Source organism: Jaculus jaculus, chromosome 5 (genome assembly GCF_020740685.1).
Source record: "Jaculus jaculus isolate mJacJac1 chromosome 5, mJacJac1.mat.Y.cur, whole genome shotgun sequence".
NCBI lineage: Eukaryota > Metazoa > Chordata > Mammalia > Rodentia > Dipodidae > Jaculus > Jaculus jaculus.
In genome coordinates this window covers 107,896,690-107,966,797 of record NC_059106.1, presented here as the reverse complement: position 1 = coordinate 107,966,797, position 70,108 = coordinate 107,896,690, and the positions used below count along the sequence as shown (strand labels likewise).

General features: G+C 43.2%; 1 protein-coding gene across 2 annotated transcripts; it reads right to left on the bottom strand.

The window, feature by feature from the left end:
- Positions 1-11,183: 11,183 nt before the first annotated feature.
- Positions 11,184-63,919, bottom strand: Dnajc27 (DnaJ heat shock protein family (Hsp40) member C27). 2 transcript variants are annotated; one of them, XM_045150942.1, is made up of 7 exons: positions 63,701-63,919; positions 56,174-56,256; positions 52,600-52,669; positions 41,909-42,073; positions 39,193-39,315; positions 26,806-26,966; positions 11,184-11,560 (listed from the first exon to the last, which is right to left on the bottom strand). In XM_045150942.1, the coding sequence occupies exons 1-7, from the start codon at positions 63,785-63,787 to the stop codon at positions 11,443-11,445; spliced, it is 807 nt and encodes a 268-aa protein (XP_045006877.1). In that variant the 5' UTR covers positions 63,788-63,919; the 3' UTR covers positions 11,184-11,442. The 2 variants fall into 2 exon arrangements, with proteins under 2 accessions (XP_045006877.1, XP_004663803.1); XM_004663746.3 differs by lacking the exon at positions 11,184-11,560 and adding an exon at positions 16,970-17,644.
- Positions 63,920-70,108: the final 6,189 nt, after the last annotated feature.

Genomic DNA, 70,108 nt, shown 5'->3' with positions numbered 1-70,108 from the left:
CTTCGGCTTCACAGGCAAGTACCTTAACCACAAAGCCATCTCTCTAGCCAGCCAAAACAATTTTCTGCAACAATAAAGCTGCCAGTATCACTATATCCAATTTTAAGCCATATTACAAAGCCATAGTAACAAAAACAGCATAGTACTAGCACAAAGATAGAGACATAGATCAATGGAACAAAATAGAGGATCCAGATGTTAATACAGGCAGCTACAGCCACCTGATTTTCAACAAAAACACCAAAAAAAAAAAAAAAAAAAAATCACCAGAGAAAAGACAGCCTCTTCAACAAGTGGTGCTGGGAAAATTGGGTATCTATATATAGTAGGGTGAAAATCAAGTCCAGATGGAACTGGGATTTTAATGTCGGATATGAAACTCTGAAATTGCTAGAGGAAAAAGTAGGGGAAACCCTTCAACATATTGGCATAGGCAATGGCTTTCTGAATATAACCCTTTGCTCAGGAAATAAAATAAAATCAAACGCTGGGCTCTCTTGAAATTACAAAGCTTTTGTACAGCAAAGGACACTGTGAGTAGAGCAAAGAGGCAACATACAGAATGTGAGAAAATGCTTGCCAACTATACATTTGACAGAAGATTAATATCCAGGATATACAAAGAATTAAAAAAAAACAATGAAAAATCTAACAACTCAATTTAAAAATGGGCTATGGAACTAAATAGAGTTCTCAAAAGAAGAAATACAGATAGCAAATAAACATTTTAAAAAGTATTCTATATCCTTAGCCAGCAGGGAAATGCAAATTAAAACTACTTTGAGATTCTATTTTGTTCCTGTCAGAATAGCTATCATCAAGAAAACAAATGGCAATAAATGTTGGTGAGGATGCAGAAAAAAGGTGAACCCTTCTGCACTGTTGATGGGAATGTGGTCTGGTACAGCCATTGTGGAAATCAGTGTGGAGGTTCTTAAAATAGCGAAAAATAGATTTACCATATGATCCAGTTATAACATTCCTAGGCATATATCCTAAGGACTTTTCTCATTACCTTAGAGATACTTGCACAATCATGTTTCTTGCTGCTCTACTCACAATAGCTAGGAAATGGAACCAGCCTAGATGTCCCTCCACAGATGAATGTATAATAAAGATGTGGTACGTTTACACAATAGAGTTCTGTTCAGTGGTAAAGAAAAATGAAATTTCCAATGAAATGGATGGATCTGGAAAAGATATTCTAAGTGAGGTAACCCAGGCCCAGAAAGCCAAATGTCACATGTTCTCTCTCATATGTGGATCCTAGCTACAAATGTTTATACTTATGTGTGAACTGGAACCAAAAATCAGTAGCAGAGGCCAGTAAGCTAGAAAAAAGGCTATAAGGGAGGGAGAAAAGGGAAGGACTTAAGGGGATATTATTGTATATATGTAAGTAGAACAATTACAGGGAGTAAATGGCCTAAGCAAGGCCAAGGGAAGAGATTGAGTAAAAGAAAGGTGTGGGGGAGGGTCAACCAAAATTCAAGATATTTTGAATAAGACATATGAAAGCCTACTTTTTTGTATAATGGCACATCCATAAGCCATAAATTATTACTAGAAAATTTTCATTGCCAGGGATAGGATACTTTCCAGTGAGTTGTTGGCCAGGGAGGTCCCTGTTGCTTCCAAGACATTACAGGCTATTGCCAAGGCCCTTGGTTTCTCACCAGAAACAGATGGTAAGACCCTATTGCTGAAGATTTCACATGCCTCGGCAGCAAGGTCACTGAGAAATGAAGCTGGGACTGAGCTGAAAACCTTCTCCCTTCTGCCCTGTAAGCAATACCCTTAATGTTCATATTCATATATTAATGCTACTCTCACTTTTGGTTAGAGAAGCTTCTCTTTTCAGATGACAGTGACCACTGGGATGACCCAAAAGGCAATATAGTCCTGAGAAGAAGTAACAGAGGAGTGTCCAGCACTGAACCATGTCTATCACATATTCCAAGGCTCAGGTTTAATTGCGGAAATAATGAAGAGCCAAAGGAAGGGTACCATTCCTTACAATGCAACTGTACAGAGAGAACTTGGCCTCGATATCTATGACCTCACAGTGCCTAGCAATACCTTCACAAGGCCCTCATAGTAGGAGGAAAAGACGAGGACATCAGAATAAAAGAAAGGCTAATGGAGAGAGGGAGGGAATGTGATGGAGAGGGGAGCTGTGAAGGGGAAAGTGGGGGAGGGGAGGAAATTATCATGGTTTATTATCTGTAAGTATAGAAGTTGTCAATAAAAAATCGTATGTCAAAAGTAGATTATTTATTTATTTATTTATTTGAGAGTGAGAGAAAGAGGCAAATGAGAAAGGGGGGTTAGAGAATGAGCACGCCAGGGCCTCCAGCCACTGCAAATGAACTCCAGATGCATGCGCCCCCTCGTGCATCTGGATTTACGTGGGTACTAGGGAATCAAACTCAGGTCCTAAGGCTTTGTAGGCAAGTGCCTTAACTGCTGAGCCATCTCTCTAACCCTGGACATTTATTTTAATGTAAAAAAAAAAGCTTTGGGGAGTTCTAGGAGATGGTTTAGTGGTTAAAGGTGCTTGCTTGCATTCCTCTTTAGTACTTACAGAAGTGAGATACCAAGCTCCCACACAGCAGTCACAAAAGCAAGAGAAACCCTGTCTCAAAAGTAGGTGGAAAGAGAGGAGAAACACCCCCAAGGTTTTCCTCTGACTCCCACATGTGCACAGTGGTACACCCCACATATAGGCATTCATGCATATATTTTTAAAGTATTTTTTCTCTATTCAAACACATCCCAGTGCAGTGGGCTGGTTTTAGGCATTGTCTCTCACCCATTTTCTTCTCAAATGCTGCTAGCTCTGCAAGCAGCCAGCCCCTGCCAGGACTCCCTGGTCAATATGGAGTTTCCATTCTTCCCTTCACACTCCTCAGAACTCATACTACCTGTCAGTTTTCAATCTCTGTGCACAGAAGCTTGTAACTGGTCTACTATTTATAGGAATGGTTAGCATTGAGTCAATCTTTCTGCTGGCTTTACGCCCTCTGTCCCTCTTTCTCATGCTATGAGTCTTGTGCAGGAGCCATTGGCTCACATTTTCCCAGGATGAGCAGCCACTGGCTCTCCAGCTCAGCTGAGCTCAACTCTGCATCCCCCTCTTTGTACTCTGCATAGAATGAGGGCAGACTTTCAGGGGTCCCAATTTGCTTGCTTTTCTTTTTTTTCCTGTAAATATTTTATTTCTATTTATTTGAGAGAGAGAGAGAGGCAGATAGAGAGAATGGGCATGCCAGGGCCTCCAGACGTTGTGAACAAACTCCAGATGCATGTACCACCTTGTGCATCTGGTTCACGTGTGTCCTGGGAAATTGAACCTGGGTCCTTAGGCTTTGCAGGCAAGTGCCTTCACTGCTAAGCCACCTCTGCAGCCCTGCCTGGTTTTCTTGGTAGGTGCCTTCCCCCAGTTATGCTGGATGGAGCAGGAGCTTGCTGCTTGCACAGTTTTCCATTGATGTAGCTCTAAGAACTGTTATATTTTACAAGTCGTGTCTAAATTCAAATATAGCTTTAAACTAAAATAACTTTAGAGTGACATAAGAGCAAATTTAAATGCTAGCTATAAATTGATACTCACATTTCCTTGTTTTTTAACCCCAGAGTATAGCAGAGTGACTGGCATTTTTTAAAATAGACTTGCTAAATGTTGTTGGAGGACAGAATACATAAATACTAAGGTATATAATTAGAATATATTCTAATATGTAGTTGGTGATTTATACACTACATAAAGTGTGAACCTAAGATTTTAGCATCTTTTTTTTTTTTGGTAGTATTAGGGTACAAACCCAGGGCCTTGCATATGCACTACCCCTGAGCAACACTCCTCCTATCCCCTCAAAGTCATTTGTAAAATTCACTTGGGGGTTGGAGAGATGGCTCAGTGCTTAAAGACTTTTGTACAAAGCCTGCCAGCCCAGTACTCAAATAAAGCCAGATGCACAAAGTGGCACATGCATCTGGCGTTGTTTGCAGTGGTTAGAAGCCCTGGAACACCCATTCAATATTTCTCTCTCAAATAAATATTTAATAATAATAATAAAATTCAAATGGTTTGTGTTTTCTTCCTTGCCATCCTAAGGCAAAGATTTAACGTTATAGGCTTACTCTCCACATGGATGCAAGATGGCTGTTATTGCAGTCAGGTTCACATTGCTGGTAGAAATCACTCAACCAAAAGCAGCTTGTGGGGATAAAAGAGGTTTATTTTGGCTTACAGACTTGGGAGGAAGCTTCATAATGTCAGGGAAAATGATGGCATGAACAGAAGGTGGACATCACCCTCTGGCCAACATAAGGTGGACCATAGCAACAGGAGAGTTACCAAACACTGGCATGGGAAAACTGGCTATAAGACCCATAAGTCTGCCCCCAACAATACATTCCCTCCAGGAGGCATTAATTCCCAAATCTCTGTCAGCTGGGAACCTAGCATTCAGAACACCTAAGTTTGTGGGGGACGCCTGAATCAAACCACCACAGCTGCCAAAACGGCAGCAGCTGGTGAAGATAGGACATTATTTGGGAGAAGAGAAGAAACACTTTCTTTCAATGCCTCCCTTTCAGGAGTATAGAATTCTTTTATGGAAGCTACCCAGAGAATGTCCATTTCTATCTTTTCTGCCAGAGTAGGGGCACATGACCACTTCCAAACTAAACCTGGGTTTGCCCTTGAGCTGTACAGTGGAGTAATGCTGTCAACAATGAGACTTTTCCAGTAAGGGCAAAGGAGGAACAGCTACTGAAACCTTGGGCAGCAAGGCGCTAGTACCCTCTAAGGCTAGCTGTGGCTCCAGGATGAAGCCAATTCTCTTGTCATTTTCCTAGGAAATGTAAAGTCAGGTGCACAATGTGGTATATTGCGGGGCTCCTTCCCGCACAGGTAGTGCCGAGGGAAGGACCAGGCCTGCTGGTTCCTCCCTAGGGGTTGAGGGGATGATGAGTGTCGGACTACTCAGACCTCTCCTGGCCACCAGAGAAAAACCACACTGAGTCGGGAGTCTTTGCAATGCAGGAACAACTCGCAGAAACAATTCGCTTTATTACTCTGAGCAGTTGCCTATATCATGTTGGGGATGAAGGCGGGGATTTTAGGATGGGGGCAGAGGTAAGGGCCAATAGTAAACTTTAACTATTGAAATGGTAATTACAATTACCACGAGGAAGTAACAGGCCAGAAGCCATTAGGCATCTGCTGAGTCATAGCTGGCCAGAGACAGGTCGCCAAACTTTAGCTAGGCTCAGGAAGTTCCACTAGGCCTCACGCCTGGGCCTTTCAGGGCCCAACAGTATACGTGTCTGGATTCCATTTTCAGCGGCAAAAGGCCCTGGCATGCCAACACACACACATACACATACACACACACACACACAGTCTCTGTCTTTCTGTGTGTTTCTCTCCCTTTCTCTGTCTCTCTCTCAAATAAATTTTAAAAAAAGATATTTTTTAGGGCTGGGTAGATGGCTTAGCAGTTTAAGTGCTTGCCTGCAAAGTCAAAGGACCTCGGTTTCATTCCTCAGGACCCACGTAAGCCAGATGCACAAGGAGGCTCATGCATCTGGAGTTTGTTTGCAGTAGCTGGAAGCCCTAGTGTGCCCATTCTCTCTTTGTCTCTTTGTCTGCCTCTTTCTCTCTTGCAAATAAATAAGTAAATAAAATATTTCAAAATATATTTTTTAAAAAAGAAAGAAAATGTATAAACCAAGGACAGAGGATGCAGTTAGTCCAGGCTCTGGCAGGGAGGAGCTATGGTGATACTCAGGCCTTGAACACAAGCTCTAGGGTGAGGCTAGTCCTATGGCTGCCGATGCTCAAGGGCTGTATTTGTTCCTAGATCTCCATAACACATTATCTGTTAAGCATACTGATCTAAAAACCTGACACGTTCCAAAATTGGAAACATTTTTTGAGCACTGTGTTCACTCTGAAAAAGTTTTGTTAAGCTGGGCATGGTGGCGCAAACCTTTAATCCCAGCACTTGGGAGGCAGGGGCAGAAGAATGGCTGTGAGTTCAAGGCCAGCCTGAAACTTCATAGTGAATTCCAGGTCAGTCTGGACCACAGCAAGACCCTACATCAAACAAACAAACAAACAACAAAGGCACTTATTAGACTGGCTTAGTTTATGGGCTGGGCAATGCAACAATGCCTGTCTGGAGGGTGTAGGGCCTGAGAACCCAGTAGCTGCTCAGTCCACAAGGCTGGATGCCTCAGCAGTCCTAATCTGGTGCTGAAGGCCTTGGGGTTCTGGAGAGCTGCTGGTCTTCAGTCCATGTTGGAAGAGGCTGGGTTCCGATGTCAGAAAAGGATGGCAGCAACAGGGTAGATGCATGCACCAGCAAGGAGCACAAGCAGCCAGCCAAGAAGGCACTACTTTTCCTGGGAGCTTCCTTCTAGATCGTTAACACCAGAAGTGTCGCCCACTCGGAGGGAGGGTCCTCCACCCTCAGTAACTCTTTCATGGAAACATCCTCACAGATCTGCTTGACAGCCAAGTCCCTTACTTGATTTCTGACCCAATTAAAGTGACACTGTAGACCAACTCTCTACTAGGTGGACAGTGTCACACTGGAGATGCCCTCACCTTTTGGGCTAGCTTATTGGCTGGCGGTATATGTCTCTCCAACCTGAAGTAGACCATGGTAAGAGTTATTTGTGCCATGGGAACATAAGCTATAAATTGGGACTCTTGCCCCTCCCCATGGAAGGAACATGGTGATTCACAGGGCCAGATAGATAAATCCAGGGCCTTTCAGGGGTAACTTGGAAGGTGCCATTCTGAAGTAGGCCTGGCATGAAGTTGGATCTGACATAATAGGGCCTTAAAGTAGTGACAAAAAGGGGTCTTGAGGAATGGACCCTGGGCAGGCTGGGCACTGAAGTGCTAGAAGGAGCAGGGAGCTGAACAAGAGAGGCCTGCACAGCTAGAAGGGCTGGTGCTTGGACCTAGGGAGACCAACGGTGGCAGCAGTAGACTGCAGTCAGGGGTGTTCATGTTTTTCTTGGCCATGAGGGTAGGTTAGCCTCAACTACTGCTATGCCCAGGAAAAGCTGGAAAGCAGAGAGTGGCAGGGAAGTCTTGCTCTGACTCCATTTTAATCTTCTGTCCATCATAGATATACTTACCAGGAGATTCACTGCACCACCGAGTGAAACCATGAGCTTGGGAGACAAGACAACTCTTATTTTGCAAAAATAATAGTTTTGAGCCAGGCGTGGTGGCTCATGCCTTTAATCCTATCACTTAGGAAGGAGAGGTAGGAGGATTGCCATGAGTTCAAGGCCACCCTGAGACTACATAGTGAATTCCAGGTCAGCCTGGGCTAGGGCAAGACCTTACCTCAAAAACAAAAAAACAAAAACAAAAGTTCAAAGCTGAAACATCACCTGCCTTTGCAAAACCAGATGTTGTAAACACAATTACGTGTTTAAATAAGAATTAAATTTATTTTCGTTTTCAAAGTCTGGCTGCATGAGCAACCTTGTGCATCTGGCTTATGTGGGTCCTGGGGAGTAGAATCTGGGTCCTCTGGTTTTGCAGGCAAACACCTTAACCACTAAGCCATCCCTCTAGCCCAAAATTTAAGTGTTTTTTTTTTTTTCTCCCTGAGGTAGGGTCTCTTTCTAGCTCAGGCTGATCTGGAATTCACTATGTATTCTCAGGGTGGCCTCAAACTCATGGTGATCTGCCTACCTCTGCTCCCCAAGTGCTGAACTAAAGGCGTGTGCCACCATGCCTGGCAAGGGTTTTATTTAATGAAGAAAGGGATGGGGTTCAATAATGCCTGTTACTCCAAACTGCTAATTTTATTAAAATTAATTTTTCTTCTTTTCTCTGCTTCCCCCACCCCCAGAGTAGGTGTTGTAGAATTAAATATAAGAATACTAGGAGACCTTGTTTGGGGGCATTGTAAAATTTCATAAGGTTGCTGTTTTTTGGTTTTTGGAATTTTTGTTGTTGTTTTCTAGCCCTGCCTGACTTGGAATTCATTCTGTAGTCTCAGGCTAGCCTAGAACTCACAGTGATCCCCCTACTTCAGCCTCTGAGTACTTTGATTAAAGGTGTGTACCACCATGCCCAGCAAAGTTGTATGTGCCTTTTTTTTAGGTCATTTAAAATATTTTATTTTTATTTATTTACTTATTTGACAGAAAGAGAGAGAATGGCTGTGCCAGGGCCTCCAGCCATTGCAAATGAACTCCAGATGCATGAGCCACCTTGTACACATGGTTTACGTGGATCCTGGGGAAGCAAACTTGGTCCTTTAGCTTTTCAGGCAATCACCTTAGCTGCTAAGCCATCCCTCCAGCCCAAGGTTGTGTATTTGTTGTTGATTTGTTTTCAGTACTGGGATGGAACCCAGGAGCACACACACATTAGACTCTTACTGAGCTATATACTAGCCCTTTAAAGAAATTTTTTTGAGACAGGGTCTCACTAAGTTACCCAGGTTAGCCTTGTTGTTTAACCCATACAGGCCTTGAGCTTGTGGTCCTCTTGCCTCAGCTCTAGAGTAGCTGAGATTACAGAGCTGTGCCACCAGGCCCAGGTTGTAGTGGACTTTACAAAGGACCTTGGGAGTTATCTAAACCAATGGCCTGCCTGACGATGGAGGGATGCTGTGGTAGCTTGAATGGATGAACCCCAATATATTCAGGAGTTTATTAAAGATTTTAATTTAGATCTGCAGCCTCCTGGCTGGAGGAGGTGTCACAGTGCGTGGATCCTGGGGTCCAGCCCTAAGGTGTATCTGAATTCCAACCTAAAATATGCAAAGTGCCTGAGTTCGCCTGGAGTTCCTGAAGTCTGCTTGCTTGTGGTGCCCATATGGTTGCTTTTGGTTTCTCTCTTTCTCTGCTTGGTCCTGTGAAAAAGAGGGCCAATTTCTTCTGCCATTATGAAACTTCCCCTGGGTCTGTAAGCTTCAAATAAATTCCCTTTCTCCATAACTGTGTAAGGTCTGGAAGTTCATCCTAGCGACTTTGGAGCAGTCTACTACAGATGTTAATTTGCGCTTGCCCAGGGCTCCTCTTAATTAACAGGAGAGGAGCCCTACTAAGCCTTAGCTCCTGGCTTCATCTCTGCTGCTCTGTGCTACCTGAGAGAGTTTACGGAATCTAACTGTATTATGTGGCTATGAAATTCCAGCCACATTCACTAATTGCTGTGTTAGTGTTCCAAGAATTGTCTAAGTGGCTAAAAGCCTTTTCTTCTTGAGCCTTAAGTTTCTACTAATATAAAGAAGCAAGATTTAATTATAGCCCGAAGCCAACATACTACAAGGGTCCCACAAACAGCTTCAGTTAAGTTTATATTTTTGTTTTGGAATCAGTGTCATATTTATTTTTTTTAATTTCCTATAGCTTTTTAGAAGATTAAAATAATCATCATTCTCTGGGAAAACCCAAGCAGAACAAAGAAGCAATGGGCAAGAGGCAAGGCCATCCCCTCCTACCCTCTAAATAAGCCCTCCACCCCCATAGCTACTCCTTTTAGTTTGGAGACCATACACCACCTCTTAGGAAGTCCTAGTGTTTCTAATACAAAGTTCCAAGCATAGTTTTTTACAGCTTCTTGGGTTCTAACTTAGACAGAAGAGCACATCAAAGACATGGAAGCCACCTAGAAACAAATTCCTTAGTCTCTCTGTCACCCCATTAATTCTTAGAAGACTTAATTCCCAATTGTCAGCTTGAAGACACATCTTCAAGACACAGTTTTCAAGCCATCTGAGAAGCATTGGCAGTCCTGTAAGTTTCTTCAAGTTTTCATTAAAAAAAGAAAAATAACACTCAAAATGCATTATATTGTACATTTTAATACAGTTCATGTATGTCATTAGACTCATTGGCTTGGGCCCTTCAGAAACTTTTAAGCTGAGGGAAAACCGTATGTTCTTGGTTCTTGAATCTGAGTCACTTGCTTTTGTAGACTTAACTCACATCACTTGCTCTTAGTTGGCTGCAGGTAACCCCTCTGGAGTGGGTCACCAAGGTAATAGCTGAAATTTGATCTCATCACCTTCCCATACTTCCATTCATAAACTATCCTCCAATCCCTGACCATGGGAGGCAAATTTAAGACTTGCTCTCCTATCTTCACAAGTCTGGCCACCTCTTAAAAAAGTCTCTCTTGCACAGCTCTTAAGTTTCAGTGACCAGATCTCAATGTGTGCCATTGATGAGGGCAAGTGTACTCAGGGTCTTTTAAAAACCTTTAAAAAAATAAAATTACCTGAAGAGATGGTTCAGTGGTTAAGGCACTTGACTGCAATGCCTAACCACCTGGGTTTGATTTCCCAGTACCCATATAAAGCCCGATGCACAAAGTGGCACGTGCATCTTGAGTTTATTTGCAGTGGCTGGAGGCCCTGGCATGCCTATTCTCTCTGATTCTCTTCTCTCCGTTTACAAATAAACAAATAAATAAATATTAAACCCTCCCTGCAAATAAAAAAAAATAAATAAGGGCTGGAGAGATGCCTCAGCAGTTAAAGCCCTTGCCTGCAAAGCCTAGCAACAGAGGATGATTCCCCAGTACCCATATTAAGTCAGATGCACCAAGTGGCACATGCATCTGGAGTTCATTTGCAGTAGCTGGAGGCCCTAGCATGCCCATTCATTCTCATGCATATTCTCTTTCTCTCTCTCTCCCCCATGCAAATAAATAAATAAAAAATTAAAAAAATATTTAAAAAATACAAGCCCCAGAGCTGGGGAGATGATTCAGCCACTAAGAGTGCTTGCCATGCAAACACGAGGGCTGAGAAGACATGATTCACCCTGAGTTCAGTCACCCAACACCCATGTAAGCAGCCATGTATCTGTGACCCTAGTTCTGTGGGTGGCAGAGGAAAGAGAATCACTGGGGCTCACTGGTCAGCCAGTTCAACTGAAAACAGTAGCTCCAGATTCCATGGATGGGTGATAGATAACAATGGCTCAAGCTCTCCTTTGGCCTCTACATGTGTGCATGGGTTGTTCACATCTGCATAAACACACCCAGACACACACCACACACACTGCATACCCTCTCAAAAAAAATAGGTCTGTTTATGTCCATTTAGGTCCCGGTACAAGCAGTATTACTTATAGGTATGAAGCACAGGAGTCCCCAGCTTGACAGTAGTTTAATTTGGGATATTTTGACTTTACAATGTTGCATAATGATATACATTCAATAGAAACCATGCTTCAGGTTTTGGACTTGGAACTTTTTCCAGATGGAAACATGCTACACAATCCTCTCATGATGCCAGAAGGCAGCTCTGAGTTGCAGCCCACAAACACTCCCATGATCATGAGGACAAACAGCCAACACTGTGGTGGGCTGTGTTCCCAGGTTAAATATATATACTGTGTGTTCAACTTAAGATACTTTTGAAGTCTGATGCATTTATTAGGATATTACCCATAAGTTGAGGAGGCTGAGAGTGTAGATTGAGCCTGAATTCTGAAACTGAGCAGCCTTGGGTTGGCAGAGTCTTGCATAGTGGCCTTGGGCAAATCAACCTGAGTCCAGGTCCTGTAAAATGGGAATATCAATAGGATGCTGATAGGCTAGACCAGGCTCACATTCCTGTTCCTTGGACTTACTTTTGTGGCCAAGAAGGAAGAATGGGTCATAACTGATACATTTATAACATGTTGGCAGATGACACAATTCCTAAGAGTGGGGTAGGCAATTCTCAGGAGAGGAGCACTGGACAGATCAAGGTTTAGCACAGTGAATAATGAAGGTCTGGTTTCAGCCTTCAGAGTCACCAGACTGCTCCCTAGGAACCAACCCTGCAAGACTTTCAAGCTCTAGCATGATGCCAGGCCCTATAGGTTCTCATATACCCATCATTTAGCTGAATTATTACATTAGTCAGCCAACAGTCTGAATTAGCCCCTCATTTTTCTTGAGTTGGGCATGGAACTCAGGGCCTCATGCATTCTAAGCACATAACTCTCCTACTGTGCTACACCCTCAGTCCACGTCTGCACTATTAAAAATGAGTTACAGCTGGGTGTGGTGGCGCACGCCTTTAATCCCAGCACTGCAGAGGCGGAGGTGGAGGCAGAGGCAGGAGGATCACTGTGAGTTCAAGGCCACCCTGAGACTCCATAGTGAATTCCAGGTCAGCATGGGCTACAGTGTGACACTACCTTGAAAAAACAAAAGCAAACAAACAAACAAAAAAAAGAGGCCAGGTGTGGTGGCACATGCCTTTTCTTTGAGGTAGGGTTGCACACTAGCTCAGGCTGACCTGGAATTCACTATGTGGTCTCAGGGTGGCCTCAAACTCACAGTGATCCTCCTACCCCTGCCTCCTGAGTACTGGGATTAAAGGTGTGCGCCACCAATGCCTGGCCTGTTTTTGGGTTTTTTTTTTTTCAAGGTAGGGTCTCATTCTAGCCCAGGCTTATCTGGAATTCACTCTTTAGTTTCAGACTGGCCTCGAACTCATGATGATCCTCCTACCTCTGCCTCCTGAGTGCTGGGATTAAAGGTGTGCACCACCATGCCTGGCTGTTTTGCTTTTTGAGATATCATTTCACTATCTGGCTGAGGACTGGCTATGTAGAACAGGTTGGCCTTGAACTTATGGTGATCTTTCTGTCCTCCTCCCCTACCCCAAATGCTGGCATTACAAGAATGTGCCCCCACGCCCCAGTTATATTTCTTGTTTTCTGAAATAGGGTCTCTCTTTGTAGTCCAGGCTGACCTTGAACTCACAATCTTCCTGCCTTAAGCCTCCTGAGGGCTGGAATTATAAATCTGTATCACAGATTTATAACTGTGTCACAGCTGATAAGGAACTAGATTCTCTTTTAGTCTGGTATGTTTTATACCAAAGATTAATGTTTCAACAAATCAATGCAGCCTTCAGACCAGTGTTTGCTATTTGGCTTTACTTTATAAAAATACACAACTTAAATACATATGACACTCTGTATACAAGACATAAATAGCTGGTAGACTTAACATTTTCAGTTATTTCAACAACAAAAAATATGTAAATTACCATGTAAGAGCAAAGGGTTTGCTGATTAACTCTGCATTCACAGTCAAAGGGGAGAATGCCCAGGGAGCAATCAATGGCAGAAGTTAACCCACAGTGTCCAGCTTTCCAACAGAAGTCATCCTACTTAGAGCCTGTGTTGCACTGCTTAGTACTGCACTGCTTATTAGATAGTCTCACTTATCTGCATCACAAGTGAGAACTTTTGTCTTCTCTAGAATGGTTAGTGGAAAAAAAATCCATGTCCAAGTGGTACTGTGTCTTAAAATTGTGCTCAATACCAAGTATGAGAAGTATGAACTACTCTTCATTCTACAGCTTGCGAATGAAATTAGTAACTCTATCGTGCAGCTAAACTCATTTTCAAAAGTTAAAAAAAATATGCTAGCTGACTTAACAGTGAGCTCCACGGGATGCAGAGTAGGTGGCATTCCCCAGCCTACTGAGCTGAACAGAAAGAGCTATGTCACTATCAAAGGCAATATGCACAGGGCACCTCCTAACTAACTTGAGATGGAAATCCTTCCCTGTCCTTTGGTGACTGTCACCATTCTGGGAAGAATCAGCCACTTCTTGACTCCTCTGGTGAGCTTTCGGCCATCTAGCTGCCTCACTTATGGCTCATTTCACTGAGACAATTAGGTGCCAATTTATGGTTTGGCACCTAATTATAAATAAATATTTGCCAACTGAGAATTCAATATGTAAAAACACAACTAGAGCAAGTTTCCTGAGGCAAATGTAAGCATGAAAGAATGATGTGTGAGCTATAGAAGGACAATAATTTATCTTGAGATGCAACATAAAGCCCGCCAGGTCTGGACTTTCAAATTAACAAGCTAGTAAAGTCAAGGACACATTTATATGAAGAAATAAAGTGACAGTGCTTAAGTAAACGTAACACTGATGGTTAAGAATATCAATTCAAAAGGAGGCACAAAAAAAGAGAAACAAAAGGAGGGTGTATACTTTAAAGTTCTTAGGTGGGTTGGAAGATGTATTAGAAATGTCTCCAGGGAATTCGAACACATTTAAGAAGTGTTGCTTCTTGGTGACACAGATGTGGAAGACATGGCTTTTCTTTAATAATAGCAGTTCAAACTTTTTATTCTTTTTTGCAAAATAAGATCCTTCATAAAAACTTAACAGCCATTGGAATGATTCTGCTAGCTGTGACTCTCACTGATGTACTTAACTGGCTGACGAGTTTTTAATAAGGTAGAATGACAAAGCACACACCTGCACCAAGAGGCACAATTAATGCATAGAGGTCTGGAAAGTGTTGCCTAAAGTCAGTACCCAGACTACTTTTCATTGCAAAGCATACTTCGTTATGTATGCCTTCATGTTCTGTTGCTGGGCAATAGAAATCAGTAACATTTTAGGATCCTGAGGTTCAACCTTCCCATTTTATTCCTGTGACATAAATGCAGTAGTATATGGTGCTGCCCTGAAGGTGAATAATGAAGGTGTTGGAACCTGGATCTCAAGACCTAAGAATCAAGTCCAGGCTACATTTCAAAAGTCATACTGAAGGATATGAGTGAAACACTAGAGAGCTCTCTCTGCTGTAACTGTTCATCTGCACAATGGAGCTGCATGAGGTGAGTGGGTATTTAACAACCAGGTTGAAAACAAGTCCCAGCTGTCAGCTGGGCCATCCCTGAGTATGCTCAGGAAACTGCTCAGTCAATCTGGGATGACAATACCATGCACAATCCCTCATCCACATGGCTCCTACATTCTGCTGCAAGAACAGACTGATAATGAAATACTTTAAGCATGAGGAAGACCTAAAGCAAAATTTGTGTCAAAAAGAACTGAGTTGGGGTTCTATAATACCAGAAGCTAATTTAAGAAGCAGAGGAAAATCCCAGAATAAATTATATCATCGTCTCCTTATACCAAATCTCAATTCATGAAAACCAGCATTTCTTTTTTCTTTTTCTTTGTCTTTTTGTTTTTCAAGGTAGGGTCTCACTCTGGCCCAGGCTAATCTGGAATTTACTATGTAGTCTCAGGGTGGCCTCAAACTCACAGTGATCCTCGTACCTCTGCCTCCCAAGTGCTGGGATTAAAACAAACAAACAAACAAACAAACAAAAAAACCAGGCCACGCCTGGCAACTAGTATTTCTTATCATCCATATACAAACTTATATTGTAGGGCAATGCTCAGGTTTCTGATGACAAACTCCAGGCAGCTGAGCACAGCCACAAAAAGTGAGGCTCCTTTGGAGAAGCGCACAGTCCAGAAGACTGCATGGCTTACGTTAATAAGAAAGTAGCTTTGCCTCTTAGGTAATAAAGATGTGAAGTAATATGAAATAGGTATTTAAGTCACAAACTAGCAACATTTTATATACTTCAAAGCTCCTGTTAGTACAGGTGGGTATAGCTAAAAATATAATGAGATAGGGGACAGAATGAATCAAGTAATGAGGCTGGTAATGTAAGTGCTGAGAAATGCGCATACAATACGTAATCTTCATCCGCCACTTGTGTACCAAGGTGGAGACTATGGTGAGGATGCAGTTTTCTATGCAAAATGAGTTTTCATAATTGTAATTTTTAAATGCTATTATTCAGGAATGTTGAGCCCAAACAGAAACTAGATTCTGCCTTACACAGGCCCAAGATATCTCACTACCTCTCCCAAAGGATTCACACTTGTCTATGGTCAGCTAGGCCTATGGAAAAACTGAGAATTCAAGTAGATCTAGTTGGTGGCAGATGCGGGCTATAAACATAAAGGTGGGAAAAAGAGGAGAAAGAGTGACACTGATGAGAAAATAAGAGGCTGGCTTGTTGAAGACTATCTTCCCATCTGCTGGTGGGAATAGTGCAGAAAAAGGTCAAAGGTGTCTCTCTCTCTCTTTTTTTTTTTTCCAAGGCAGGGTCTTCCTCTAGCCCAGGCTGACCTGGAATTCACTATGTAGTCTCAGGGTGGCCTTGAACTCAAGGTGATCCTCCTACCTCTGCGTCCCGAGTGCTGGGATTAAAGGAGTGCGCCACCACTCCTGGCTCGGGACACAGTATTTCTAAGGCAAGGCAAAGGCCTGTTAATGCAGGAGGGGCTGCTAGCTCTTGCCTGTACCTAGCCTCTCCAATTACCGCCAAAATTTCTCTAAATCAGCTGTGTCTCCCCCTGGTGGTTAAAGAAGAGAAGATAGTCAATATCCTAAAAGAGTAGGTCAACTCAGAACTGGGTCACCTCATTCCACTCTTCCTCTGGGCTGCTAGAGTTTACTAATTTAAATTTGAAGTTTTGTTTGCTTTTCTGTCTTTCTTTTTCTTTTTCCTCTTTTTGAGAGTGTCTTGCATATAACCCAAGCTGGTCTCAAAACTCTTGGTTCTCCTGCCTCAGCCTCCTGCTGAGATTAAAGGCACATACCACTATACCTAGCTACCAACTATAGATTTATAATTGAAATACCAGCAAAGGAACACATTGTAAAAGAATCTACTTGCTTATAAAGTGACACTAGCCTCCAGGGGCTTGGATGTTATCTTTGTGTGTGTGTGTGTGTGTATCCAATTCATTTATTTATTTATTTACTAGAGACAGAGAGTAAGTGAGAATGGGCATGCCAGGGCCTCTAGCCACTGCAAACTAATTCCAGATGCTTGCGCCACTATGTGCATCTGGATTACGTGGGACCTGGCGTATCGAAATGGGGTCCTTAGGCTTCACATGCTAAGCCATCTCTCCAGCCTGCATGTTATCTATTTTTGTTTTCTTTCCTGTTTTTTTTTTTTTTTTTTTTTTTTTTTGAGTTAGGGTCTCACTCTGGCCCAGGCTGACCTGGAATTCACTATGGAGTCTCAGGGTGGCCTCGAGCTCACAGCGATCCTCCTACCTCTGCCTCCCGAGTGCTGGGATTAAAGGCGTGCGCCACCACGCCCGGCTCCTGTTTTTTCTTTTTCTTAGTTTCTTTTTATTTTTGAGGTAAGTTCTCACTCTAGTCCAGGCTGGCCTCAACCTCATAGCCTTCCTCCTACCTTTGCCTCTAGAGTGGTATTGAAGGTGTAGGCTACCACACCCAGCTTTTGTCTCCTTTGGTGCAGTAGGAAAGAAGGGTGGGAAGGATGGAAGGAGGAAAGGAGGGGTCCTGCTGTCCTGCCTATCCTCTCTAGAAACGTCATGGACTTTCCCAAGCGAAGTGCCTAGGGGATGCTACAGAGCTTACAAATGAGAAATGAGAACAAAACTAAAGTTATCTAGCAATAAGAAATGAGCTCTGGTGCATAAGAGATGTGTAATTCTCCTCACTGCTTACAAATGCAGGTCATCTCACTCTAAAATGCCTACAAGATGGTTAACAGGCCTCCAAATCCTTAATTTTTAAATGGAAGGACATGAATGCACAGAGCAGCGAGCACGTGTGAGGAATCCATGCTGGGTATTTCACTTCAAGGAAAATCTGTGTGCACTTGAATAGGCCCTCGCCTGTTGTTGGCTCATCCTTCTACTTGATGTTTTTCAGGAGGGCTGTTCGGGCGTTCACAACTGCTTTGAAGGCATCTTCGCTACCAGGTGCCACACATTTGTCAGGGTGAAGGAGCACGGCAAGTTTCCGGTAGGCTTTATTGACTTCCTCCCTGCAAAAAGCAGCCATACATACTCTGTCAGTAACTGGGTCAGCCCAACCCCTAAACGGATGCACATACTATTTCTTGCATAGGCTTATACTAAATAACTATTCCTTTTATCAAAGGTAGAAAAGTCTAAAAGAAGAGAAAACAAGCCAAAAAAAATGAGTAGATGATATACATGGAAAAAATACAATGTAAAATGCTGCAATGAAGCCAGACAGCTCTGGGCACCTAATGGGTACAAAGCAAACTTTAAAAAAAAAATAATTTATTTATATGAGAGAGGGGGGGGGTGCAGATAGAGAGAATGGGTGCACCAAGGCCTCCAGCCACTGCAAACAAACTCCAGATACATGTACCACCTGTGCACCTGGCTTATGTGGGTCCTGGGGAATTGAGCCTGGGGTCGTTGGCTTTGCAGGCAAGCACCTTAACTGCTAAGCCATTTCTTCAGCCTCAACTTATTTATTCTTTTTAATTATTCTTTTTAAACTTTTTTATTTATTTGAGAGAAAGAGGTAGAGAGAGAATGGGCATGTCAGGGCCTCTAGCCACTCTGCAGATGAACTCCAGATACATGTTCCACTTTGTGCATCTGGCTTTACATGGGTACTGGGGCATCAAATCTGGATCCTCAGGCTTTGCAGGCAAGCTCCTCAACTGCTGATCCATCTCTCCAGCCTAGATGCAAGTTATTTAAAATAAGCAGGAACTAGAATCCTCATTTCTGCCAGGGGAATAGCACTGTCAGCATGGATCAGGAGTGACCAGTGGCTATTTGCTCCACTGGCTGGCACTGGACAGAAGGAGAATGCCGCACAAAGGGCTAGGATGGTGTCCTTCTGTTTGGTTGCTGATGCATAACTATATACCATGGCCCCTGTTCTTTCACCCTGAGCCACACCTCATAGTTGACTCACTCTGGGATGCCACTGGGAATCTTGAGTCCAGGTCAGCCATGGAAGGAAACCTTATAGAAGTTTCCCTGATACCAGGACAGGGCACTGCCCACACTCACTCTGAACACTGAGTCCCTCAAAGTTCTTTGGAGCAGGGGGTGGTGGGAGGTGTATTTGAAGTCATTCAATTAATATATGTATGTATGTATGTATGTATGTATGTGTGTGTGTGTGTGTGTGTATATATATGTATATATATATATATATACACACTTTTTTATTGACAACTATTATAGACAACAAACCATGGTATTTCCCTCCCCAAGCAAACTTTTTAAAAAATATATTTATTATTATTTATTTATTTGACAGAGAAAGAGGGAGAGAGTGAGAGGGAGAGAATGGGCATGCCAGGGCCTCCGGCCACTGCAAATGAACTCCAGGTGCATGGGCCCCCTTGTGCATCTGGCTAATGTGGGTCCTGGGGAATCAAGCCTTGAACTGGGGTCCTTAGGCTTCATAGGCAAGCACTTAACCGCTAAGTCATGTCTCTAGCCCCCAAAGCAAATTTTTGCTGACTGAAGAAATGAGGGTCTGAGGTACCAGGGAAGGACCTAATCACAAAAACCTTCTGGAAGAAGGAACACCTGGGACAGTACAGGGTGGGGATTCAGAGCACCAGAACGAGAACTGACAAGAGGCCAGGAGTGCAGTTTGAGGAGCGTTCCACTAGGAACAGCCAGAGAGGCAGGGACCATCAAGGAAGGACCTTGAAAGTAAAACAACAAAAATTCCCTTGATTTGATCAACAGCAATGTAAGAGTAGATGTATTATGAGCTGGATATGGTGGCACACGCCTTTAATCCCAGCACTCGGGACGCAAAGGTAGGAGGATCACCATGAGTTCGAGGTCACCCTGAGACTACATAGTGAATTCCAGGTCAGCCTAGGCTAGAGTGAGACCCTAACTCAAAAAACAAACAAACAAAAAAAAAGGGACTGGAGAGATGGCTTAGTGGTTAAGTGCTTGCCTGTGAGGCCTAAGGACCCTGGTTCGAGGCTCGATTCCTCATGACCCACGTTAGCCAGATGCACAAGGGGGCGCATGCGTCTGGAGTTCGTTTTCAGTGGCAGGAGGCCCTGGCACACCCATTCTCTCTTTCTCTCTGTGTCTGTTGCTCTCAAATAACTAAATAAAAATGAACAAAAAAATAAAAAAATAAAGAGTAGATGTGTTATGTCAAATGGCATGGGGAACACCAACCCAAGCCTGAGAGCCTGAGCTCAGATGGGGGCATCTGGAGGAGCATGCCAGGGCAGAGAGCATCATAAACAAGAAGAAGTTGTGGCTGAGCTGAACATCCAGGTGGAGAAGATAAAGGAGAAGGGGCTAAAGTGAGCCCAGGGTCCTGATGGTCTGCCTGAGAGACATCTGGAGATGTTTGATCTCTTTCCCATTCCGGCTCTTCTCATCCTCATGTGCCAGCCTTTGCAAGCAAACATGCAAACACACACACGTATATATTATTTATTTGGGGGAGGACAGAGACAGAGAGAGACAGAGAGAATGGGTGCACGAGGGCCACCAGCCACTGCAAACAAACTCCAGATGCATACACCACTTTGTGCATCTGGCTTTACATGGTTACTGGGGAACTGAACCTGGGTCATTAGGCTTTGCAGGCAAGTACCTTGACCAATGAGCCATCTCTCAAACCCAGGTTATTTCTTCCTTTTTGAGAGAGAGAGAGAGAGAGAGAGAGAGAGAGAGAGAGAGAGAGAGAGAGAGAGGAGAGAGAGAATGAACCAGGACCTTCAGCTGCTATGAATGAACTGAAGATGCAAGCGCCCCTTATGTGCATGTGCGACATTGCGTGCTTGTATGTACGTCTGGCTTATGTGGGACCTGGAGATTTGAGCGTGAGTTCTTAGGGTTTGCAGGCAAATGCCTTAACCAGTAAGCCCCCAAATTGTTTCTTTAAAAATCCTCTAAGTTGGGTGTGGTGGTGCATGCCTTTAATCCCAGCACTTGGGAGGCAGAGGTAGGAGGACTGCCAGAAGTTCAAGACCACCCTGAGACTACATAGTGAATTCTAGGTCAGCCTGAGCTATAGTGAGACCCTACCTCTAAAAAAGAGACTCTCTGTCCCTGGGGCAGGTATCTGCCTCCTCTCAAAGGGAGGCCTAGGCATGGCTGGAAGAACCACTGCTTCCCGAGGAGCACATGTGGGCTCACTGCTGTGCCTGGCCTCTACACTGACTGCCTTTCAAGATATCTAGGCATAGGAGAGACTCTTAAGGGAAAGTTTTGAAGAAATAAGACTGATTCAGGTATGTCATCAATATATATATAGATATATATTTTTAAAAATTTTTAAATTTTTTTATTTATTCGAGAGCGACAGACACAGAGAGAAAGACAGATAGAGGGAGAGAGAGAGAATGGGCGCGCCAGGGCTTCCAGCCTCTGCAAACGAAGTCGAGACGCGTGCGCCCCCTTGTGCATCTGGCTAACGTGGGACCTGGGGAACCGAGCCTCGAACCAGGGTCCTTAGGCTTCACAGGCAAGCGCTTAACCGCTAAGCCATCTCTCCAGCCTGTCATCAATATATTAATAGTATGGAAGATAAAGATTTTTTTATATCAAGAACTATAAATATAGCCAGGTGTGGTGGCACACACCTTGAATCCTAGCACTTGGGTAGTAGGATCACTGTGAGTTTGAGGCCACCCTTAGGCTACATAGTGAATTCCAGGTCAGCCTGGAGTAGAGTGAGACCCTACCTCAAAAAACAAAAAAATTCAGTGCCAGGGATGGGACACTGTCCAGTGGGTTGTTGGCCAGGGAGGTCCCTGATGCCCCCTAACATTATAGACCATTGCCAAGGCTCTTGGTTTCCCACCATGAATAGATGTTACAACCCTATTGCTGAAGACTCCACATGCTTGGGCTGCAAAGTCACTGAGAAGTCCTGCTGGAACTGAGCTGAAAACCTCCTTCATGCAGATCAGCTCACAGAAAGCTGGACAAACCTATGCTGTATGCAGCTCCATGGGAGAGATAGGTCATCAGTGGAAATAAGTAACAGTGGACACTACAAGCCTTAAGTTCAGCCAGTCAGGCCAAATGAGTCAATGGGTGCAATAGTGGCATGTCTGTTATGAGGGAAGCCAGCCACCCTCTAATTGGACTGGAGGCCTGCTCCATGGGAAGGAACACACGCCAGGTACTGAAAACCTGTAAGAGGGAAAATCATGAGCCCTAGGGGTGTAATGCCTGCTGGTATCTGGCCAAATACATATATTATGTATACCAAACTGTCTAAGCACTTCTCTTAATGTTCATACCCATATACTAATGCTACTCTCAGTTTTGGTTAAAGAACATTTTCTTTTCAGATGGTGGTGACCACTGCGGTGACTCAAAAGGCACCATAGTGCTGAGAAGAAGTGACAGAGGGCACAATACTGAAACATCACTACCACACCTTCCAAAGTTCAGAGTCCACTGCAAAAGAGGTGGTGGAATGAATGTAAGAGCCACAGGAAGGGTAGAACTCCTTATAATGCACTCTTCCAGATACAAAATGGCCTGGATATTCATGACCTAGCAGTGCCTAATTCTACGTACACAAGACCATCATAATAGGAAGAAAAATGACACATCATAATAAAAGAATAACTGATTGCGAGGGGAGAAGGGATATGATGGAGAGTGGAGTTATGAAGGGGAAAGTGGTGACGGGAGGGAATTATCGTGATTTATTGTCTAAAAATATGGAAGTTGTCAGTAAAAATAAATTTTAAAAATAAAATTAAATATCTTTTCTCCCCCCCAAGGTAGGGTCTTGTTCTAGCCCAGGCTGACCCCAAACTCAATGTACAGTCTCAGGGTGGCTTCAAACTCATGATGATCCTCCTACCTCTGCCTCCTAATTGATTAAAGACATGTGCCACCATGCCTACCTAAAATATCTTTTTTGTTTGTTTTTGTCCTTGGAAGGTAGGGTCTCACTCTAGCCCCAGCTGACCTGGAATTCACTATGTAGTCCCAGCGTGGCTTCGAACTCACGGTGATCCTCCTACCTCTGCCTCCCGAGTGCTGGGATTAAAGGCATGTGCCATCACACTGGGCTTCCGGCTAAAATATCTTAATAAATAAAGTTATAGTTCATAATAATAGACCAGTGTCACTTGGAGATGACATGGAAACATTTAGAATGAGACTATGCAGTATAAAAAAGACACTTAAAGTCACCAGTAAACTTTGTGCTATAAACATGAGTTAATCTCAATCCTTTCATAAATTCTAAATGTTCTAAATAAACCTGGTGAGTGAACGGTGACATGTGACAGCATTGCTTTTTCGTTACCCTCCTTCCTTCTGGACAAGAAGATATGCTAACATGAGATGAACATGGAGAAGACAGGATAAATGTTTTTGATGCTGACAAAGCAACTTTAAGAAAATGTTCCTTTTGTGGAAGTCAAGATGAGAAACTAGGCTGGGAGTAGTGGCACATATCTTTAATTGCAGCATTAAGAAGGCTGAAGCAGGAGAACTGCAGTGAGTGCCAGGTCAGCCTAGGCTAAAGTGGACCCCAACTCAGAAAATCCAATAAAAAGACAGAAATTATATATGACAGGAGGAGTGCAGGGAGGAGAGCTATGAAAAGAAAGCAGGAGAGGGGCAGGAGAGATGGCTTAGTGATTGAGGCACTTGGCTACAAAGCCTTAAGGACCCATGTTCCACTCTCAAGGGCCCACATAAGCCAGATGCATGAGGACACAGCGTGCAAGGTCACACGTGTGCATTAGATGACACATGAGTTTGGAGTTGGATTGCACTGGCTGGAGGACTTGGTGTGCCAACTCTCTTTCACACATTAAATTAAACTACAAAAAGTGAAAGTAGAGGAAGAGCACAGGGAGGAGAGAGGCGAGGAGAAAGCAGGAGGGGAGGGGCGCAGGGAGGAGAGCGGCGAGGAGAAAGCAGGAGGGGAGGGGCGCAGGGAGGTGAGAGGCGGGGAGAAAGCAGGAGGGGAGGGGCGCAGGGAGGAGAGAGGCGGGAGAAAGCAGGAGGGGAGGGGCGCAGGGAGGAGAGAGGCGAGGAGAAAGCAGGAGGGGAGGGGCGCAGGGAGGAGAGAGGCGGGGAGAAAGCAGGAGGGGAGGGGCGCAGGGAGGAGAGAGGCGGGAGAAAGCAGGAGGGGAGGGGCGCAGGGAGGAGAGAGGCGCGGAGAAAGCAGGAGGGGAGGGGCGCAGGGAGGAGAGAGGCGGGAGAAAGCAGGAGGGGAGGGGCGCAGGGAGGTGAGAGGTGGGGAGAAAGCAGGAGGGGAGGGGCGCAGGGAGGAGAGAGGCGAGGAGAAAGCAGGAGGGGAGGGGCGCAGGGAGGAGAGAGGCGGGAGAAAGCAGGAGGGGAGGGGCGCAGGGAGGTGAGAGGTGGGGAGAAAGCAGGAGGGGAGGGGCGCAGGGAGGAGAGAGGCGGGGAGAAAGCAGGAGGGGAGGGGCGCAGGGAGGAGAGAGGCGGGGAGAGAAAGCAGGAGGGGAGGGGCGCAGGGAGGAGAGAGGCGGGGAGAAAGCAGGAGGGGAGGGGCGCAGGGAGGAGAGAGGCGGGGAGAAAGCAGGAGGGGAGGGGCGCAGGGAGGAGAGAGGCGGGGAGAGAAAGCAGGAGGGGAGGGCGCAGGGAGGAGAGAGGCGGGGAGAAAGCAGGAGGGGAAGGGCGCAGGGAGGAGAGAGGCGGGGAGAAAGCAGGAGGGGAGGGGCGCAGGGAGGAGAGAGGCGGGGAGAGAAAGCAGGAGGGGAGGGGCGCAGGGAGGAGAGAGGCGGGGAGAAAGCAGGAGGGGAGGGGCGCAGGGAGGAGAGAGGCGGGGAGAGAAAGCAGGAGGGGAGGGGCGCAGGGAGGAGAGAGGCGGAGAGAAAGCAGGAGGGGAGGGGCGCAGGGAGGAGAGAGGCGGGGAGAGAAAGCAGGAGGGGAGGGGCGCAGGGAGGAGAGAGGCGGGAGAAAGCAGGAGGGGAGGGGCGCAGGGAGGAGAGAGGCGGGGAGAAAGCAGGAGGGGAGGGGCGCAGGGAGGAGAGAGGCGGGGAGAGAAAGCAGGAGGGGAGGGCGCAGGGAGGAGAGAGGCGGGGAGAAAGCAGGAGGGGAAGGGCGCAGGGAGGAGAGAGGCGGGGAGAAAGCAGGAGGGGAGGGGCGCAGGGAGGAGAGAGGCGGGGAGAGAAAGCAGGAGGGGAGGGGCGCAGGGAGGAGAGAGGCGGGGAGAAAGCAGGAGGGGAGGGGCGCAGGGAGGAGAGAGGCGGGGAGAGAAAGCAGGAGGGGAGGGGCGCAGGGAGGAGAGAGGCGGAGAGAAAGCAGGAGGGGAGGGGCGCAGGGAGGAGAGAGGCGGGGAGAGAAAGCAGGAGGGGAGGGGCGCAGGGAGGAGAGAGGCGGGAGAAAGCAGGAGGGGAGGGGCGCAGGGAGGAGAGAGGCGGGAGAAAGCAGGAGGGGAGGGGCGCAGGGAGGAGAGAGGCGGGAGAAAGCAGGAGGGGAGGGGCGCAGGGAGGAGAGAGGCGGGGAGAAAGCAGGAGGGGAGGGGCGCAGAGAGGAGAGAGGCGGGGAGAAAGCAGGAGGGGAGGGGCGCAGGGAGGAGAGAGGCGGGGAGAGAAAGCAGGAGGGGAGGGGCGCAGGGAGGAGAGAGGCGGGGAGAGAAAGCAGGAGGGGAGGGGCGCAGGGAGGAGAGAGGCGGGGAGAAAGCAGGAGGGGAGGGGCGCAGAGAGGAGAGAGGCGGGGAGAAAGCAGGAGGGGAGGGGCGCAGGGAGGAGAGAGGCGGGGAGAAAGCAGGAGGGGAGGGGCGCAGGGAGGAGAGAGGCGGGGAGAGGAGAGAGGCGAGGAGAAAGCAGGAGGGGAGGGGCGCAGGGAGGAGAGAGGCGGGAGAAAGCAGGAGGGGAGGGGCGCAGGGAGGAGAGAGGCGGGGAGAAAGCAGGAGGGGAGGGGCGCAGGGAGGAGAGAGGCGGGGAGAAAGCAGGAGGGGAGGGGCGCAGGGAGGAGAGAGGCGGGGAGAAAGCAGGAGGGGAGGGGCGCAGGGAGGAGAGAGGCGGGGAGAAAGCAGGAGGGGAAGGGCGCAGGGAGGAGAGAGGCGGGAGAAAGCAGGCGGGGAGGGGCGCAGGGAGGAGAGAGGTGAAGAGAAGGTACTCACATACACAATGATGAAAGCTCCTCCTTAGGAATTGCCTCATCCTACTCAGCAGTAATTTACACACTGAATATTTTGTTTTCTTCTTTCTTTCTCTGCTGGAGATTGAAACTAGGACCTTGTATATGCTAGGCAACTTCTCTACCACCAAATCAAACCCCAACCTATTGTTTTTAGTTGTTGTTTTAAAAATGTAATTAATTTTTTGTACCATGGTCTGTGTATGAAGCCCAGGCTGCCTTCAAATTGGTAATCTACTGGGTTTTTCCTGAGTAAGTATTTTGGCTAAAATAAAATAACTAACATAAATCTACTAACAGATGCGCCAATAGTAGGGTTTTTGAGAAAGACAGACATAGGCAACACAATGCTCTGAAGTCAATAACCAATACTGCCTTCTGGGATCCTTGTTTGTCATTAATCTTATTGAATCTCATTTTTCCCATTTGCCAAATATGATTTTAGGATAAAATGAATGCTAAAATTTTCTTCTTTTAAAACTCTAACTTAAGAATTCTTTTTTTTTTTTTAGTTCTTTGAGGTAGGGTCTCACTCTAGCCCACACTAACCTGGAATTCACTGAATAGTTTCTGGGTGGTTTTGAATTCACAGTGATCCTTCTGCCTCTGTCTCTGCAGTGATGGCATTAAATGTGTGTACATTTTTTTTTTTTTAAGGTAGGGTCTTACTCTAACTCAGGCTGAGCTGAAATTCACTCTGTAGTCTCAGGGTGGCTGTGAGCTCACAGAGATCTTCCTACAACTGCTTTCTAAGTGCTAGAATTAAATGTGTACACATCACCATGTCCAGCAAGAATTCCTGAAAAAATTATTTTTGGCTAAGTCAACTCCAAAGTTCTTGTTCAGCACAAATGAAAGCAGAAGAAATTATTCTATAAAATGTTCATGCACAAACACGACACAGTCCTCTCAACAGTTGGTAACTGTGCCTCTGTTTTATTTCTCTGGCATTGCGTTACTTCATTGAAGCAGTCATTATGAAAGTTTCTAGCCAAACAGAAGAAAGAACATGTCTATAGCTTTAGCAACTTAGTCTTTCTCTCTGCCAGGACTCAGTGTAAGTTTCTAAAATGCTGCTCACCTTGAGGTCCCAGGCTTGACTCCCAGCATGTCCCAACTGTCTTTGCTGTTTCGAATTCTCCTAATGGTATCTGCTTGTTCTTTGGTGAAGCCAGCACTGCTACTGGTGGTAGGACGCTTACCACCATTGTCACACAAGTCGACTATGGACACATAAAAGGTCTGCGGAAGAAACAAGAATTCCTTTTAATCTCAGCATGGTGGCACATGCCTTTAATCCCAGTACTCAAGAGGCAGAGGTAGGAGGATTGTCTTGAGTTCAAGGCCATCTTGAGACTACTAGTGAATTCCAGGTTAGCCTGGACTAGAGTAAGACCCTACCTTGAAAAGACAAAAACTCCTTTTAAGCATAAAATTAATGACTTAACATATTCCAATAATTCCTAAAAGTCATGAGTAAATACATACATTGAAATTTTTTTTCTCAAAATATCTAAATATAGATTTACATACTTTTAAGTAGAAAAACTAGAAAACCTTATTTATAATTTATTAATTTGATTTTAAAAATCAAAAGCTTGGGCTGCTGGGCTGGAGAGATGGCTTAGTGGTTAAGCACTTGCCTGTGAAGCCTAAGGACCCCGGTTCAAGGCTCGATACCTCAGGACCCACGGTAGCCAGATGCACAAGGGGGCGCATGCGTCTGGAGTTCATTTGCAGTGGCTGGAGGCCCTGGCACGCCCATTCTCTCTCTCTCTCTGTCTGCCTCTTTCTCTCTCTGTCACTCTCAAATAAATAAATAAAAATAAAAAAATTTTTAATTAAAAAAAAAAGCTTGGGCTGGAGAGATGGCTTAGTGGTTAAGCATTTGCTTATGAAGCCTAAGGACCCTGGTTTGAGGCTCGATTCCCCAGGACCCACGTTAGCCAGATGCACAAGGGGGTGAATGCGTCTGGAGTTCATCTGCAGTGGCTGGAAGCCCTGGCACGCCCATTTTTTTTTTTCTCTCTCTCTCTGCCTCTTTCTTTCTCTCTCTCTCTCTGTCACTCTTCAATAAATAAAAACGAACAAAAATATTTTAAAAAAATCAAAAGCTGGGCTAGAGAGATGGCTTAGCGGTTAAGCGCTTGCCTGTGAAGCCTAAGGACCCCGGTTCAAGGCTCGATTCCCCAGGACCCATGTTAGCCTGATGCACAAGGGGGCACACACGTCTGGAGTTCGTTTGCAGTGGCTGGAGGCCCTGGTGTGCCCATTCTCTCTTTCTCTCTGCCTCTTTCTCTCTCTGTCTGTCGCTCTCAAATAAATAAAAAAAAATAAACAAAAAAAATTTAAAAATCAAGAGCTCTTCCAGGTGTGGTGGCATACACCTTTAATCCTAGCATGTGGGAGGCAGAGGTAGGAGGACTGTTGTGAGTTCGAGACTACCCTGAGACTATACAGTGAATTCCAGGTCAACCTTGGCTTGAGTGAAACCCTACCTTGAAAAAACAAAACAAACAACGTCCCCCAAAAACCCCAAAATTCAGAAGTTTATAATCTACTCTCAAGTACACTTTAGGTTAAAAAGTGATATATGAGGCTGGAGAGATGGCTCAGCAGTTAAGGTGCTTGCCTGCAAAGCCTAATGAGCTGGGTTTGATTTTCCAGTACTCATGCACGCCAGATCTACAAAGTGGTTCTTGCATGTGGAGTTCATTTACAGTGGCTAGAGGCCCTGGTGTGCCCATACTCTCTCTCTATTTCTCTCTGTCTTTATCTCTCTGCTTGCAAATAAAATATAAATATTTTTTTAAAAAGTTATACATGAGCTGGGTATGGTGGTGCATGCCTTTAATCCCAGCACTTGGGAGGCAAAAGTACGAGGATAGCTGTGAGTTCAAGGCCTCTCTGAGACAACACAGTGAATTCCAGATCAGCCTGGGCTAGAATGAGGCCCTACCTTGAAAAATCCAACAATAAAAAATGAGGGCTGAAGAGATAGCTTAGCAATTAAGGTGCTTCTCTGTGAAGCCTAAAGACTCATGTTTGACTCTCCTGATCCCACATAAGCCAGACACACAAGGTAAGACAAGTGTGCAAGTTGTACATGGACACAAGGTGATGCTTGCATCTGGAGTTCAATTACAGTGGCTATAGGCCCTGCTGCTCCAATTCTCACCCCCCCCATAAAAATTGAAACAGTAAAATATAAAATGAAAACTATGCCCCCCTATTCTTCTAGTTCTTCTCCTTAAAAGAACCATCATTAACACTTTTAGTATCCTTCTAGAAAAATACACTATCAGCATATTACATACATGTATCAGTAATGCTGAATGTGGTGGCACATGTCTTTAATCCCAGTACTGGAGAAGCTGAGGTAGAAGGATTGCCGTGAGTTCAAGACCAGCCTGAGACTACATAGTGAATTCCTGGTCAGTCTGGGCTAGAGTGAGACCCCTACCTTTAAAAACACTCCCAGCACTTGGTGAGTTTGAGGGCAGCCTGGGACTACAGAGTGAGTTCCAGGTCAGCCTGGGCTAGAGTGAAACCCTACTTCACTCATCAGGGTATATTTTCCTGGGAGCTGTGAATTGTTCAGTGTATAAAGTGTTTACTGTATGAGAACCCCCCCAATACCCACATTTTTCCTTTAAGTGTTTTTTGTTTGTTTGGTTGGTTGGGTTTTGGTGGGTTTTTTGATTTTGTTTTTGTTTTGAGGTAAGTTTTTACTCTAACCCAGGCTGAGCTGGAATTAACTATGTAATCTCAGGGTGGCCTTGAACTCCCAAGTACTGGGCATGGGCTACCACGCTCAGCTCTCCTTTAAGTTTTTGAATAATTTTTCTCTACCTTCTTGGAGTATTTAATTATAAATTTAAAGTCTTTGTCTACTAAGTCCAGCATTTGAACTATCTTGGGTTCAGGGTTTTTTAAAATTAATTTTATTTATTTTCAGGCAGAGCAACAGACAGAGAGAATGGGCACACCAGATATTTGCTAGTGGTGTTTTTTTTTTTCTTCTTCTTCTAGCCTATAAATCAGAAATACTGAACTAAGGCACAAAGATTCATTATCACACATGTAGTTACAGAGAATCAGCTGTGTATGATAAATAGAACACTAGGAGTGAAGTTAAAGCCAGTTTATATTTCATGTCTGCATTGTAGCCAGTGCAGAGGAATGGGTGATGGATTAGACCTTCTGCCACAAATGATTATCAAACTGGACAAATATATGAGGCAGCAATTTTCAGGCAGTAGATAAAGTAAGTACAAAATTAACTGCAAAGAGGTAAGGTAATAATCCATTTCTAGACCATGCAGACACAAAGTCTCACTGACTGAGAGAAGGAGGCAGAGACCAGAGTTTGAAGCTGTTGCAATACTTGGGTCAGCATATCCTAGCCCTCAGCTACAAACTCACAGGAACCCCAGCCTGGACTGGACCCAGCCCTGACAAGCTCCCTCCCCTCTGATGCCCTGCTCGCTGATCATTGCAGGCTTACCACATAACAGATGCTATGGAACAAAGAACACAATCAACTGCACTAGCAGTCTAGGGTTCAAGGGGAAGAGTTGTCTGTCCTGCAGATGCTTGAATTTGGCCTGACAACAGTGGAAAGACTGCCTTACACCTAGTTAATATCCCTGAAATCTAGCTGAGGCACATTTTAATAAAACCAGAGCCAAAATCCAACAAGATCTTCAAGAGAAAGCCTTTGAAAGCTGAGTCCTGCCAAATCAGAGGGGTTGGGAAACACTTTGGTCTTGTTTCAGATCTTTGATATTAAAGCAAAAAACCAAGCCCACACAAGTTCACTGCAATCTTCCGTGAGCAAAGTCCATCCTCAAATAAAAATAAACATTCTTTTGAGGAAGTTAAAAAGGTACACAACAAAAATTAAGCCCAATAAGGCCCTTGCCTGCTAAATCTAATGACCTAAGTTTGATTCCCCAGCACCTATGTAAGCCAGATGCACAAAGTGGCATATGCATCTTGAGTCCATTAACAGTGGCTAGAGGCCCTGGTATGCCCATTCTCTCTCACACATACAAATAATAAATTAACAAAGCAGGATGCAAGTAGTGAGGCAAAACAAATGTGTATCTCCAGACTACTAAGGCATTATTCCAATGGGTATGCATCACAGATATTACCCAGGTAGAGGTATCACTCAAGCAGATCCATGTCTTCCACTGAATAAGAAGGGAAGCAAATGAACATCATCCTGAACTTGAAACAGAAGCTGCTGACGCCCAACTCAGCCTGTCAGCTGAGGGCGACACCTGTCTTCTAACAGGAGGGTGACAGCTCGTGAGAAGGAAACTTAGCAGAAAGAATTAAATATGATCTCACTCAATAATTAAGACCAACTTTCTGCACCATAGCTACATTATTTAAAATTCTAAAATTTCCTGTCAGATATATTCAGATGAAAAAATATTCATGGTGTCCAATTAATCTATAATTAAAAGCTTACTTTATCACTGTTTCAAATAGTCTCCCTTCCCTTTAAATTATTTAAGGTTAATAAGTTTGTAAAAAATGACCATCTGGGGCTGGAGAGATGACTTAGCAGTTAAAGCGTTTGCCAGTGAAGCCTACGGACCAAGATTTGATTCCCCAGTACACATTTAAGCCATATGTACAACGTGGTACATGCATCTGGAGTTCATTTGGGCCCTGGTGTGCCTATACTCGTTCTCTGCCTGCCTCTTTCCTTCTTACTCTCAAATAAAAAAAACTTAAAAAGTGACCATCTATTCAGGTTGCTATGTGAGCACATACTTTTAGATTAGCGAGGCCTTATTTTTCTGTGTGACAGGCTGGATTCTACAATGCAAGTCTTCTATTTTCTTTTTGTAAATTTTGTTTATTTTTATTTATTTATTTGAGAGTGACAGACAGAGAAAGAGGCAGAGAGAGAGAGAGAGAGAGAGAGAATGGGCGTGTCAGGGCCTCCAGCCACTGCAAACAAACTCCAGATGCATGCGCCTCCTTGGGCATCTGCCTAACGGGGGTCTTGGGGAATCGAGCCTCAAACTGGGGTCCTTAGGCTTGAGAGGCAAGTGCTAAACTGCTAAGCCATTTCTCCAGCCCATAAAATATAGATTCTTAAGCTCCATAACAATGTAAAGATTCCAGAATTCTGGAACCCAAAACTCTCTATTTTGAAAAACTTCCCCAGGTTATTGTAATGACCAGCCAGGTTCAACCAACAATAGACATCAGGCAAATAAGTTAATCATATTCTTTTTTTTTTAAATTATTTATTTATTTATTTGAGAGCGACAGACACAGAGAGAAAGACAGATAGAGGGAGAGAGAGAGAATGGGCGCACCAGGGCTTCAGCCTCTGCACACGAACTCCAGATGCGTGCGCCCCCTTGTGCATCTGGCTAACGTGGGACCTGGGGAACCGAGCCTCGAACCGGGGTCCTTAGGCTTCACAGGCAAGTGCTTAACTGCTAAGCCATCTCTCCAGCCCAATCATATTCTTAAAAAAAAAATTATTTGAGCCAGAGAGAGAGAGAATATGGGTGCGCCAAAGCTTCTAGCCACTGCAAACAAATTTCAGATGCATAAGCCACCTTGTACATCTGGCTTTTGTGAGATCTAGAGAATCGAACCTGTGTCATTAGGCTTCTCAGGCAAGCACCTTAACCATGCTCTTCCCATCTCTCCAGCCCAGTTAATCATATTCTTTCATTCATTTTCCCTCTCTCTCCTAACCCCAGCTTTTTAAAAAATTTAATTTAATTTAATTTTTATATTTTCACAATTATTATCAACATTTTCCATGATTATAAAAAATATCCCATGGTAATACTTCCCCGCCACTGCACTTTCCCCTTTGAAATTCCATTCTCCCTCATATCCCCTCCCCATCTCAATCACTCTACTTACATATATACAATAACAACCTATTAAGTACCCTCCTCCCTTCCTTTCTCTTCCTTTTATATCTCCTTGTTAGATTACAGGCCTCTGCTACTAAGTATTTTCCTTCTCACACAGAAGCCCAATCATCTGTAGCAAGGATCCACATATGAGAGAGAACATGTGGCGCTTGGCGTTCTAGGCCTGGGTTACTGCACTTGGCATAATCCTTTCCAGGTCCATCCATTTTTCTGCAAATTTCATAACTTCATTTTTCTTTACCGCTGAGTAGAACTCCATTGTATAAATGTGCCACATCTTCATTATCCACTCATCAGTTGAGGGACATCTAGGCTGGTTCCATTTCCCAGCTATTATAAGTTGAGCAGCAATAAACATGGTTAGACACGTACTTCTAAGGAAATGAGATGAGTCCTTTGGATATATGCCTAGGAGTGCTATAGCTGGGTCATATGGTAGATCAATCTTTAGCTGTTTTAGGAACCTCCACACTGATTTCCACAATGGCTGGACCAGACTGCATTCCCACCAGCCGTGTAGAAGGGTTCCTCTTTTTCCACATCCCCGCCAACATTTATGATCATTTGTTTTCATGATGGTAGCCAATCTGACAGGAGTGAGATGGAATCTCAATGTAGTTTTAATCTGCATTTCCCTGATGACTAGTGACGTAGAACATTTTTTTAGATGCTTATATGCCACTTGTATTTCTTCCTTTAAGAATGCTCTATTTAGCTCCAAAGCCCATTTTTTGATTGGCTTATTTGATTCCTTATTATTTAACTTTTTGATTTCTTTGTATATCCTAGATATTAATCCTCTATCAGATGTATAGCTGGCGAAGATTTTTTCCCCATTCTGTAGGTTGCCTCTTTGCTTTATTCACTGTGTCCTTTGCAGTGCAAAATCTTTGTAATTTCATGAGGTCCCAGTGATTAATCTGTGGTTTTATTGCCTGAGCAATTGGGGTTGTATTCAGAAAGTCTTTGCCAAGACCAATATGCTGAAGGGTTTCCCCTACTTTTTCCTCTAGCACTTTCAGAGTTTCAGGTCTCATGTTACGGTCTTTGATCCATTTGGACTTGATTCGTGTGCATGGCGAGAGAGAAGAATCCATTTTCATCCTTCTGCAGATATAATATCCAGTTTTCCCAACACCATTTGCTGAAGAGGCTGTCTTTTCTCCTATGAGTATTTTTGGCATTTTTATCGAATATCAGGTGGTTATAGCTACCTCGACTTACATCTGGGTCCTCTATTCTGTTCCATTGATCTACATGTCTGCTTTTGTGCCAGTACCACACTGTTTTTGTTACTATGGCTCTGTAGTATAGGTTAAAATCAGGTATGGTGATACCACCAGCCTTATTTTTGTGGCTCAGTATTATATTAGACATTCAAGTTTTTTTTTTTTTTTCGAGGTAGGGTCTCACTCTGGTCCAGGCTGACCTGGAATTAACTCCATAGTCTCAGGGTAGCCTTGAACTCATGGCGATCCTCCTACCTCTGCCTCCCAAGTGCTGGGATTAAAGTCGAGTTTTTTTTGTGATTCCAAATGTATTTCTGGATTGTTTTTTCTATTTCCATGAAGAATATCTTTGGAATTTTGATAGGGAATGCATTAAATGTATAGATTGCTTTTGGTAAGATTCCCATCTTCACAATATTGATTCTTCCAATTCAGGGACAAGGTATGTTTTCCCACTTTCTAGTGTCTTCTGTAATTTCTCGCTTGAGAGTTTTAAAGTTCTCATTGTAGAGATTCTTTACTTCCTTGGTTAGGTTTATTCCAAGGTACTTTATTATTTTTGATACAATTTTGAATGGGAGTGATTCTCTCATTTCATCCACTGTGTGCTTGTTGTTAGCATATAGGATGGCTACTGATTTTTGTGTATTTATTTTGCATCCTGCTACATGGCTGTAGGTTTTGATCAGTTCTAACAGTTTGCTAGTAGAGTCTTTAGGGTCCTTTATGTATAGAATCATGTCATCTGCAAATAATGATAACTTGATCTCTTCCTTTCCAATTTGTATCCCTTTTATGTGTGTCTCTTGCCTTATTGCTATGGCTAAGACTTCCAAAACTATATTAAATAAAAGTGGGGGACAGTGGACACCCTTGTCTTGTTCCTGATTTTAGTGGAAAAGCTTCCAGTTTTTCCCCATTTAGTAGTATGTTGGTTGTAGGCTTGTCATAAATAGCTTTTATTATATTGAGATATGTTCCTTCTATTTCCAGTCTCTGTAGGACTTTTATCAGGAAGTGATGTTGGATTTTGTCAAACACTTTCTCTGCATCTAATGAGATGATCATGTGATTTTTGTCCTTCAACCCATTTATATAATGTATTACATTTATAGATTTTTGTATATTGAACCATCCCTGCATCTCTGGGATAAAGCCTACTTGGTCAGGGTGAATGATCTTTCTGATATATTCTTGTATTCTGTTTGCCAATATTTTGTTGAGAATTTTTGCATCTATGTTCATGAGGGAGATTGGTCTGTAATTTTCTTTTTTTGTTCTATCTTTGCCTGGTTTTGGTATCAGGGTGATGCTGGCTTCATAGAAGGAATTTGGTGGAATTCCTCCTTTTTCTATTTCCTAGAAAAGCTTAAGAAGCAATGGTGTTAGCTCTTCCTTGAAGGTCTGGTAAAATTCAGCAGTAAGTCCATCTGGGCCTGGGCTTTTTTTAGTGGGGAGACTATTGATAACTGTTCAGATCTCCATGCTTGTTATAGGTGTATTTAAGTGATTAATCTCATCTTGATTTAATTTAGGTAGGTCATATAAATCAAGGAAATCATCCATTTCTTTCAGATTTTCATACTTTGTGGAGTATATGCTTTTATAGTATGTCCCTATGATTTTTTGAATTTCTCTGGAATCTATTGTGATGTTACCTTGTTCATCTCTGAGTTTATTAATTTGTGTCTCTTCTCTCTTTATTTTGGTCAGATTTGCTAAGGGTTTATAAATCTTGCTTATCCTTTTAAAGAACCAACTCCTTGTTTCATTAATTTTTTGTATTGTCTTTTTGTTTCTATTTCATTAATTTCTGCCCTAATCTTTATTATTTCTTCCTGTCTACTTATTTTTGGTTTGCCTTGTTCTTCTTTTTCCAAGGCTTTAAGGCGAAGCATTAGGTCCTTTACTTGTGACCTTTCTAATTTCTTAATATAGGCACTTAAGGCTATAAATTTACCTCTTAGAACTGCCTTCATTGTGTCCCAGAGATTTTGGTATGTTGTGTTCTCATTATCGTTTGACTCTATAAATTTTTTTATTTCCTTCTTGATTTCTTCATTGACCCATTCATCATGTAGTAGTGTATTGTTTAGTTTCCATGATTTTGTGTACGCTCTATAGCCTTTCTTGCTACTGATTTGTAGTTTAATTCTATTATGGCCAGATACAATGCAAGGAATTATTTCAATTTTCCTGAATTTGTTAAGATTTGCTTTGTGTCCTAATATATGGTTTATTTTAGAGAATGTTCCATGTGCTGCTGAAAAGAATGTATATTCTGCAGCCTTTGGATGAAATGTCCTGTATATATCTGTTAGGTCCATTCCTTCTATGACCTCATTTAGTCCAGATGCCTCTCTGTTTATTCTTTCCCTGGATGACCTGTCAATTGATGAGAGTGGGGTGTTAAAGGCACCCACCACCACTATGTTTGGGGTTATCTGTGAGCTTAGTTCTAATACTTTTTGTTTGCTGAATTTGGGAGCCCCCACGTTAGGTGCATATATGTTTAGGATTGTAATGTCCTCCTGTTGGAGTGTGCCCTTAATTAATATAAAATGACCTTCCTTATCTTTCTTGACTAATGTTGGAGTGAAGTCTACCTTGTCAGATATTAGGATAGCAACCCCTGCTTGTTTTCTAGGCCCATTTGCTTGAAACACCATTTTCCAACCTTTCATCCTAAGATAATATCTATCCTTTGCAGAAAGGTGAGTTTCTTGGAGACAACAAGTTGTAGGATCCTGCTTTTTAACCCAGTCTGCAAATTTATGTCTTTTCGTTGGGGCATTGAGGCCATTGATATTAAGAGATATTATTGAAAGGTGTGTATTTATGTTTGCCATTTTTTTTATTTTTTGTGTTGTTCCAGTTCTACCTGTGCTCTCTTGTGTTAACTAGTATTTGAGTATTGCTTATTTTTTTTCCAGGTTCCTTATATGTGTGCTTTTCCTTTTCTTCAGCATGGTGGATTCTATCAAGTATTTTCTGTAGAGCTGGTTTTGTCTTCAAATACTCCTTTTGTCATAGAATGTGCTTATTTATCTGTCTATTTGCATGGATAGCTTTGCAGGATAAAGTAACCTTGGTTGACAGTTTTTATCTTTCAGAACTTGGAATACATCACTCCAAACCCTTCTGGCTTTTAAAGTTTGTGTTGAATAATCTGCTGTAATCCTGATGGGCTTGCCTGTGTAGGTAACTTGATTTTTCTCTCTAACTGCTTTCAATATTTTTTCCTTGTTTTGTGTGTTTGGTAGTTTGCTTATAATATGGCGAGGAGAGGGTCTTTCCAGGTTTTGTCTGGCTGGGGTTCTAAAGGCTTCCTGTATGTGCACTGGCACCTCTTTCCCAATTTGGGGGAAATTTTCTTCTATGATTTTGTTGAAGATGCCTACTATGCCTTTGGAGTGGAATTCTTCTCCTTCTACTATGCCCTGAATTCTTATGTTTGATCTTTTCATAGTGTCCCGAATATCTTGAAATTCCCATACTTTTCTATAAGTTTGTCTTTCTCTTTGTTGGACTGTATTAGATCTGCCACCTGGTCTTCTAGCTTAGGTATTCTGTCCTGCCCTTCATCCATTCTACTGGTGAGATTTTCTACAGAGTTTTTTATTTCATTAACTGTGTTCTTCATTGCTAGTAATTCTGACTGGTTTTTCTTTATTATTTCTATTTCCTTATTTATGTCTCGTATTGCCTTCTTTATTTCATGAAATTGGTGTCCTTTGTCTTCTTTGATTCCTTTGATTTCCTCTTTGAGTTCCTCTTTGACTCCTTTGATTTGTTCTCTGTCTTCTTTGAACATATTTACAATCATTCTTTTGAAATCTTACTCAGGCATTTCCTCTAACTCGTTCTCACTGGGGTCATTTCTGACGCATTAATACTTTTAGGTGGATTTATATTGTCTTGCTTTTTAGTGTTTCTTGTGTTATAATGTACATAGTATTGCATCTTAGATTAAGTTAATGCTTGGATTTTCTAGCTAGCTGGGTATTCTTAGCTATATCAATTGATCTGATGTTATGTATCTTCAGGGTAGGAGCTTAAGGTGTTAGGTGTGGCTCTTAAGACTCCCTGAGTATCTACAAAGGTGTTCTTAGGGGTTGAGTTTGCCTGCTATGGGAGTATTCAAGTAGGCTGAGTGAAATAAAATATAGGTAGATTCTAAGGTTTAACTAAACACTGTACACATTCAATCAAAAACAGCACTGAGTACGTATGTAACAGTAGGTATTATAACAACCAGATCCTCTATCAACAAAGGGGTTAAGATTTCTGGTCTGTTGAGGGATCCAAGTCAGCTTGTGCCCAAGTGATACCCTTCCCTGGGGCAATCCCAGTTACCTTTTTGGATGATTTTGGTCTTAGTCAAGTTGCTGGCTGGGTCGTTGGGCTGCTGTTCTGATTTCTGGAGCTGGGCACTGGCTTTTCCTATGGGGCAAACCGAGCATGGCAACTGTGGCCCTGCAGAAAGGCACCCCCGCTGCTGGAACCACTACTGCTATTGCTGAAGCTGCTGCTGCTGCTGCTGGATCCATTGCTGCTGCTGCTGTTGTAGCTGCCACTGCTGGATCTGCCACTGCTGCCTCTGAAGCTGCCGCTGCTGGGTCGGCTGCCACTGGGACCGCAGTTGCTGGTGCCGGAGCTGCTGATGTTGCTGCTGGACTCTGCTCCTGCTTGGGTTCCGCTGTCGGCTCATGTTGGCGTGGCCAGATCCTGGGACCGCTGCTGTTTGCTGGAGCTGGGCACAGGCAGTGGGGGAGGGTAGGGAGCCGAGGCTGCTCTAGTTCTCTCGCTGTTCCATGTGTTTTTCTACCTTGTGATCTGCTCCTCCGTTGTTCATAGCCGCTCTCCCTTCACATTTCTTGAGTTGCAGAGAGCTCCGGTGTGAGTGGAAGCTCTCACCTGGCTTTTCCTGCTGCTCAAGCCGAGCCTGGCGGCTTTCTGGTGCACAGCTGCCGTTGCGGTCGGCGGACCTGCCAGGGCCGCTTTTGCCGGCCTGTGTGGGCTCTGGATGCTGTGGATCTCTTCTACTTCTCCGCTGCCATTTCAATTTCCTATACGCCTCGCTTTTTAGTAAAAGTGTGTAATTTGCTGAGTATTTTTGGTCTCTCCCCACCCCAGGCTGCTTTGGCGTGGTACCTATGCCGCCATCTTAACCGGAAGTCAACCCCAGCTTTTTTTTTGAAAAAGAATAGCATATTCTACTGGGAAATTCCAATTCTTGTTTTGCTTCTCAAAATTTTAACTACAAATCAGCATGGTTGGCCCTGACACATGCTCTACAACAGAAGGTTCAGTTACCTGAAACATCTCATTGATTCCTTCTCCAGTTTGTGCTGATGTCTCAAAGTACAGAAACCCTTTGTTCTCTGCCCAAAGACGGCCCTCGCTTTCATCAACACAGCGGTGCTTGGCACAGTCAATCTGAAAAAGAAAGATGAAGAGTAAAGAGAAGATTCCAACCTTGTCTCACTATTACAGGCCCCATAAAGTCTTTGCCAATGAGCCTCAACATTATTGTAGAAAATTGCCAGAATCAAAAGGGGCCCCAAACCAAACAATAACAATTTGATTCCTGATGGCAACTGCTACTCACCTCTGTAAAAGTGCTTCACGACCTGTCCTACCCCAGGGGGGCCACTGTGCACCACCTAATGAATGCCCCTCCCACGAGGTTAGGGTGTAATTATTAGGCTCCTTCTGTACAGTTCCCAACCTACATGCTCAAGGAAGACATCAGAAAAAAAAAATGGATAAAAATTTTGATAGGGCTGGAGAGATGGCTTAGCAGTTAAAGGTGACTGCTTGCAAAGCCTATCATTATGGGTTCAGTTCCCAGGTACCCACGTAAAGCCAGACACACAAAATGGAACATGTCTGGAATTTGTGTGCAGTACAAGAGGCCCAGGTGCACCTATTCTCTCTCTCTCTCAATCCCCCTCCTTCCTTCCCTCTGTCTCTCTCAAATAAATAAAAAAAAAATATTTTTGAGCTGGGCCTTTAATCCCAGCACTCAGGAAGCAGAGGTAGGAGGACTGCTGTGAGTTCAAGGCCATTCTGAGACTACATAGTGAATTCCAGGTCAGCCTGAGCTACAGTGAAATATTACCTTGAAAAATGAAAAGAAAAAAATTTTTTTTTAAATTTTGGGGGCTGGAGAAATGGCTAAGCAGCTTAAGGTTCTTGCCTGCAAAGCCTAAGAATTGGGACATGATTACCCAGTATTCACATAAAGCCAGATGCACAAGGTTGCCATGTGTCTGGAGGTCCTGGAGCTCCCATTCTCTCTCTCTTAAATAAATAAAATAAATAAATAAAATATTTTTAATAGTTTTATTTTTGTTTGTTTATTTGTGAGAAAGAGAACGAGAGTGCGAGTGAGCATGCCACGGCATCCAGCCACTGCAAACGAACTCCAGATGCATGTGCCCCCTTGTGCACCTGGCTTATGTGGATTCTGGGGAATCGAATCGAGGTCCTTTGGCTTTGCAGGCAAGTGCTATAACTAGTAAGCCAACTCTCCAGCCCCAAAATATTTTTTTTATGAAAATTCTGATTGAGGCTGAGCATGGTGGTACACCTCTAATCTCAAGCACTAGGTAGGTCAAGGTAGGACTGCCATGAGTTTGAGGCCAGTCTGTGTCTACACAGTAAATTCTAGCTCAGCTTGGGCTAGAGAGAGATAATACCTCAAAAACAAAAGTTATGAGCCAGAGTGGCACATGCCTTTAATCCCAGCACTAGGGAGGCAGAGGTAAGAGGATCGCCAAGAGTTTGAGGCCATCCTGAGACTACATAGTGAATTCCAGGTCAGCCTGAGCCAGAGTGAGACCTTGAGACCTTACCTTGAAAAAAAAAAAGAAGTTATGAGCCGGGCCATGCCTTTAATTCTAGCTTTGGAGGCAGAGGTGGGGGATCCCTGCGAATTCACGACCCCCCTGAGACTACATAGTGAATTCTAGGTCAGCCTGGGCTAGAGTGAAACCTTATCTTGACAAACTAAAAAAACTAAAAATTTTATACACACACACACACACACACACACACACACACACACACACATATAATAGACCAGCTTTGGAGTTTTTGTTATATTTTATTTTTGCCTCAGAGACATGTTTTGGAAGGCTATTAATTTCTGTGATAAAGAATAAAGGCAAATAAATAAATTTTAAGTTATTTATTTATTTGCAAGGACAGGGAGAGAAGAGGAGAGGAGAGGAGAGAGAGAATGACATGTCAAGGCCCGTAGCTACTACAAACAAATTCCAGATGCATGTGCCACAGTGCATCTGGCTTTATATGGGTACTGGGAATTGAACTTGTGCCATTAGGCATTGCACGGAAATGCTTTGGCCACTGAGACATTTCTCCAGGCCAATAAATAATTTTAATTTTTTATATTTTACTTATTAGAGAGAGAGAGAATGGATCAGCCAGGTCCTCTAGCCACTGCAAACAAACTCTAGACGTATGCAACCCCTGTGCGTCTGGCTTGAGGGTTCTGGGGAATTGAACCTGGGTGCTTAAGATGTGCAGACAAGTGCCTTAACCACTAAGCCATCTCTCTAGCCCAATAAATACATTTCTTAAAAGAGAATAAACATAACAAAAAGATTTAAAAAAAGATAAAGTGAACATGGTGGCATACACTAATCCCAGCACTCTGCTGTGAGTTTGAGGCCAGCCTGGAGCATGTCAGGTCCCAGGTCAGCCTGGGCTACAGTGGAATCCTACCTCAAAAACAAAAACAAAGCAAACAAACAAAAAAGAAGAATAAAGAACTTTCATTTCTCATTTACTTTTTTTTTTTTCTTAGAAGGAGTCTCAATAAGTCACCCAGAAACTGACCTAGAACTCTATGTAGCCCAAGCTGGTCTCAAACTTTGCTATCCTCTAGTCTCAACCTCCTGAGCGCTGGGACTGCAGCTATGCATCACCATACCTAAATATTTTCTTTTTATTAGTGTCCCCAAACTCAGAACTATGTTGAATACAGCAATCCCACAACAGTTACCTTGTTGGCACATACTACAAATATAATATTGTCCATGTTTCCTTGCGGCCCAAGCTCCTGCTTCATTTCTGCCAGCCATGCATCAAGAGCATCAAAGGAATCTTTCTGCCCGACATCATAGACCAGTAGCACACCCTGTGTGTCCTTGTAGAATTCATTACGGACCTTTAGATGGGAAAACAGACTTTACACAGATGTATTCTCACAGTTATTAACTTAGGAATATGCATCCTTTTATGTATTCAGGATATTTTTTTTATTACATCTCAGTCAAAGTGACATAAAGAAAAATCTATTAGTTAGAAGAATTGATAGTAGAAATAAAGACCTATTTCCCCAGCTCTCTCTACTTCCAGTTTTTCTCTCAGAGACAATCAGGTTTTAGTTGTCATTAGTAGCACTTGAAAGAATGCTAGTCATGTGAAGCTCTTCTTAGGAAGGTGAGTGACTAATTACAAAGAACCTAAAATAAAAATATATTCCAGAGTTGGCTTCCCCTAGCATTCTAGGCAGAGCTCCCCTGACTGTTGGGGGACTATACTGCAACTTTCAAACCCAGATGGCAAGGAGCACAGGCTCTGGTGGCAGACAAATCTAGGTTACACCTGTTACTGCTTGACTAGTTGTGTGATCTTGGAGAAACCACGTAACCCTGGTAGAAGATCATACTACTTACTTCCCAGGGTTGGGGTATATGAGGTCATGAAGCCTGGTAGCTGGAACATGATGCACCTCAGCACTTTCTCCCTTTCTTCCTACCCAATCTCTATCCATGGTTATTTCATCAAAATGGTAACTTCTTTGAGGCATAGCTACACTTCAAGGAAGAGGTGACAAAAAATGGAAGGCACACTAAAGTGGCAGAGATAATGAGATAATGAGAGGTTGGGTGACTGGGTTTTAGGCAGAATTCTGGAATGAACTGAGTGATAGACTACTAAATTCTTCTCACAAGATCTCATTATGCACTTGGTCTCACACCAGATATTCATTAAGACATGAAGAAGTAGAGCATAGTGGCATGCCTGTTATACCAGTACTCAGGAGGCAGAGGCAGAGAGGCAGAGGCAGGAATTGTGAGTTTGAGGACAGCCTGGACCACACAGTGAGGCTAATCTAGGCTATGTAATGAAACCTTGTTTAAAACAGAAAGAAGCTGGGGCATGGTGACGCATGCCTTTGATCCCAGCACTAAAAGACAGAGGTAGGAGAATTAAGGCCATCCTGAGACTACACAGTGAATTCCAAGTCAGCCTGCCAGGGTACAGTGAGACCCTACCTTGAAAAACTAAACAAAACAAACAAAAAACACAAAGAAAAGAAGGGAGGGAAGGGGAAGGGAAAGAAGGAAGGAAGGCATCTAACATCAGGTATGTATAAACAGGCACTCAAGAATAGAATGACCAGGGCTGGGGAAATGGCTTAGTGGTTAGGGCATTTGCCTGCAAAGCCTAAGGACCCAAGTTCAATTCCCCAATAAGCCAGATGCACAAGGGGACACATGCATCTGGAATTTGTTTGCAGTGACTAGAGGCCCTGGTGTGCCCATTCTCTTTCTCTCTGCTTCTTCCTTTCTCTTTCTTTCAAATAAATAAATAAAATATTAAAAAAAATAAAGAATAGAAGGACCTATGCCAGATGCACAGGGTGATGCATATGTCTGGAGTTTGTATGCAGTGGCTAGAGGCCCTGGTGTACCCTTTCTCCCCTCAATCAACTTCCCAGTCTTAAGTCTCACCTACTTTCAAGCCTTTGACTTTCAAACTACATCATTTCATACCCAAAGCCTACTCCTGGCCTTGGGAACCCCATCTCCAGTTTTTATCTTTTGTCTTTCAAGGTATAATGCCTCTTGCATGTAGTTTTTTCTGTCTCATTTCTTACTATCCAGCAGCCCCACTTCCAAAGGAAATCTCTATGTCCCCTGGCATATCACAGCTGTTTATATGTATCTTTTTAAATTTATTTTTTGGGTTAGGGTTTCACTCTAGCCCAGGCTTACCTGGAATTCACTAGATAGTCTCAGGCTGGCCTCAAACTCACAGATATCCTCCTACCTCAGCATCCAAGTGCGGGGATTAAATGCATGCACCACTATGCCTGGCTATATAGACTGTTTTTGAGAGAAGGTCTCATGTAGCCTAGGCTGGCCTAAAACTCAATGTGTAGCTACAGATGACCTTGGAGACCTCATCTTCCTGGCATATGCCACCTGCTATTTGTACATCTAATGGTATTCTTATAATTTCTTGAGGTTTTTTCTCAGTAGTATATGTTTCCCAGTAGGCAAAACAAAGGCCTGCATCTGGATGCATCCATCCTTGGTCACCACAGAGCTGAAAGGGTATTAGTATCTGAGACACTGACTGTTTCATTGAGGAGTTGAATGTATCTCCATAGAGGATAAAAGTAGAGGCCAAAGGAGAGAAGAAAGAATTTCAGATACAGGTCATGAAAAAATAGACTAAATCAAGCTCAAAAGATTTCTCTTTCTAATATCTCAAGTTCAGGTCAGAAGTCAACAACTAACTACCGACATAGTCTTGGGTAAGGTATCTTATTATTCCAACCTCAGTTTCCTTATCTATAAAATGAAAAGGTCAAAACAGGTATCTCAATGGGCCCCTACAGTTCCATTAGTCTGGTCTTCCAAAACAGCTTTTTCTATGTTGTTCAGGGTAGACTCATCACATTCAAAGTTAACTAGGGAGGATTCTAATAGAATGGGCATTATTTCTCAAAATACAGCTGGCAAACTAGCAGGCACAACAGACAACTGCTAGTATATAATATAGAGGTCTCAGAAAGTTCCTATGGGACCATCTAACCCTGATTTCAAGTGTATGCCTTAATGGAAGTGAGGATGATGTGAAGGGATAGGCCCTGATGTCCCCAGCAGGCCTCCCATGCACTCTGCTCTGAGGTTGCATTCTCACACACTAAACACATTGCCTCATCACAGCAGCATCTTTGGCAAACCTGTCAAGAGGACTGGTGACAATAGAAGCTTCAATGAAAGACCTGAGGAAGCCATAGATGCTGGGAATGGCTGTGGGTATTCACAAGGTGCATGCTAAGAAAGAGCACAGGCTGGTTAACTTGGGACTTATATAATGAAGATGATGGCTTGAGGTCTGATGCTAGAGGCCATTGCCAAGGCTCTTAGCTTCCCACCAGAACTAGATGGTATGACCCTGTTGCTGAAGACTCCACAGCTCACTGAGAAATTAAGCTTGGGCTGAGCTGAAAACCTCCTCCCTGTGGACTAGCTCACAGCTGAAAAGTTATGCTGCCCTATGTGAAAGAGAAGTCATCAGCGATGATAAATAGCAGTGGACATTGTAAGCCTTAAGATTGACCAGCCAGGCCAAATGTGTCAACTGGTGCTACGGGGGAAACCAACTGCTCTCTAATTAGACTGGAGGCCTGCTCTATGAAAGGGAATATATGCCTGGTACTTAAAACCTAATAATAATAATAATAATAATAAAACCTAATCAAAAGCCTATGGTTGGGGAGGTCATGAGCTCTAGGGGAGTAACGCCTACTGTTGCCTGGCTAAATGTGTACATTATGCACACCACACTGCCCGGTAAGCACTTTTGTTAATGTTTATGCCCATATATTAATGCTACTTTCACTTTTTGTTAGAGAAGCTTCTCTCTCTTTTTTTTAGAGAGAGAGACAGAAAGAGGGAGACAGAGAATTGGCATGCCAGGGCTTCAGCCACTGAAATAAAACTCCAGACGCTTGTGCCACCTAGTGGGCAAGTGCCAGCTTGCACTTGCCTCACCTTTGTGCATCTGGCTAACTAGAGATCTGGAGAGTTGAACATGGGTCCTTAGGCTTCACAGGCAAGCACCTTAATGGCCAAGACATCTTTCTAGCCCAAGAAGCTTCTCTTTTCAGATGATAGTGACCACCTGGAAGACTCTAAAACAAGAAGTGGCAGTGAAATGTTCAGCACTGAGACATCTCTATCACATCTTCCAAGGCTCAGGGTCCACAATGGAAGAGGTGGCAGAAAGAATGTAAGAGTCAAAGGAAGGGAAGGATTGCTTACAGTGCATTCTTCCAGACACAAATGGCCTGGATATCCAGGACCTCATTGTGCCTGGCACTACTTACACAAGACCCTCATAATAGGAGAAAAAGATGATGACTCAAAGTTAAAGAGAGATTAATTGAGGGGAGGGTGGATTTGCAAAGGGGGATAGTGAGGGAGGGGAGGAAATTCTCATGGTTCATTGTCTATAATTACGGAAGGTGGGACGGAGAGATGGCTTAGCATTTCAGGCACTTACCTGCAAAGCCAAAGGATCCAGGTTCAATTCCCTAGGACCCATGTCAGATGCACAAAGTGCCATATATGTCTGGAGTTTGTTTGCAGTAGCTGTATGCCCTGGTGTGCCCATTCTCTGCCTCTCTCTCTCTCATATAGATAAAAATAAATAGTCTTTAATTATGGAAGCTGTCAATAAAATACATACATAATATGTGTATATATGTGTGTGTGTATGTGTGTGTGTGTGTGTGTGTGTGTGTGTACACACACACATGGGTTTGAGGGGCTGGAAAGATTGCTCAGTGGTTAAGGCACTTGCTTGCAAAGCCTAACAACCCAGATTTGATTCCCCAGTACCCACATAAAGCCAGATACACAGTGGTACATGCATCTGAAACAAGTTTGCAGTGGCTAGAGGCCCTGACATCCCCATTCTCTCTGATAAATAAATAAATAAATAAAATATTTAAAAACAAAGAATTGGAGAAATGGCCCAGTAGTTAAAGGTGCTTGCTTGCAAAGCCTGACAGCCTGAGTTTGAATCCCCAGTACCTACATAAAGCCAGATACAATGTGACACATGCATCCTGAGTTCATTTGCAGTGGCAGGAAACCCTAGTGCACCCATACTCTTTCTCTTACTCTATCAAATAAGTGAATAAATAAATAAAATAATAAAAATTTCAAATGGAGGGCTGGAGAGATGGCTTAGCGGTTAAGTGCTTGCCTGTGAAGCCTAAGGACCCCGGTTCGAGGCTCGGTTCCCCAGGACCCACGTTAGCCAGATGCACAAGGGGGCGCACGCGTCTGGAGTTCATTTGCAGAGGCTGGAAGCCCTGGCGCGCCCATTCTCTCTCTCTCCCTCTATCTGTCTTTCTCTCTGTGTCTGTCGCTCTCAAATAAATAAATAAAAAATTAAAAAAAAATTCAAATGGAGATTTAAGCTACAGATAGCAATTATACAAAGAGAGCTCAGGTTATTCCAGTGAAAAAAGTATTTCAGAAGTGATGGTTTTAAGGCATGTCTATTAATTATACTTCTATTTTTATAAGCCACTGTGGGGGGGATGACTGCAACTTCAGGTTGCATTAATAAGTCTAATAATAGAACACAGCAAAAACACTCAAAGCATTTCACTACAAAGACAGTTTATGTAATGATACATTAGTCTCAAGCAACCATCCACAAGGGGAGGCTGACTAGGAAGGCTGAAGATCTAGCTATGGCAGGCATAAAGTATGTCTTATCTGAAGAGGAGAAGACTCACAAATATCAGAAAGACTCTGCTATAGAAACATAGATTTGGTCTATGCTTCTTCAAAACCAAGGGCAGAATCCTGGTGAAAGCCAAAGGAGGGCAGCTTTACAAAGTAGCAACTACTTACTCTAGAGGCTTTCTATTTGCAGGATTTACTCATGAAGCAACAAGACCCTGTCAGGAGATATCCGTTTTCCAAATGCTTCTCACCTGCCCCACTACAAACTCGCTGTGGTCCCAACCTAAGTCACTTTTATGTTTCATTTTATTTGTTTATTTACTTACTTGTTTACTTATTTGGGGGGGTGTAGGAAAGAAGCACATAGAGACAGAGAGAAAGGTGTGCTATGTCCTCTAGCCACCACAACCAACCTCCAGATGCATGTGCTATCCTGTGCATCTGGCTTATGTGGGCCCTGGAGAACCAAACGTGGATCCTTTGGCTTTGTAGGCAAACATCTTAACCATTAAGCCATCTCTCCAGCCCCTAAGTCACTTTTATATATCTGTCATCTCTCAGTTTGAAGGTCATGTCCTTCAAGAGGACTTCCTGACCCTCTGGAGAAGTTGGGTAAGGATAATTAAATGTTCCTAAACATTCTGTCACTGGCTTACTACATGCCTTCTCTAACATATACACATACATATGTTTGGCTTTTTGAGGTAGGGTCTCGTCTGACCCAGGCTGACCTGGAATTCACTATGTAGTCTCAGGGTGGCCTCAAACTCACAGCGATCCTCCTACCTCTGCCTCCCAAGTGCTAGGATTAAAGGCGTGTGTTACCACAACCAGCTCTAACATATTTTTTTAAATTGTGTTTGTGTCTTGCATTTGCACACACTCACAGGCACATATGTAAGTACACCAGGGTCTCTAGTCTCTGCAAAGGTATGCCAGACACTTGTATCACTTTTTGCATCTGGCTTACATGGGCAACTTGGGAATTAATCCCAGAATGGCAGGCTTTGAAAGTACTTTTAACCACTGAGCCATCTTCCCTGCCCATCTGACAAATCTTCATTCCATTACAACAACAGATTACATTTCCAGTGCTTGACACAGAAATTGGCATGTAGATAGATATCTGTGACTGAATGATGATTACTGATCAGGAACATTACACAAATAAGTTCTGGGGCTGTAGAGATGGCTTAATGGTTAAGGCACTTGCCTGTTGAAGCCTAAGGACCGATGTTTGACTCTCCAGATCCCACTAAGCCAGACACAAATGTAAGGCAAGTGCAAGGTTGCACATGCCCACTAGATGATGCAACGCCTGGAGTTCGATTTCAGTGGCTGAGGTCCTGGCATGCTTCACACTGCCTATGGCCACCTCCACAAAAACAAAAACTGTGTTGCAAATTCAATGACTTTCTCTTTTCTGCATTTGTTACACCCCATAATACCAGGTGAGCTACCAATTGGTTAATGGGGGGGGGGGGGAATTTGAAGAATAGGACAGCATTCAGGCCCCTTCAAAAGAGTCTACATTCTTCCTATTATCCCAATGCAGGTTCAATTTCAATGGTTGTAATCTCTTGATTACAGCTGAATAGGCAGCAGTTTCAGCCCAAAGATTTTATTTCTGTGCCATATTCCTCTGTTCGCACCAGTCCATTTCTGCATAATGCCACCCTTCACAGTTCTCAGGACATGGGCATAACAGCAAGCCTCTTACACAAACTTCTAGTCCAGTCCCTACAAAGTTCTTTGTCACCCTCACAAGCCAAACCTCACAGTCCACAGTTCTTACTGCATTCAGGTCTTTCAACTCTGACCAGAATAGTCCATCAAGCTGTACTCACAGCACTGCAAGGCATTTCTTGGGCTAAGGTTTCAAATCCTTCCATATTCCTCCCAAAAATCAGCTCTAAAAGGCCAAAAGCCATGCAATCAGAGTTCTAGCAGCAATGACACCACTTGTCATTACCAACTTTACTGCTGCAGTCAGGTTTGCACTGCTAGCAGAAAACACCCAACCAAGAGTAGCTTGTTGCGGGGGGGGGGGCTTATTTTGGCTTACAGATTCAAGAACCTCCATGATGGGTGCCCTCAGACATCTTTTAACTTTCCACTGAGATGCTGTTCATAGAATATAAGATCTACATTAGCATTTCTGTCAAACTTGTGATCAACTCCATGACTTCTTTACTAACAACAGTCTATACCTGTAAATTTATTTAACCCCCCCATACGACTTCACATTTAAAAGGAAGTTAATATCCCTAAATTCTTGACTATTCACTGGATGAAAGATGTTTGCATTCATTAAATGTTTGTTACCTCTGGAAGGATGGAATAGACAAGGATTTCTCCCCATTTCCTCTGAAAGGTGGAGCAAGGGTAAAAATAAGCTGGAGTCCTTGGGACCAAAGGAATAATATGGTGCTGAGTTCTCCAGGATTTATTCAGTCTCTACCTGACTTGGAGCAGAAAAACAACTGGAAAATGCCAAGCAATACAGTCCAAATAAAAGCCCTGTTAAAGCATGATCTCCCTAAGGACCCAGCAAAGGTCAGTTCAGCAAAATCAAGTGCTGCAGGCAATCACTACTCTACTGTAGCCAAATACTTTGGAGAAAAAAATATAACCCTCCCCAAATCCCCCCTGCCCCAGTAATGGAAATTTTAGAAATGAAAATACTAGAAATAAAAAGCTTAAAGATTGGGCTCAACAGCTGAATGGAAGGGATAGTAGAAAAAAATCAGTGAATAAACAGTTGGAATAGTAAAAAAAAAAAACCCAAAACTATCTAATATAAATAAGAGAGAGAGAAAAAGGAAGAACAGAGAGGTAAGAGAAATAGAGGGAGACAGATGAGAGAGCAGTTAGATTAATAGACCCTTAGAGACCAGCTGTACTAGAACAGAAGATCCAGTAAGGAGAAGAGAAATAGGATGGTGCCTTAAAAAGTACTCAAAGAGGGGCTGGAGACTTGCCTTAGCAGTTAAGGCACTTGTCTGTGAAGCCTAAGGACCCAGGTTCGGTTCTCCAGAACCCATGTAAGCCAGGTGTATGTGGTGGCACGTGTGTCTGGGGTTCATTTGTGGTGACAGGAGGCCCTGGCACACCCATTCTCTCTTTCTTTCTTTCTTTCTTTCTCTCTCAAATAAATAAATAAAATATTTTTTAAAAAGTACTCAAAGAGCCGGGTGTGGTGGCATATGCCTTTAATCCCAGCACTCAGGAGGGCAGAGGTAAGAGAATTGCCATGAGTTCAAGGTCACCCTGAGACTTCTAGGTAAGCCTGGACTGCAGTGAAACCCTACCTCGAAAAACAAAAAACAAACAACAACAAAAAAAGTACTCAAAGAGGGCTGGAGAGATGGCTTAGGGATTAAGGCACTTGCTTGCAAAGCCTGACAGCCTGAGTTTGTTTCCTCAGTAGCCATGTAGAACCAAATGCACAGAGCGGGACATACATAAGGAGTTCAGGCATGGTGGCACACACTTTTAATCCCAGCAGTTTAAGGCCATCTGGGACTACAGAGTGAATTCTCAGCCTGGGCTAGAGGATTCTACCTCACAAAGAAAAAAAAAAAGTACTCAAAAATAATAGTGGGCAGTCTAGTTTGGTGGCTAAAATCCCAGCTAGTTGGGAAACTGAGGCAAGAGAGATGAGAAATATGAGGCCAGCCTGGGTAACACAGCCAGCCCCTGCCCTGTCTCAAAAGAAAGAATGGCAGCCAGGTGTGTTGGTGCAGGTGTTTAATTCCAGCATTCGGAAGGCAGAGGTAGGAGGACTGCTGTGAGTTCAAGGCCACCTTGAGACTACAGAGTTCTAGGTCAGCCTGGGCTAGAGTGAGATCCTACCTTGAAAAAACTAAACTAAGCTAAAAATTAAAAAAGAAAGAAAGAGAGAGAGAGAGGCTAAAACTATCCCAAATGTGGTAAAGTCTATAACTTAAAATTCAAGAAGCAGAGCCAGGCATGGTGGCACACACCTTAAATCCTAGCACTCAGGAGGCAGAGGTAGGAAGATTACTGTGAGTTCTAGGCCACCCTGAGATGATATAGTGAATTCCAGGTCAGCATGACCTAGAGTGAGACCCTACCTCAAAAAACCAAAAAAACTGGGCTGGAGAGATGGCTTAGCAGTTAAGGCACATGGCTGTGAAGCCTAAGGACCCAGGTTTGATTCTCAAGTTCCCACATAAGCCAGATGCACATGGTGGCACATGTGTCTGGTGTTCGTTCGCAGTGGCTAGAGGCCCTGACACACCCATTATCACTCACTTTCTCTCTCTCTCTATATATATATCTAATAAATAAATAAATAAAAATAAATAAATTTAAAAAAAAAAAAGGGAGGCAGAGATAGGATTGGCAAGAGTTCTAGGCCACCCTGAGACTACACAGTGAATTGTGAATTCCAGGTCAGCCTGAGCTAAAGAGAGACCCTAGCCTCAAAAAAAAAAATAAATAAATAAAAAGAAGATTCCAAGATGAAGAAAAACCCCACTGAGGAGAAACCCAAAGACTCCAGTGCACTGAATGATAATGACCATACAACACCTCAGTGTTTGTGGACACAGATAAAGTTTCCTAAGAAGAAAACCTATAGAACCCAGTGCATAAAACAAAAACTTCAATCACTAATCAAGACTTCCATGTTAAGAACCCAAAACAAGGGGCAAAATAAAGCCAAAACAAGAAGAATGAAAGAAACAGTAAGATAAGAACAGCAGTGAAATGTCCAGGCTAGAAGAAAGCAAAAAGGAAAAGGCCTACGGCAAGTCACCAAGGTCCACAGGACTCATTTGAGGACTGCTTGGGACTGAGACACAGATGAATATAAATCAAAGAGGAAAAGAATGTACATGACTGGAAAGTGACAGAAAAAGTCACACTAGACCCTGCTGTGAAAGAAGAGACCTCCCTGAGTACTTAAGTTCAAGTGTCACTGTAATTAGCTTTTCACATTTTGAAGTATAAAGAAGTTTGAAATATCTTAGGCATCAAAATGTTTGAAATATTAGCATGTAATTTCCATTAAGTTGAGGCTCAGAAGGCAAGCCACACACATGGGTTAAATTTACTAGGTTTTAAATATGATCTGAATATTTATTATTTTATTCTCTATACATACTTCCCTAATGTTGACAAAATTCACTGAAAATAGGTTTTCTCAAAAAGATGTGCTTACCTCATAGAAGAAGGGGTGTCCAGCCATATCAAAGATGTTAACTTTGATTTCTCTGTCTCTGACTTGGACCCTGAAATATTCAAATGGAAACAATCCCAGAGAAAGTTGTGTTTCTACACTAACAATAAATATCACATGTCAGTTATGAATTTCAAAACGATGCACATATGAAATTTATTTATTTATTTATTTTGGGTTTTCAAGATAGGGTTTCACTCTAGTCCAGGCTGACCTGGAATTCACTATGTAGTCTCAGGGTGGCCTCAAACACACAACAATCCTCCTATCTTTGCCTCTTGACTGCTGGGATTACCTGGGATCACCTGGCTTAGAAGTATGAAATTTAAATGAGGCTTTCTTGGGTTGGAGAGATGGTTTGGCTGTTAAAGTACTTGCCTGTGAAGCCTAAGGACTCATGTTCAACTCCCCAGGTCCTGCCAAAAGCAGTGACGCAAGCACGCAAGGTCACACATGAGCACAAGGGGATGCACACATTTGGCATTCAATTGCAGTGGATGGAAGCCCTGGCACACCAATTCTCTCTCTCTTTCTCTCATTAAAAAAAAGGAAAAGGAAACTGGGCATGGTGGCACATGCCTTTAATCCCAGCAGAGAGGCAGTAGGGAGGCCGAGGTAGGAGGATCACTATGAGTCTAAGGCCACCCTGAGACTACATAGTGAATTCCAGGTCAGCCTGATCTAGAGTAAGACTCTACCACGAACAACAACAAAAAAAAAAAAAGGAAGGAAGGAAGGAAAGGAGCCAGATGTAGTGACGCATACCTTTAATCCCAGCACTCAGGAGGCTGCCCTAAATTTGAGGCCACCTTGAGACTACATAGTGAATTCCAGGTCAGTCTGGGCTAGAGGGGGCCCTACCTCCTAAAACCAACAACAAAAAAGGCCAGTCTGTTGGAGTTGCCTCAAAAAAGAAAAAGAAAAAGAAAAAGAAAAAGAAAAAGAAAGGTTTTCTTTGTGATTCTTAAGAGTCTAATCTTTACAAAAGAGCCAGCAACTTGGCAGACAAGGCTACCTCTTTGAGAACACTGAGCCACTTGGAGTAAGCACCCTCACTGACCTTCACCCTCAAGATCTTCAATCCACAGTCTGAACCAACAACTGTTTTTTTGTATGTGTGTGTGGTTTTCTGAGCATCTTGTTCTAGCCCAGGCTGACCTGGGATTCACTATGTAGTCTCAGGGTGGCCTTGAACTCACGGTGCTCCTCTTACCCCTGCCTTAAGAGTGTTGGGATTAAAGGCATGTGCCATCATACCTGGCATATGTGCTGGATTTTGAAAGAAATTCTGAAAGCTATCAAAACTGAATTTAAAGTCAAGGTAGTAGAAATGAATAGATAAATGCAAATGTACAGATATTTATGGAACATTCCTTTTACTGATTTTTTTTACAATAACATGTTGGGAGGGAGGGAACTACCATGGGATATTGTTTACAATTATGAAAGTTGTCAATAAAAATAAAGTGCTTAAAACTTAGAGAAAATAGTCCCCTCATATGCTGTTCTGGTAAACTTCATCTCTAAATGTATCTATCCTATCTAACAAGAAATATTTACTGAGCACCCATGAGGAATAAGCACTATACTATAGTAGGAGGAAATAAAGGGACAGCTCCTTCTTGAAACAAGAGACATTAAACATATACAAATAATGACAGAGGCAATTTGTAGTAAAGACTACAGATATATAGAGAATTCTAACATTTCTGTAATTTGCAAAAAATCTTGAGTGATAGAAAGTGTTCAGAGGCCTTAACACCTGAAATTCCTTGTTTAGGAAATGTGTTATCTACCCCCATTCTATTCTTGGCAATCTCCCCCCACCCCCTTTACCCCGTTAACTTAATTCTCTCTCCCTAAGCCTTTCTTGATTTATCTATAAGTAAATTCCAACTTGTATTCAAATTTACCCTTCCCAGATCACTTAAAAAGTTTTTTTTGTAATTCTTTTTTTTTTTATGAGAGAGAGACGGAGTAAGAATTGGCTTGCCAGGGCCTCCAAGCTACTGCAATCAAACTCCAGACACGTGCATCTTGTGTGCATGGGTGAAAGTGCATTTGCATCACTTCATGCATCTAGCTTACATGGGACCTGTAGAGTCAAACATGGGTCCTTAAGCTTTGCAGGCAAGTTCCTTGACTGCTAAGCCATCTCTCCAGGCTTATTTTTTAAATTATTTTTTTATTTATTAGAGACAGAAAGAGGGAGGGGGAGACAGAAAGAGAAAGAGAGAGAATGGGCATGCCAGGGCCTCTAGCCACTGCAGATGAACAAACTCCAGACACATGTGACACCTTGTACATCTGACTTACGTGGGACCTGGCATATTGACCCTGGGTCCTTAGGCTTTGCAGACAAGTGCCTTAGCTGCTCCAGCCCCAGATTTTCACTTTAGCCCAGGCTGACCTGGAACTTTCTCTATAGTCCCAGGCTGGCCTTGAACTCACAGCAATCATCCTATCCCTGCCTCTACCTAGATGCACAAAGTGTTGTGTGTCTGGAGTTCATTTGAAGTAACAGAGGCCCTGGCATGCCCATACTCACTCTCTGTCTGCCTCTCTTTCTCTGTCTCATTCATAAATAAATAAATAAATAAATAAATAAATAAATAAATAAATAGCCGGGCGTGGTGGCACACGCCTTTAATCCCAGCACTTGGGAGGCAGAGGTAGGAGGATCACAGTGAGTTCAAGGCCAGCCTGAGACTACATAGTGAATTATAGGTCAACCTGGACTAGAGTGAAACCCTACCTTGAAAAACCAAAAATTAAATAAGTAAAAATAAAATAAATAAAATAAAAAATATATATACACACACACACACATATACACACACATACATACATACTACATACATTTTAAGGGATCCCTTGGTGCTGGAGAAATGGCTCAGCTGTAAAGATACTTGCTTGCAAAGCCTGAGGTTTGAGTCTCCAGTACCCATAAAAAGCCAAATACACAAAGTGGCTCATGCATCTGGAGTTCATTTATAGTGGCAGGAGGTCCTGGCATACTCATACTCATTCTCTCTGTCTGTCTCTCTCAAATAAATAAATAAGTATTAAAGGAAAAAAAAAGGATCCCAAAGTGCTGGGATTAAAGGCTTGTGCCACCATGCCCAGCCCCAGATCACTTCAGCTGGATTCCAATAAACCATAAAAATGATAAACCCATGAAAAAGGTTCTCTAACTCAAATATTCCTAAATAATATTTAGAACTTTTATGAAGACTGTTTCAAAGCAGTGAAAAAGCACACCTGAGGATAAGGTCTGCTCATACAGAATGCTTCCTGAAGAGCTGCATCTGCAAGTTAGGCTTTGAGTTGACTTCTCAGTTAACACCAGGCCTGGACTAGAATGCATCAAATATACTGGCTGGATGAAAGAATGAAGTAACTGCCACGTGCCTGGAAAGGTCTCCTAGTCCTATCTTTCATAATTTATCTTCACAGTCTCAATACAACCTGCACAAGTGCATTGATAAAAATGAAACTCATTGTAAGGGGTGTTTTGACTATGTAATTCACAAACCCAGGAAAACAATATACTTACTTTGTGACTCCATAGTCAATTCCAATTGTTGCCAGGTATTTAGACACAAATCTTTTCTCACAGTATCGCTTTATAATACAGCTCTAGAAAGGTAAAAATAAATGTATTTAGTAAATACATACCAGGAAGATATGCAAAATAAGCACATTTCTTCATTAGCATTATTGTTAATTTATTTTTACATGTGTGTATATGGGTATGGGCATGGATATCACAGATGTGTGGTGGCCAGAAGACAGCTTCCAGGTATCTGTGTTCCACTTTCTTTGAGATAAGATCTTTTGCTGCTGCAAACAAACTGCCAGATTGCATGAATGTGCCACCTTGCTTTACACGGGTGCTGTGGAATTGAACCTAGGCTGGCAGGCTTTGCAAGCAAGAGTCTTTAACTGCTGAGCTATCTTCCAATCCCAGGGCTTTTTTCTACATTTATATTTATTTGTTTGTGTGCGTGCGTGTGTGTATACACACACGCATGCACATGTGTGTATGCTATGGCATACACATGGAGGTCCGAGGATAGTTTCAACATGCCTTGCTCCAGTTTCTTTGAGACAGAGTCTCTTGCTGCTGCAAATGATAGCCAGGCTGCAAATGAACATCAGATTTTGCTGGCTCAACCTCCCATTGCTGTAGATACACTAGGATCAGAGATGCATGCACCCATGTGGCCTGTATGTGGAAGCCCGAGTTGATGTCAGGTGACTGCCTCGGACACTCTTCATTTATTTATTCATTTTTGGTTTTTCAAGGTAGGGTCTTGCTCTATCTGAAACTGACCTGGACTTCACTACATAGTCTTAGGTCAGCTTTGAACTCACAGCAATCCTCCTACTTCAGCCCCTTGAGTACTAGGATTAGCGGCATGCACCACCATGTTCAGATTCACTTTATTTATTTTATTTTATTTATTTGAGAGTGACAGACACAGAGAGAAAGACAGATAGAGGGAGAGAGAGAGAATGGGTGCCAGGGCTTCCAGCCTCTGCAAACGAACTCGAGACACGTGCGCCCCCTTGTGCATCTGGCTAACGTGGGTCCTGGGGAACCGAGCCTCGAACTGGGGTTCTTAGGCTTCACAGGCAAGCGCTTAACCGCTAAGCCATCTCTCCAGCCCTTCACTTTATTTTCTGAGATAGGGCTTCTCACTGAACCTGTAGCTCATCAGTTCAGCTAAACTAGTTAGTGAGCACACCCTAATAATATCTTTCTCTGCCTCTTCAAAGCTGGATTATATCTGCACTGCCACACCCAGCTTTTACATGGTTGGGATCCAAACTCTGGTCCTCATGCATGTGTGGTAAGCACTTTACCCACTGAGCCATCTCCTCAGCACCTGTGTGCTCTTTTCTTTTGAAGACATTTTTGTTGATATACTTTCAACACTGCTGAAATATCTATGTCTAGTCTTGACTTCACTCCCAGGACCAGATCTGTATCTCCAAGAATTTACTAGATGGTTTCAATTTAGATATATTGCTGTCACCAAATTCAACATGTCCCCCAAAAGCTAATCTCACACATGACAGTAATTCATCCTGCTGATATCTAGCTTTGTTAATAATGCCACCATTTACCCAGTTACAGAAGATCAAAATATTAAAATCATATTTAATTCTGGGCCCATCATCCTTTAAGTATGCCTTCCATCCCCAAACCCCCTTTCCTACTGATAACACTTTTGTTTAGGTCCTTCTCATCTGCAGCCAAAGAAAGTGTCATTCCTTATTGGCCTCTCTTTTCCCTCCCAGCTTCAATTAGTGCTGTATACTGCTAACACTATCCACTTCCCTAGCTCATTTTTTTTCAGTAGTTCTCATTGTGAAGTTTGAAATCCAATTTCATTTGTCCTTTACTCAAGATCCTTCATCATCTGGCACTAATCTGTCTTCTCTGTTTAAACCCAGCAATATAAACGAATTTCTCAACACATTACTGGGATGAACATCCAAACCAGACACAGTTTGGGGGAGGAATAGATTTATTTCAGGCTCACAGATCCATGGGGAAGTTCCATCAGTTCCATGTGTGCTTCCACACATCCAGAGAGAAACAACCAGTGAGTGAGCAAACACAAACCTGCAGCAAGAAGACCCAGGCAGAGCCTAGCCCTCTCTGCATACCTGTTGGCTGGAATTTAGATCTGTTCCCAGTAACACCTTAGGGCTGGACTCCAGGCTCTGGCGCCCAATAGCAGTGATGACACCTCCTCAGCTAGGCAGCTGAGATCCAAGTCACAGCCTCAATAAAACACCTAAGTCTGAGGGGACACACGCTCAAACTACTTCAGTATGTGTATACACACATGTATGTAGAAGCATGCACATGTGGAGGCCAGAGGAGAACTTCAGGTGACCTCCACTGCGCATCTGTGTACTTCCTTGAGACAGGATCTCTCCCTCAACCTGGAGCGGCCATTTTCCAGTTAGTAGGCCCCAGTGACTCTCTGATCTCTGCTCATTGTCCTCAACCCTACAGATCAGGATTATAGACATGTATGGCCATGCCCAGATTGTTACGTGAATTCTGAGGAGCTGAACTCAAGCAGTCTCAGACCCTCCCAGACGCTCATGTTTAAGAGGCAACTTCTCTTAACCACTGGGCCATTTCCCTAGCCTGTTCTTGATTTCTGCTATTACTTTTCTCTCCACTTTCTCCCTTCTTCCAAATCTTACTTATTCTTTAAGAACCAGATCCAGTTCTGAGCTCTTACAACTGAACTTCTCCTTGTGGCCTTGAACTCACAGAAATTTTCCTACCTCATTCTCCCAAGTGCTAGAATTAAGGGTGTATGCTACCCCACCAGCTTTTAACAACAATTCTTTGTTTCTTTGCATGTCTTACCCTAGCTCTCACTGACCTGATATTTGCTCTGTAGTTCCAAACTAGCCTCGTACTCATGGCGATCTCCTACATATGCCTCCCAAACACTGAGATTAAAGGCGAGCACCACCACACCTAGCTTGTTAACAATTCTTAACACTCATAAAATTTTAAAAAATATTTTTTACTTATTTGCAAGCAGAGAGAAAGAAACCAAATAAGAGAGAGAGGGAATAGCCATGCCAGAGCCTCTTGTCACTGCAAACAAACTCCAGATGCATGCATTACTTTGTGCTTCTGGCTTTATGTGGGTACTGGAAATTGAACTTGCCATCAGGCTTCGCAAGCAAGTGCCTTTAACTACTAAGCTGTCTCCTCAGCCCAAGCACTAGTAACATAATTAACTTCAAGTGCTGGTAATAGAGCCCAATCTGTTCAAATTCTTTCCTACACTTCAATCTAAATTAAACAAACAAAATAGTTTTGTTGGTTTGCTTGCTTGTTTGTTCAACACAGGGTCTCAAGTAGTCAAGGCTAGTCTCAAACTTACTATGTGCCTGAAGATGACCTTGAACAGACTCTACAGCCTCCATGTCTCAAGTGCTAGAATTACAGGTGTGCCTCACCACCCATCTTAAGAGAGTACATTTTAAAGTATTTAATAAACTTGCCAGACATAATCCCAGCACTTGGGAGGCAGAGTAGAAGGATCACCATGAGTTCAAGGCTACCCTGAGACTACCGAGTGAATTCCAGGTCAGCCTGGGCTCTAGAGCACCACCCTACCTCAATAAACAAACAAACAAACAAACAAATAAATAAATAAATAATTTATTAAACTCATTGTGAACTGAGGAAAAAGCTTCTTTGGAGTGATTAATGTTAACAGCCTACACATTTGTTTTTTAAATATTTTACTTTTATTTATTTATTTGAGAGAGAGAGAGAGAATGGGTGCACCAGGACCTCCAGCCGCTGAAAATGAACTCCAGACACATGCACCACCTTGTGCACCTGGCTTATGTGGGTACTGGGGAATCAAACCTGGGTCCTTTGACTTTGCAGGCAAATGCTTTAACCACTAAACCATCTCTCCAGCCCCCCACACTTATTATTTATGTATTTATTTGTGATAGTATTTATTTACTTATTTGGATCAAATCCAGAGTCTTGTGCATGCTAAGCAAGCACTCTATCTACATCCCCAGCCCAGAGACTACACCTTTATAACTTAAAAGCACTTCTCAAATGTTTTTCTCTCACAATAGCCAAGAAAATAAAATAGTATTGAAATATTATTCATGAGATTAAAAGATCAAGAATCCTATACCTCCAATCCATTAACTAACCTGTTTCTAAAGATACACATTTAAGTGTTAATGTTAATAACATTAATAGTCATTTCCTATAACACAAGAGGACATGGTTCCTGTTTCACAGGATCTTAAAAGCTAAGTTAAATATAAATGCAGAGAGAATAAATAAAATTTAAAAATAATTTAAACTAAAGTAACTGCCCCCTTCTTGAGATAACTTAATATAAGTTGTGAAATGAACTTATATAAGTCTCCCAAATATAAGAAATTCATAATGAATAATAATTTAAATGTTAGAAGTACGAGTATAGTATTAGTCAACAAAATAAAAGCATAAAATAGATGGCAAGCTGATAGCACAGTGGTTTTAGCTGTTGAATTAAGCATAAAATTATCTTTCTTTTAACCTAAACAAAAAAGTACATGTTCACTTATTAGACAAATAGTGAATCTGTAACCTGTGCTGGACTTTATGATAAATATTAAAATATGAAAGCCAAGTCTCCACCTGCAGAAAGCTTATAGTGCCAGGCAATGGTGGTGCATGCCTTTAATCTCAGAGGCTGAGGTAGGAGGATCTCCATGAGTTCAAGGCCTGCCTGGGTACAGAGTGAGTTCAGGTCAGCCTGGGCTAGTAAAACGACGACAAAAGTTTATAGTTAGCAGAGAAAGGTGGGGGGGGACACTAAGTAACTCTCCAAGTAAACACCCCCCTCCCAAAGGTAGGGTTTTACTGTAGCTCAGACTGACCTGGAATTTACTATGTAGTCTCAGGGTAGCCTCAAACTCACAGCAATCCTCCTACCTCTGCCTCACAAGTGCTGGGATTAAAGGAATGTGCCACCATGTCTGGCTTTCCAAGTAAACTTTTAAATTACAGTTGTGGTTTTATAAAAATTATGGGATGTTATAAGATAATGTAATAAAAACCTAATATTTCACTTTTCAATCTACTAAAAATGGTACTTTAAATGGGATTAAAAACATTCCTTTCTTGGGCTGGAGAGATGGCTTAGCGGTTAAGCGCTTGCCTGTGAAGCCTAAGGACCCCGGTTCGAGGCTCGGTTCCCCAGGTCCCACATTAGCCAGATGCACAAGGGGGCGCATGCGTCTGGAGTTCCTTTGCAGAGGCTGGAAGCCCTGGCGCACCCATTCTCTCTCTCCCTCTATCTGTCTTTCTCTCTGTGTCTGTCGCTCTCAAATAAAGAAATAAATAAATTTAAAAAAAAAAAAAACATTCCTTTCTTGAGCTGGAGATGGTTTAGCAGTTAAGGTGCTTGCCTGCAAAGCCAAAGGACCCAGGTTCAATTCCCCAGTACCCACATAAAGCCAGACGCCCAAATGCACAAGGTGACACATATGTCTAGAGTTCGTTTGCAGTGGCTAGAGACTCTAGCATGCCCATTCTCTCTCTGTGTCTCAAATAAAATTTTAAAATACATGCTACAAAAAGCTATCATTGGGCTGGAGAGATGGCGTAGTGGTTAAGGCACTTGTTAAAATCTCCAGGTCCCACATATAGCCAGATGCAAAAAGACATCTTCCCAGCATTTTAAAGGGAACTTAATTCCATTTACAGAGTATTTCAGTAGCTGACATCTCTGCAATACTGAGCTCTCTACCTAAGAGAAAAATTTATCTTAACCTTTGCTTAGGTAATTTTATGGCCCTTCATAGAGTTTTAAATTATTTTTCATGTAGATCCTACATATTTCTTCTTGTATTTTATCTTGGTTGATATTGTAACTATTTTCCTTCTCTAACTGCACTATCTAATAAGTTCAGAACAATGTTAAATAAATGTGACAGTGGGTGTTAGAACTAGAATTCTTCATTTTTGGTCTTTGACTGCCATTCCATTATATTTGTTTCCCAAAAGGTGATCCAAACCACCCCATCCAATTATCACTTTTCTGAAATGGCCCCAAACCACCTGTCCACTACCACTTACTTTAAGTGGCCCACATTCTGAGGCAAGGTGAGCCCCCTGCAACCAAAGAATTCCCAAGACTCCACTGCTCCATAAGTGTCCCCCTGTCTGTAAGGGAAGTAGTTTCTGACCTGACTTGTCTGAGCTCTTCTCTGGCTTTCCCCAAATAAAGCCTGTCTCTGCTATTGAGTCGAGTCTTTCCTGCTTTTGTCCTAACAGTGGGCTTTTTGGGATGCTTTTAATATTATACCATTAGGCATAATAAAATTACAAGCATGATAAATGTACTCTTCCTTAGCCAGTTTACTACAAGACTTCTACAGAGGCTTTTTCCAGCACTCAATAAATGTATTCAATCAAAGCTCAGTTGATACATTCACAAGGGCACTAAGTAGTAAAAATCACTAGTAAGTATTTACTGAGAATCTGTGTGCATGGCACTGGCCTAAACATTTCTATTAGCAGCTCTTTTCCACTTAGACTCTAGTGGGAGTTGATTTGGGGAACCAACACTCAAGTATGGAAGAAGCCCTTCAATGGAAGAGTGGAGACTAATCTGTCTTTGATGATCTTGGGGATTCTTTTTTGTGTATATGGTTTTTAGAGATAGGGTCTTGGTCTAGCCTAGGCTGACCTGGAATTCACTAGGTAGTCTCAGGATGGCCTTGAAGTCGTGGTGATCCTCCTACCTCTGCCTCCCAAGTGTAGGGATTAAAGGCGTGCGCCACCCCCTTGGGGATTCTTAACCAATAGCTTTAACTTGCCAAGGGGAGACAAATTTGAGTGAGGAAATGAGAGTCTTAGAATTCTTTTTGGAAAGGTTAGTCACCTCTGCCCTTTCCTTCCCGTTGCTGAGAAGTTTAAGTGCTGAAACACACAGGGAGAAAGGAGGTGAAAATAGGGCTTCTCTGAGAAAATGGTTATGGTGACACTATGAGAACCTGAAAAGTCAAAACAAACAAAAACAACCTCGAGGATTATCCCCTGTGAGACAGGTCAGGTTATAAATATGGGAATGTAGGTTCCAGGCTACCCAACGACATGTGACTGATCCCAAGTCCTCACAGACATCCATTCACTTGTACTGACGGCCGAAGCCCGGCTGGAGGGTAACGACTTTTATTCACTGCCACCAGGTAGTGGCCGGGGCCGCAGAACAGACCTGCTACCTAAACAGACCGTGCGTCGTCAGGACCTAGGACTGAGGGCTATCTCTGGAATACATTCAGGGGTCAGGGACCCTAGGCCGCAGTGACGTCTGGAGAGGAGGAGGCAACCCAGAGGTCAGGAAGGTCAGGCAAGCTAGCCGGCCAGGCCGCATCCCCTCGAGCGCCCAGGGCCTGCTCTCGGGGTGGGCAGGGGGCCGGGCCTGGGCTGTGCGGGCAGCGGCCGTCCTCCCAGCCAATAGGCGGCCGCCCTGCGGCGAGCCGGTCCCGCCTCCCGGCGTGCGGTACTCACTTTCCCCACTTCGGCGTTGCCCATGGAGATGACTTTGATGCGGAGAGACTTGCCCGTCTCCTTCCGCTTCGGAATGTTGGCCTCCATAGCCCTAAGCTCTCTCGGGGCCGCGAGGTTCGGTGTCCCAGTGCACCCAGCTGGCCCGTCCCTCAGGCCTCCGCGCCCAATGGCGGAGCCGCTGCTCTCGTCACCGCCCGGGCTTCGCGGTTCGCCATCGCCAGGGCTGCCTGGCAGCGGCACGGGCGGCTGGGAACCAGCAAGCCAGGTGGGAGGAGCAACTCTCGCGATGCTAGCGCGCGGCGGCTGACGTCATGGCCGGGGCCTGGAAGAGGGTGGGCCAGAGGGGTGCTGTACTCGCGCTTCCCAGTCTGTGTAGTTCCTATCTAGTGGCAGGAATGTGTTGCTATCCGGGCCAGCTCCTGATTCTGGACGTTTCTAGAATTAAGTTAGTTAAAGACCTGATCGTGCCAAAATTCTAAGTAAACCACAGCTTTACAAGTTCTTCCAATGGGGACTGGAGAGATAGCTCAGCTGTAAAGGCACTTGCCCCCAAAACCTAACGACCATGGTTTGCTTCCCCACTACCCACGTAAAGCCTGGTGCGCAAAGTGATACATGCATCTGGAGGGGTTTTTTGTAGTGGTCATAAGAGGCGTGCCCATTCCCATTTTTCTTTCTCTCCCTCCCTCCCTCTCGTTCCCTCTCTCTTTGGAAATAAATAAATAAAATACTTTTTTTTCTTTCTGGATTCTTAGCGCACCCGTGGACAACTCTGCTCCTTCCTTTTCTCCTGCAAAAACACTGTGGTCCCTGAGAATTATCAGGTTTGAATCCAGGATCAGGATGGATAGCAGATACTTCAGTCCCTTATATAAAATGGGATAATATTTGCATGTAATGTGTGCACATACTGAGTATACTTTAAGTCATCTTTAAATTACTTATAATACCTAATACAATATAAATAATCATACTATGCTGTTTAGAGAATGACAGCAAAAGGTCTACACCTTTAGAATAGACATAATCCCCAACTCTGAATATTTTGGTGGACTGCTGCTTGAATCTGCAAAGGAAGCCTGCAAATGTCAGGGCCACCTGCATTGTATTTGTTGCTCAAGTTTTCTGAGAGGTAGCATCAGGAGCTGGGAAGATAGGAAGTCAGACCCTGGCTCTGGAAGAGAAGTAATACATGGCTTTGAATCTGGCTTTCCAGTGATTTTAAAAAAAGGACTTCCAGGTAAGATGGCAGAATAGGACTCATGCCAAACCAGCACTCCCCAGAGGAGCTTGCAGCCCCATTGGTTTGGATCTGCGTGCCTGCCCAGGCCTGTGCCAAGCTAGCTACAGGAGCAGAGACCAAACAAGGGGATTTTCCAATAGCATCAGCCTCCTTGCAAAGTCAAGAAACTTGAAGAGGAGACAGCGACACCAACTGAGGAACTGTTGAAGGGGATACAGCCAAGCAGTTCCAGTGCAACTCCAGGCTTCCTGAACTCTCCCATTCCCCCAATGGTCAGAACTGTTAACCTCCTGAGAGCTCATTCAGCCCTTGCAGCAGAGCACCCAGCACAGCTGATCAGAACACCAGCTCCACAGCACAAGAGGGAGGGATCTAGGTGGCCACTCAGCATTGGTGAGATTGGAAACCACCCCAAAAGTTAACAAGGCCAATTGACAAAAAAGCAGGTACATAGACCTGCACTGGAAGTGCTAATCTCTCTCCATGTCAGGGCAAGTTATGGGTTACATATTCTTGGTTGGCTTTACCATTCTTAATTAAGCTGTATTTGGGGGTTGACTATTGTTGCCTTTGATGCTTTCAGATTTATAGGGCTTTTGTCTTTTATTTCTGTCATTATTGGGGGCAGGGTCTGATTCAGATCTGGAACCCAATTCAGGACAGAATTCTCAACCTCCTAGCTGACAGGATTAAGGGTGTAGAACAACACACACCATTAGGGATTTTGGACTTATAAAATCCCCATACTTGCATACTCTGTGCTGGTTTTTAGTGATTGTGTATATTTCTCAGTTGAAGTTTAGAATTTGCCAATAAATTGTTCCACCCAGCCCTCCAGAATACTTGAGTAACAGGTAAACTCAACACCTAGGATGACCTCTGTGGTTGGATTGAAGTACAAGAGCCACACTTAGCAGTTTAAACTCATATCCTGAAGGTATATAAAGTTGGATTTCCATGTCTAAAAACATTGCAATTAATTAGAAAACCCAACCATCAAATCAACTCAGGGTGCAAAAGTTACAACATTATAATACAAGAAACACAAAGACTCAAGACAATATAATTTCACCAAAAATTATAAATCCATAAGAAATTACCCCCAATGAGACTGATTTAGATGAAATGCCTGACAACGATTTAAAAAAAAAGATTTTGGGCTGGAGAGATGGCGTAGCGGTTAAGCGCTTGCCTGTGAAGCCTAAGGACCCCGGTTCAAGGCTCGGTTCCCCAGGTCCCACGTTAGCCAGATGCACAAGGGGGCGCACGCGTCTGGAGTTCGTTTGCAGAGGCTGGAAGCCCTGGCACGCCCATTCTCTCTCTCTGCCTCTATCTGGCTTTCTCTCTGTGTCTGTCGCTCTCAAATAAATAAATTAAAATAAATAAATAAATAAATAAAAAATAAAAAAAAAAGATTTTATCTATACTCAAAGAAATCAAAGAAGAAATCAAAGGAATCAAAGAAGAAACTAAACTCCTGAAAGAGAACACAGGAAACCAGCTTAATGAAGTAAGGAGATCATAAAACATGAGTAAGGAAATAGAAATGCGAAAGAAAGGCAGACAGAAACACTGGCACTGAAGAACATAGTAAGTTAAATAAAAATCTCAATAGAAAGTCTCACCAATAAACTGAATGAGGGAGAGAACAGAATATCTAAACTAGAAGACCAGGTGACAGATCTAATACAGTCCAACAAAGAGAAATACAAACTAATAGAAAGGTATGAATGGGAATTTCAAGCTATTCAGGACACTGAAAAGATCAAACATAAGAATTCAGGCTATAGTAGAAGGAGAATTTCACTCCAAAGGCATAGTAGGCATTTTCAACCAAATTACAGAAGACAAATTTTCCCAAATTGGGAAAGAAATGCCAATGCACATACAAGAAGCTTTAAGAGCACCAAACAGACAAAACCTGGAAAGAACCTCTCCTCACCATGTTATAATTAAACTACTAAACACGAAAAGCTGGAAAAAGCTGCACTGCATGCAGTCCTATGGGAGACAGAAGCCATCAGTGGTGAAAACAATGGACACAGCAAGCCTCTAGTTTGGCCAGCCAGGCCAAATGAACCAACAGGTGCAACAGTGGCATGTCTGTTATGGGGGAATCCAACTGCTCTCTTAACTGGACTGGAGACCTACTCTATGGGAGTGACTACATGCCTGGTACTGAAAACCTGATCAAAACCCTAGAGTGGAGGAGGTCATAACTATTAGGAGTGTAAAGCCTGCTATTGTCTGGCTACATGAACACATTATGCTCACCAAACTGCCCTGTAAGCACTTCTTTTAAAGCTCATACCCATATATTAATGCTACTCTCACTTTTGATTAGAGAAACTTCTCTTTTCACATGGCAGTGACCCAAAAGGGACCAGGGTGCTGAAAAGAAGTGACAGAGGAATATTCAGCACTGAAACATCTCTATCACATATTCCAAGGCTCAGAGGCGATTGTGGAAGAGGTGGCAGAAAGAAATGTAAAAGCCAAAGGAAGAGTAGAACTATTTACAATGCTATTGACAAGTATTGTAGTCAGGTTCACATTGCTGGCAGAAATCAACCAACCAAGAGCAGCTTGTGGGAAAAAAGGGGTTTATTTTGGCTTAAGAACTCAAGGTGAAGCTCCATCATGGCAGGGGGAAAACAAAGGCATGAGCAGGGGTTGGACATTGCCCCCTGGAAAGTATAAGGTAGACAATAGCAACAAGAGAGTGTGCCAAACACTGGCAAGGGGAAACTGGCTATAATAGCTGTAAGGTTCAGGAGTGATGAAGACCATAGAGACCACTCTGAGGAAAAGATGGAAGCTTTTATTTGGGAAAAACACAAGCTACCAGGACTGACTCTCAAGAGTGAAGCAGTCAACTTGGGATTACAGATACTGGGCTATATAGAGCTCTTCAGTTGGGGGGAGGTGAGGAAGGGAAATAACTAGCATATGAGATGAAAACAGTGACCTGACCTGAGAGATAAGGGTCTGGAGCCATAGAGCCAAAGCCTCTCCATTTTGCTTGGGTCTGTTCGTAAGTTGACTCATTATTCAGAAAGCTGGTCCATCCAGCTTTCTGTTAGGTACTTCTGGAATGTCGGTCAGCAGACTGCTTATAGAATCTTATCTCTTGCAAAAGGCCAGTTTATGGTTAGGCTGTGAAGCCTGGCGCAGTCAGGATGTTAATCCATTGAGGCAAGATTAGATGAACATCTGATTACATCCCCTCTAGGTTTCCTGACAATTCCAAGGCCCTAAATCATGTCAGCCAGCTTATTCCCCCCCTTTTCTTCCCCTATATAACCACTGTGTAAAAAATAAAGATTCAGAGACCTTGATCAGAATATAGACTTGGTCTCCTTCTTTGTGTCTCTTGTCTCTCATCCAGGTTAATTTCCCCTCGGGTACTTGTTTGATTCCCTGCTGGCCAGGGCAATAAGGGGAAAATATAAGAGGGCAGGAAACCTAGACCTGGGGCACTGTTAGGCAAAGAAAGGATAATGGCTGGGTGGTTCCTTGAGGAATGTGGATGACCCACTTCCTTGTGTCTCTGTTACCTTCCTGTGTCCTCAGTGACTCCATTTTGTTGTGACCTAACATTCCAGCCTTTTGTTAATGATAAGAGGTGAAGGTTAGTTTTTTCATGCTGACCATAAGGGCAATGAGTTCTTATGGGGGGTGCTGGATAATGTGGCCAATGGGTGTCTCTTCAGAGCAGGTGATGAGGAGGCAGTTTTATGGTGGTTATAGGTGGCAGAGTGGTGAGATGAACAGTGCCAGTGTAGCATGTTGTTATGACTTGGTCCTGAGCGAAGCAGAGACTTATCCCATACTATCCTTGTATTGAGATGGCTTCAGGGCAGTTGCTGGCAGACACCTGTTATAGAGGAGGTGAGGAAGGTGGGCTCTGTGTACCCCGTGAGAAGACTGAAGGGAGAATAAAGGAGCTTGTTACTTTCATCAAAATACCAGGTGTAACAGAGGATGAAATCAGAGAATCACTCCATTCACAATTGCATCAAAAAAAAAAGTACCTTGGAATAAACCTAACCAAGGAAATCTCTACAATGAGAACATTAAAACACTCAAGCAAGAAATTGCAGAAGACACTAGGAAGTGGAAAAACATCCCTTGTTCCTAAATTGGAAGAATCAATATTGTGAAAATGGCAATCTTACCAAAAGCAATATACACATTTAATGCAATCCTCTTCAAAATTCCAAAAGCATTCTTCATGGAAATAGAAAAAACAATCCAAAAATTCATTTGGAATCACAAAAAAACCTTGAATATATAAAATAATACTGAGCAACAAAAATAAGGTTGATGGTATCACCATACCTGACTTTAACCTATACTACAGAGCCATAGTAAAAAAACAAACAAACAAACAAACAAAAAAACAGTGTGGTACTGGCACAAAAACAGACATATAGATCAATGGAACAGAATAGAGGACCCAGATGTAAATCAGGGTAGCTATAGTCACCTGATATTCGATAAAAATGCCCAAAATACTCATTGGAGGAAAGACAGCCTCTTCAGCAAATGGTGTTGGGAAAACTGGATATGTATCTGTAGAAGGATGAAAATCGATCCTTCTATCTCTCCATGCACAAGAATTAGGTCCAAATGGACTAAAGACCTTAACATCAGACGGAAACTCTAAAACTGCTAGAGGAAAAAGTAGGAGAAACCCTTCAACATATTGGTCTTGGCAAAGACTTTCTGAATGCAACCCCAATTGCTCAGGCAATAAAACCACAGATTATTCACTACAACCTCATGAAATTACAAAGATTTTGCACTGCAAAGGACACTGTGAATAAAGCAAAGAAGCAACCTACAGAATGGGAAAAAAATCTTCGCCAGCTATATATCTGACAGAGGATTAATATTTAGGATATACAAAGAACTCAAAAAGTTAACTAATAAGGAATCAAACAAGCCAACCAAAAAAATGGGCTATTGAACTAAATAGAGAGTTCTCAAAGGAAGAAATATGAATGGCACATAAGTATCAAAAAAAAATGTTCTACGTCACTAGTCATCAGGGAAATGCAGATTAAAACTACATTGAGATTCCATCTCACTCCTGTCAGATTGGCTACCATCATGAAAACAACTGATCATAAATGTTGGCGGGGATGTGGAAAAAGAGGAAC

Coding starts and splice junctions, on each gene's coding strand:
- Dnajc27 (XM_004663746.3), bottom strand. CDS start 63,787: ATGGAGGCCAACATTCCGAAGCGGAAGGAGACGGGCAAGTCTCTCCGC. Junction 56,257..63,700: donor GCAACGCCGAAGTGGGGAAA/GTGAGTACCGCA, acceptor TTACCTTTCTAG/AGCTGTATTATAAAGCGATA. Junction 17,645..26,805: donor GTCAAGCCTGGGACCTCAAG/GTGAGCAGCATT, acceptor TGCTTTTTGCAG/GGAGGAAGTCAATAAAGCCT.